At 32.9% G+C, this 56,815-nt stretch overlaps 3 protein-coding genes across 3 annotated transcripts; all 3 read right to left on the reverse strand.

The window, feature by feature from the left end:
- Window positions 1-3,618: 3,618 nt before the first annotated feature.
- On the reverse strand, window positions 3,619-32,055 carry LOC148603367 (arylsulfatase B-like). The gene is made up of 15 exons (XM_088553952.1): window positions 28,802-32,055; window positions 22,668-22,898; window positions 21,549-21,660; window positions 20,170-20,221; window positions 19,176-19,279; window positions 18,528-18,634; window positions 17,756-17,820; window positions 17,260-17,361; window positions 14,700-14,763; window positions 14,253-14,350; window positions 13,375-13,511; window positions 11,029-11,087; window positions 9,727-9,847; window positions 7,973-8,085; window positions 3,619-7,516 (listed from the first exon to the last, which is right to left on the reverse strand). Exons 1-15 carry the CDS (start codon window positions 28,857-28,859, stop codon window positions 7,347-7,349), a joined length of 1,593 nt encoding a protein of 530 aa, XP_088410078.1. The 5' UTR covers window positions 28,860-32,055; the 3' UTR covers window positions 3,619-7,346.
- A 128-nt stretch (window positions 32,056-32,183) lies between these two features.
- Window positions 32,184-44,355, reverse strand: LOC148603368 (uncharacterized). Its single transcript, XM_088553951.1, has 8 exons — window positions 44,215-44,355; window positions 42,852-43,208; window positions 42,415-42,606; window positions 41,363-41,628; window positions 40,363-40,612; window positions 33,809-34,157; window positions 33,530-33,580; window positions 32,184-32,599 (listed from the first exon to the last, which is right to left on the reverse strand). The coding sequence occupies exons 2-8, from the start codon at window positions 43,086-43,088 to the stop codon at window positions 32,262-32,264; spliced, it is 1,683 nt and encodes a 560-aa protein (XP_088410077.1). The 5' UTR covers window positions 43,089-43,208; window positions 44,215-44,355; the 3' UTR covers window positions 32,184-32,261.
- A 1,006-nt stretch (window positions 44,356-45,361) lies between these two features.
- On the reverse strand, window positions 45,362-51,782 carry LOC148603369 (uncharacterized). The gene is made up of 5 exons (XM_088553953.1): window positions 51,624-51,782; window positions 46,603-46,700; window positions 46,190-46,285; window positions 45,936-46,034; window positions 45,362-45,556 (listed from the first exon to the last, which is right to left on the reverse strand). Exons 2-5 carry the CDS (start codon window positions 46,639-46,641, stop codon window positions 45,362-45,364), a joined length of 429 nt encoding a protein of 142 aa, XP_088410079.1. The 5' UTR covers window positions 46,642-46,700; window positions 51,624-51,782.
- Window positions 51,783-56,815: the final 5,033 nt, after the last annotated feature.

Raw genomic sequence — 56,815 nt, forward strand, 5'->3', positions numbered from 1 at the left:
TGGCTGTGTCAAAAAATCAGGGGCATCCACAGTTAAAAGGTTAGAATTTAATTACCAAGGGACAATATAGATAAAGTTGAGACTGAACAGAAACAACAAAGAAAAAACTCAAAGGTGACTCGGTTTTAACCATTTGAGCAGTACGGATATCATTTAAACGGAGGTGGTTTCCGATACAAAAACAACTTAAAAACCTCTGGGTAATTTACAAGTTTTTAATATAAGTGTTACTTCCAAGATTGGAAATCTGTTCAGCAGCTCATTTTTTGTGACAATTGTTTACTTAGACAATAAGCTGTCAATATTAATAGGATAGTTAATTGGAAGTGAATAACCAAAATATGATCACGATTGCCGAAGAAGATTTAACGAGTGTGTAGAACTTGTTTATACATCCGTGATGACATACCGTTTGGTATTTTTAGAAGCATTTACGGATATGCGGTACATGTACTATGATTAAAATGTTTACTTGACTGCACTTTAGTAGGAAATGGACTCTTTTGTGGCAAGTTGGTGAGCACGCTCAATATACACTTCCGCGAGGTAGGGCTTGAGTAGAACAAAAGAATTTTCCTCGCGGAAGTGTATATTTAGCATGCTCTACGCATGCTCATCGACTATCCTACAGTTAGCACAAAAGGGTCTATACACTCTTAAAACTAAATATAACCGCTATGCAGATACATCGGCACGATGTAAGATGTAAATGAATCCATAGGAAGTGCATGATTGGCATAATTAAGTATAAATCGAAAATGTAAAATTAGCCGCTAAATACACTACTTGGTGCAGAAAAGTGAAATTGTATGTTGAACCAGGTTTATGGATAACCAAACCTCTCGCTAATTAAGGTCAAATGAGTTCTCTCTAAGATTGTGTTTTCCAGTCAAGTCCAAATTGGTAAAACAGTAAAACAGTATTCAAATTACGGTAAGGCTTAGCTACTGGTGTGGTAAATAAAGAATTTCGTGTTTTTCTTTTTTTTTCATAATAATTAGAAAAAAAATTGATTGTATAAAACTGCACAAATATGACTATGTCATTAAACGAGAGTATTACATCAATTTTACTCGTTATCAAACAAATCATATATGTTAATGTAAGTTACTGTGAAGTTCGTTTATTGGAAGTCAGGAATACTTAAACATTTTTACAGGATCTGTAAGTTTCAAGTATAGACAAATTAAATGCTCTGAAATAACCATATTCATAAATTCTTATATATAAAGATATTACAATTTTACATCCATCGCGATATATTTATTTTCATTATGTACACTTCTACTAGTCATTACTTTTAATTAATATGAGTTTTCAATTTTTAAAAAATATTAATATAATCGTTATAATTTCTTATTTTTTTATATTTATGTCAAATCAAGTTTATTATGGCAAGACTCCATCAATCATCTCTCACCATTTTACAACATATTTGGTTGAGCAGAAAATTTTATGAAGTAATTAATAGTTTTAGACTACTTAAGTTTCAAATCGACAAAAAATTATCTTTGGATAAGAATGCAACTTATACGGTCTAGTATATATATCGGTGAAACATAAGAACGATTAAACAAACGAATGTGCGGAAATTAATACTACCGAATTCCCAAAAGTTTATCAACATTTTGATCAACAAGATCACTCAATCCTCTCTATGAAAGTTCGTATCCTTGATAAAATTTACCATCCAACGAACAGTCATGTCTTAAGTAAAAACTATCGTAGGAAGAGAGAGGAATACTAGATACAGTGGAAGAGCAGTTACAAAATTAAATGGTCTATTTATAGATGACAAGAATATGGTCACATGCTCTGCAGATTATACAAGTCTCTCTGTACAGCAGTTGGATAGTGAATGAATATTTGATAGTAATAGTATTTAATCAAATAAAATACATTACAGAGAGACTTGTAGCAAGTATTAACCTTAGTAAAATACCAACATTGTACTCTCTTTAAATTCATTTAGTTGACTTCAATGAGATATGATGTTCAGATATCGTGTCACCCTGTTCATGTTGAGTCGTTATAATTAATATGAACTCAGGCATAGAACGTACATCAAATGTTTATTATTATTAAACAGGATGACTGGATGTGACAAAATAAATTTTGGGTCAAACCAATTTATTAAATAGCAGTCGTTATAAAAAGTCAGTTTTATGTTTTGTTCAGAAACATTTACGGGTCACATAACACGCTTAGCTTTTTATTTGGTTGTTGCGTTTTTTAGATAAAAAAAATTTATAGATAGTACATGAAATCGGCATTTTGATAGAGTTTTTTATCTTGAGTTTGTTTGATTTAGTTCATTTTTGTGAAGATAAATGTATGCTTTTCTCAAAAGTGCAGATTTAAACACAGAAAAAAAAATCATTCATTTTGGTGCTTTTAAAAAAAAAAACAATGAATCACTTTACCCTTGGCAGCATCTGAATGTTATCTGGAGTGGTACTTTATAAACATATTTTGGAATGTATAACCCATTTATTTTGCTGTGTTCCTCACATATGTTGTCTCTACTTAGATATTTTCCTTGCTGTCTTTTGTAACACATCGTGTTTTTTTTTTTTAGTTTTTGCAACTGTTGCCGTGTTTTTTTCGACGGATCACAAATTTCAACATCAATTCTATGCAGAATACTGTAAGGAGCTTTCGTACTACGTTTGGTTTTAATTGGTCCAGTAGTAAAAAAATACGCCAAGGTGAGCCAAAAACAATAAAATCAAGATCGTTTGGAAAAAGGAAAAAGAAGAAATGCAGTTAAACAACACAAAGAAAGCAGATTAATCAAAACCCTCAATTCAGATTCATATATCAAAAACTACTTTCTGGCCTTGTAGTTCAGCAGATTCCAATTCCGATAATCATTACTTAACATACTGCGACATGTAAACTATAAATCCCTATGCTATTCAATCAAACGTTTTAAAAACGATCACACCAGGTAGAAACTTTCTGCAGTCGCTTATAGTCTAAATCATTGTTACGCATTACAAGTATAAAAAAATATATAAAAAAAACATATATAAAAAGACTGAAATATAAATCCCCATCCTTTATCAATCAAACGTTTTAAAAACGATCACACCAGGTAGAAACTTTCTGCAATCGCTTATAGTCTAAATCATTGTTACGCATTACAAGTATAAAAAAATATATAAAAAAAACATATATAAAAAGACTGAAATATAAATCCCCATCCTTTATCAATCAAACGTTTTAAAAACGATCACACCAGGTAGAAACTTTCTGCAATCGCTTATAGTCTAAATCATTGGTACGCATTACAAGTATAAAAACACGGTATCATTACGGGGTCATAATGAATTATATCGAAAAGACTTCGTTCCCTCTATCATGAACTTTATTTTTAGTTTGTTTATTGGTATGCTAAATACACACCTCATATTACTTTAAAGGCTCCATCTGCAATACTTGTTGAAGCAGACGACCACTGCTTGCATTGCATTGAATTTCAACCCATAAAAGAGAATCCTTCTTTAATGTATTATTATATGGCTTCTTTTCATGACAGCCCTGAATCATCCGTTTGCTGTCAAAAATTGGCGTTGACAACCAATTATTTTGAAACAGGGCCAATTTAAAAACGAATCATTATATAATACTTTATTAACGTGTCAAAGGCAATCCATATGCTTTTTAGTGCAACCTACTTACAAGACTGTTCGTTAAGAGATATATTCACAAAGTATCGGTGTTTTGGAAACAGGAGCGCTCTTTTATGAATCTAGACGAAAGTCATCATATTTTAAATACTTACTATGAATACATTTTTCGTGCAGGAACCAGATGATGTAACTTAGTTGTTATCTCTTATGGTTATTTAAGTTTGAACATTTGAATGACTAAACTATATCTTCAGAGCGTAAGACAACTTTTTATGATTCTTTTTATTCCCTTATTTACGTCGTTTGTATTGGCAAGATTTGCCTTCACTGACTTAAGACTTTACGTCAGTAGATACAGGATATAAATTCCATTAATATATATATATTAACTTTTCATCTTTGTCCTGTTGTCTATGCATGGGATACCGTTTATCATCAAGTAATTGAAATTTATTGAAATTTTCAAGAGGACCAATTGTGCACCATTTTCTGTATTGTTAGGAATTACAATTTGTGGCTAGAATAAATAACGACCCTTCCAAACAGTTGGGAGGCAAATTTAATAATACTTTTAGATATTTGGACGATTTGTTGGCTCCGAACAACGACGACTTCAATATTTTTAAAAAAGATATATATCCTGCAGACCTTTCTTAGATGAAAACAAATTTTGATAATAAAAATGAATCCACAGGGCTGTGAGAGTCCACCGTACACCCTCCACTCATCACCTTCAAGATGATTTTCAGGTACCTGTATACCACCCATTCCCGAATAAAGTTGTCTTCGAAAAATATTTTCGGATTTTTTTTTAGTATAAGCCTATATTTGTATCCCACTGACACACAATAGACCAAGATTGTTTTAACTTAATTGTTCTAGCGTCTAAACCTTCTTAGGACATCACATGTAAAACAATATATATCTGTTTAGATATCATCATGTAGCCCAATGTGTCAGATTTGTAATGGTACCAACGAATGCGACAACACGAAGGGTTATGGAGGAAAATGAAAAGTATATACCCCTACTCACCTAAAAGTCGCAAACATTGACATGTCCAACCCTTTCAGTATTTATGCTTCAGACGAAATGACTTATTTTGTTTTTTTTCTGTGTATTACTATCATAATTGATACTTCTGGGGTTCTTCTGGTGATTCGTGGCGATTTTTGTGGTCAGAATTGATCAATAATTGCAAAAAATAAGATTTTCCATTTTCTTATAAAACATAGCAAAAATTTGACATTACAACATTCGTCTCAAAATTGGTATCATTCGAAAGATAATTCAATTGTCTGCATAATAAAGCCACAAGAAATTAAATTTCCCTAAAGACTTTTTTGTATAAAAACATTACCCAAACCCCTAGAAAACTGGTCTCAGTATCAAATACAATTCTCATTCACAGGATTCCGACACCTTAAAACTCATACTTAAGGCATTCAAAATTAGGATAATAGTGTATCAAATATTTTTGATCAATTCAAATGCCTAGATTTTCCTTTTAGGATTACTATTATTATAAATAGGAGAATTTTCAAAATTTTTTATTTTCTTCTATATCACCCGTACTTGTCATTTTTTCTTCTTTCTTTTACCGTCGTTCGAACAATATAGTTTATGATACAGCACAATTATATAGTATCTTAGCTTTCAAATGTGCTCAAGGAAAAATTACTTCTTCAAGTCAAATTAGACGAAAAGCTGCCACCTCTACCCCAGAAAAAAAATAATTCAACATGAAACAAAATGTTAATTCTCAACATAAAAACGAAAATGGATAGACCTGTTGGGAACCATTGTTTAAAATTATCAATGTATTCGATATATTTACTCACGTCAAGCGCTTTATTTCTCAGTTTCCAATCAGCAATAATAACTTTTTCATAAAATGGGAAATATTTCGGTATCTCATATTTTCTTCCATTTCACTTGTAATGGGCAATTGTTTTCAAACACCGTTCTTTAAACCAGCTTTGGTATACCCAAATACATTTCAATAGTGTCTAATACACAAACTATATATAATTCAAATGCACCCATCGTGCTATTATGATGAAGATACCTTACACATTTTCTTTATTACAGGAGCTAAAATCTCCGCTTTCTGGTCACAGTGATTATAAAAAATAATTCGGGGAATTTACAGGGGGTCAAACTTTAAGCCAATGTGTCAGTGATTTGTTTTCAAATATCATTGTTTAAACATGATTGTGCTCTTGTGTTCAAGTTATCACATATGATGAATGATTGATATACCTATAGGTTAGGAACTGTATTGCTTCCCCATTAGAACTACGACTTGTCATGAAAAAGTTCATTATGTTATTCAGACCATCAAAAACATGTTAAGGGAATAACTCGTACAATGAGTAAGATCTCTGTTGTTGTTTGAAACGTTGATGGAAATGCATGTAAAAACTTCTAGAATATAGTTATAGATTGAATGGTATGAAAAAATTAAAACTATTAAAAAATTATTTCTAAAAGACTAATCCTATGGTTGTTATTGAAACTATTTAATTGATTACAACTAAAAGTTTTCCATCAACCTAAATAGCTTACATATGTTTTTTTTTTTAAAAGACAAAAGTAATAATTTCCTTGAAAACCTAGAGTGTTTTAGGTTAGCATTTCCGAAACGGCGTGGGTATATATATGTCAATCATTCACAGTTCTTGCTTCTTTCAAACCTTAGAGGCTATTAAAATAATGACTGCAAACACAATCATGTTAAAACTGCCATATTTGAAACAAAAAAATTTCCATGGAAATGAGAAATAAGTGCATGAAATGAACAGATATTGAATACATCGGTTATGAAAATAATGTTGCCTCTAATGTTTTTGTTTTTTATACATTGTTTATACGCAAAACATTAACCTATTGTTTCATGTTGAGGTAATTTTTGAGGGGTGGGGTGTGGGCATATATTTACCTAATTGGACTAGCAAAAGTTCAAAATATTGATTACGTTGGCCCATTTGAAAGAATGGATACAAAAAAATGTGCTGTATTATACAAAACTTTGTTTGAACTACTGTATAATGAAATGTATCACGGGTGGTATAGAAAAAATCTGAAATTCTGAAAATTCCCCTTTTAACAATTTTATAATAATTGTACCCTCAAAAGAAAAATCTAAGATTTTGAATTAATCATTATGTATGTCTAATATATTAGTTTTAATGTGTCGTTATATGGGAATGATAATTTTGTTTGATACTGAGACCAGATTTCGAGGGTAATATTTTTTAACCTTTTATGAAAATTCTTTCAGTAAAATTAGTTTCTTAGGCATAAATATTCTATGGGTTTTGCCACTGAAGATCATGTCAATTTTAGCGATTTTTCGGTGGGGTATAGGTATATACATGTATTTTTCTTTTTTCTTCAAAATCCTAGGTGTTACCGCAAGATTGGTACTATTGGAAATGTGAGATATTTGGCTGCCATTATGATATTTAAATATTTAAATTTGTCAACTTACTTTCTTTGTGTAGAAAGGATATGTTAGAACAAAAAAAAAAAACATTTTGATTTTGTAGTTGTAGTTGTAGATAATCCTTACCGATCAATTAAGATTGTTTAAAATGACATGATATGAGCACTAAAAAGTTGTATCTATACCATACAATGATCACAAATTTCCCTACTTCTCGGACAAGGTTGTCTTGTCCAAAGATTTGTATCGTCATTTAAAAACATTCAACACCATCCCAGTTGCAATAAACCATCCTCATGAACTTTATCCTTTGACATATAAGGTTGGTTTTGTGCTGGAATACTGTCTATTCTATATTTGTCCAGTTTCTGTTTGAGTTCATTTACTTTCCTTGGACATCGTGTAGCAAGGTTGTTTTTCTCTAAAGGATCGACTAAAATATGGAAAAAAAGACTGATTTACTTTTCTCCCTGAAAATTCTTTATCAACTTATTAAGAAAAATCAACAATTTGTCCTGCAAACTTCAACGCATTCAGCTATGAAAATGATTAATAAACATTATACAAAAAACAGCATTATTTGATGAAAAAATGCAAAGCAAATCATATTATTGAAATATGATAATAACAAATAAATGACTTTGTTTTGTTGTGTTTGTTTGCTTGTTTATTTTTGTTTGTTTTTGTTAATTTTTTGGTTTTTTGTTTTGTTTTGTTTTATTTTGCTTGTTTTTTTTAAGACAGGTATCTCTCAAGCCAATACTATTTTGTTACGAAACTTCCACATAGATTTGTTAGTTGCATGTTGATGACGCCAAAATCGTTCTTATGTTCAAAATAAATCTATACAGTCATAAAGACAGACGAATGGGGAGTCAGATAAACCTACTCTGCAAATCATACAATCTAACATCTGTACTGTTAGGATTTAAAGGCTGTACAACCGGCGGAATTCCGCCATACACTTCCGGATCACCTAGAATTAGTTTATATCTGCCGTACCTGCAACAAATAGTTATTCTTAAATGTAAATATTACCAAAGAACTTATTAAAGACAAACAGCCTCGATGTATTACCCTTTAGACTCCACTAATCCTTATAGCAAGCTACAAACTTTATTGGTCAAAGAGTAATCAAGGGAACCAGGATCCTAGCGAAAATCAAAAGAATGTTATCCAGGGGCAAATACCAGACACGGAAAACAGACACACACAACAAGGACACTGAATTAGATTCTGTAGCACATAAATATGGTCAATGACACAACATATCGCAAATACGCAATTTGAGTGAATCTATGATTATTACACACAAATATTTCTACATTTAAGATTTTTCGCCACAGATCAACCAATGACTATAAAGTAATCAAAACTGTGGTCCTTTTCACAAAAAAATCGTAAGTGTAAAATTAGTCGTAAGTTATGACGTCACAATACGTTTATTTACTATGACGTCATAACTTTTGCAATAACAATTATTTTCCAGTTGATGATTAGTATAAAGTCAATTATAATTTGATTTTTGTTTATATAATCTATCCAGGGCTCTATGGACAATTCGATGCTTGTCAGTAGTGAATACTAAATTCATGAAATATAGATACTTGCAAATAACAGCACCAATGTTAAACAATTTCTCACGATTGATGAAATAATGAGTAATAGTTACGGCTTTGAAGTCATAGTTTATCATCTCAGATGTTAACTATCTAAAATCTAGAAATTTCCAAGAACAGAAAAACACGTCCATGTCCTGAAGTCAAAATAGCAAACTGGCTATTATATCTTACGTACGCCATCTTTATCATAATCTGTGTCAAGCACGCTACAACTTCATGCATTTTACATAAACATCAGAAAAAAAAACTATGTTAATCCGTTCATTCTTTACTTATTAGTAAGAATGTAAAACACCAGTACATAATGATAATCTTAAGTCAGAAACGTAAAACTGAATATTTATCAACACGCTTGTGCTTTACAACACATTGTGAAGTTCTATATTTGAATGTGACCACACAGCTGTATATTTCTTTCGGAAATGCATATGGTGTTATTATTGTTTCTATATGTGTTGCTTTTAGACAGTCGGGGTTAGTCAATGATTTGATTATGTCGGTGCATAAACTATTACGCTTTAAAGTATAAGAAACACTAATGGTTAGTTGGAAACAAGTGATGGTGCAGAAACTTTAAAATTATGTAAATGAACTTATCCAAACTTATATTGGCAATTATCACACAGAAGTTGAGAGGTATGTTACAATTGATCAGACACGGGAACACCTAATGCTAACCGCTTTGGGACTTGTGACATAAAAACCGAACTTAAGTGGTATTCATCGAGAACTCTTTACATTTGACGATCCGATATTATAATTTTACTCAAGGATGCTATCTTTGCATCACTGAAGTTTTGCAGATTTTTTTCAATATAATGTTAAAATCAGCCCTTGAAATTCGCATTTAACAATTATACCACAACTTTCAAAATGATTCGGAAAATCCTGTCTATTTTCGTTGATTCTGATGGTGCTAATAGTCAAATGAAACTTTCAAAATGTTTAGTTATTTCATACCATGTTTAACTCGCTGCCTGTTTCTTACAGAGACCGGCACTTAAGAAATAAGGACACAAACCGTATTGATGCTGTTTTAGAAATGTCATCATCTAACCCATATACCATTTCTTTCCTACCGGATCCACGACATTTTTTTAAATATTTCCATTGACTTATTCCGTCTATATTGGACAAATGATCTGTAAGACAAAGTTCGTTTATTTTTTAATAAATATTATTGGATATTCTGGTTTCTTTGATTACTCCTAGGATTGTGTTTGTTATAACATAATTACATGAAGTTTTTGTGGTATTGCTTAGCCAAATTTACGTTTTCCTATTTAATGAATGACTGTTATATTTTTTCGGCCTATTAGGAAATAACCTCAATCACGTGATGCACACTAAATAACATCCACTACAGGCATTAAGGTTATTTTCTCATAGATCGAAAAAAAAATAATATTCATTCTTTACAGTTCAATTTTAGTATTGTAATTACAAAATTTGGTCTATGAGATAATGGACCAAATTGTTTATCCATTCAGAAAGATTGTTGCTTCTGAAAGTAAAGTATAAAACAATACAGTAACCATCCATAGGGGATTTTAAATTCATGTCATTTAACAGCCTTCATAAACTAAACATTGACAATAATGGTTGATATTTGTTTAAGGAATGACTGTATATTTTAATAATAATAATAATAATAATAACCTCAATCACGTGGTGCGTAGCAGGTTATTTTCAAATGTGCACCACGGGCATTGAGTTTATTTCAAAAAGACTGCAAAACATTTTACATTCATTCCTTGTAATTCAATTTTAGTATCGAAATTTAAGGAATAAATCTGCAAAAAAGGTTGATTACATCAGTTACATAGCAAAATTTGGTTTATAAGATGATGGACACAAATCACAAAATAAACTATTTAAAAATAACAGCTGTTCCTGAGTAAAACTTTTCTTCTTTTGTAAGGAAATATATCTCAAATTCACACAATTCAGTCATATAAATGGTTGAATCCTATAGATATTACTCATGTATAAACTATTTTGCATGTATATTATTGATGAAAGGCTTATACTAAGTAAGTATAAATATTTTCATCCTGAATGTCAGATTTACTCGACCCTAGCTATTTTTGGTATACTATTTATTATTCACCAACATTTTCAGTAATTCAAAAATCGAAACTCCCAAAAAAACACTTAGGCATTACTGTAGCTCTTTTGAATTCTGTCGTTGAACTGATCAGTGCTGTAGTTCGATACATTTAGTTTTGAGTACTTCTTAGCACATGTGTTTTATAAATCGTGATTTCTTAAGCAAACTGTGTTGTACTAACATTTGAGTATTTCAAAAGTTATGAATGTTTACCTAAGGGATATCCTGCTATTTCAAGTATCGTTGGAAACCAATCTACGACATGGATCAATCTGCAAGAAAAAAATCAATAACACCGAAATGATGCATACTATACTCAATTCTTGATCCACAATTCTCCTTATCAACACTATATCATATCTTCCATATTCTATCCAACACTTATCCTATCAAAAATATATGTACCTCATCCCCTTCGTTGATAACATTCCCTATCCCCATTCACACAATTATCAATACCCAGATCACAAAACGTGAAGTACCCAATTATTCGATCACAATTTCCTGCTCTTATCTTTAAATCCATTTTTTTGATAATTATTTCACTTTTCACTTTTTTTTTTAATTGAGACAATGAACTTAACTTTTCGTACGGTTTTCTATTATTACAGGTCATAGTTGTGGGCTCAAATATATCGAGCGTCTATAGAATAATTGTAAAGTGACCTACATTTGATCCCTTTGTTACCATTTGTCACATCCTTCCATAACATGATGTGGGAGAACGTTTGTAAGTCATATTCTCATGACTAACATACACGTACGTTTCGAATGCCCGTTCAGCTGTCTTAAGTAAACATTGTAAACCCATAGTAGTCAAGTTTTGTGTGATTTTTTAAAAACGAAACCTATTATGGAAGGAGCCTTTTACAGAAGGCTTAAGTTTAAAATCAAATGCGTTCTATTTTAATATTTTGACAACTACCCTTTGTACATTTGTAACTTCTACTATTTTTCGGACGGTAATGTTTTATTCAAATGTTTAATGTGTTCAAGAATTAAGGCATTTTTATCCAAGAAATATACAAATGGGTGTAGCAAACCATGCTTTTGAAACACTTTTTAATGTCGTCTTATATACAAAGTAAATTTATATTGACAATATTAAACTATTTCTAACTATTTTTACGTAATTTTGAATATGAAGACACGAAATAATGTTATAGTCCCCTTACTATATATAAACTGTATTTGAATACAAAAATACAAATCATATATATTGCCAATGTTGATATGCTGTACACGTGTTTCAAGGAGTAACCTCTCATCGGCAGCACTACTATCAAATATGTAGAAAGACCTTAATCCAAAAATCAATTGCTTACAAGAAGTACTCAAAGAAGTACTCAAAACCAAGGAGCTGGAGTACATAATTATAAGACCAGCTCTAAATTATAGGATTATTTCAAAAGCTTTGGATATAAATTACAGGATTTGGATATCAATAATCTAGCACCTGTATGGGTGCAAAATACGGAAATCCCAGACATCCGAGGATGAGATTTAATCGTTATCGAATGAGACTTAGCGAAGTTAGAGAAGAATGATATCTTACCCAAGAGTGTCTGAGATTTCCCAATCTTGTATGAGGAAAGCTAGTGTTTGATTTTTTTTCACACTTCGAATTCTGTCCTGATTAAATGTTTGAACTGTTATGACCAACATTTAACAGCTGATTATGACCCATCTATGTAGCCAGTGATACGTCAAGACCAGGTTTAATAAACAGTCACTGGATATAAAAATAAACTGCAACAAATAATCAATTTACGGTTATTCGCAATGAAATTATTTTGAAGGAATATTTCACTACCTCTGTATTTAATGGTACCATTTTACGGGATAGTGAACGTTTTGTTTGTTTGTTGGGGTTTAACGTCCGAGCACCAATATTTCAGCTATATTCAGACAATGAACACTAAATGGATGATAAAATGAACATGAAGTGAAGAAAAAAAAGGAATGGGTCACAAGGATAATAGGGTCGACAAATTTTGATTGCCACTGGAAAAAGGGGGAATGGGTGAGGTCGGGCAATTTAGCCTCCTGTGGCGGAGCGCAAAGGTTCCTACTCCTATCGAATACCACAGCAGGGTTCTTTAACGTACGAGGAACGTGGCATCTTTCCCAACACGGTGCACCACTATGGTTTGCGGTCAGGTTTTCCGTATTATAGCCTGACAATCCCAGCATATAACATGCCAGGGGTACCCCATTCCACCACCTGGGGCACAAATCCCAGTTGCTCTGTGGGCAGAGCGCCTAGCCCCCGGCTAGGTTTCTGAGCACTATTTAGTCGCCTTTTACGACAAGCTTAGCGCTGCTGCAGGCCTATTCTTTTAACACCCGGACCTGCACGGGGCGGATAGTGAACGTGTTTTGTTTTAACCCGTGTTTGAGATCAGGAAATATCGCACAGATAAAATAGAAATTTTCTTATACTTTTCTCTTTAGTGAATAATCATAATCATTACGAATTAGATTTTGTAGGTGAGAACTACATTGCCAAATGTAGTTCTAGGGAAGTCAATACAAAAAATTATATGGCGAAATACAAACCCTGAATGAACACAACCTTGAGTAGAAAGTAATGGACTGTAAACAAAGCCTGCACTCTTGGTTCCGCCTTCATAGAGATCACCTTTATCGCCACGAAGAGGTGAATTACTTGCCCCAAAATGATAATCTCCGCCATTCTTAAAAAAAGCAAAAGCATCAAAGAATATATCAATAAATACATAAATTTAAAATAATGAAACAAAACAGAACACACGTGTTTGAAGTTACACTGGAGCACTTGTTTAAGTGCTATAGTTGACTGGTAACACAAACTGCGAAATTCTGGATGCACGAACCAGTTACAAGTAATGAAGTATATGACTTTGGCTGCTTGACTATAAATTGCAAGAAATTCGTTAAAATATAGGTTTAGTTCAATAAAAAATAAATCAATTTGAAGTTTGTTAACTTTGTGTCCAATATTCGTAGGTCATAACTGTGACTTTGTGTCTAATATAAATATTTGTTTTTACTTTCGAACTAAGAATTGTCATCGCTCTGTTACCATGGATTAATTACTTTTGTTGTTGAGGCCTTGCAGGACCTACTTTAATGTGTGTTTACACTTGTTCAAGAGCTTTTGGTAATCTCTAAAAAGTATTTACTATTTTCAATTTATATACTGAGGTGCATACCTTACGTTGTACCATATCCATTCTTTTTTCTTGTGTTTGAATTGTAGTGATAATTCCTATATACATCTTGTATCAAGATATCATGATAGAGGTAATAAATGTCGTTAATAACAACTGTTTCTACCTTAAAATGTTGTTTTTCTCTTAAAAATATGTTAAATATTCCAAATGTATTTTGATGCTGTTAAGTAATGTATGCTATAGAGACTTTACGTTTAAATATACTGCTTTACAGCTACTTACATCCGACATGAAGATGATAATTGTGTTGTTTAAGATGTGTTTCTTTTCAAGAGCAGTGACCACTCTGCCAACACTGTTATCAAGACTAGATACCATACCTGAGATGATATTGATGTTTAAGTTTTAATTGTGCCTGTTTTCATAACAAAACAGAAGGCATAGGACTTGATCCGTCCGAACAAACCATGCGCTTGTGAGTCACATTCATTACAAACATGTTGAATGTCATCCCTTTCGAGGTTTTTTTGTTGTTTTTGTCTGTCTTGTTGTTATTTGCATCTGTTATCTCTCAATATTCCGTTATATACGACTAGACAGTGAAGAGGTTAAAAATAATCATAATTCATGTTAATAAAAGAGAGGTATAGCATCTTCTTTACAAAACAATGCTTTGTACTATGTATTGCCTGCTTCAGTTCAACGATGATATACTTATTAATAGCGTACCTAAATATGTTTTTCTGTTGGGATCTGTTATGTTAGGATACATTGCTTTAAACATCTTTGGTGCCTGCAATCATTAGGGCATTGATTAATAGAAGCACAATATCTATAAAAAAAAAAGTTAGATACTAGTCAACAAAAGAAACGATACAAATTTTGTATCATATACCGCCTTTAACCGTTTTGTACAAAACAATGCCGAATAGATGCATTTTTTAAAATCTTTTTAACGTTCTGTGTGACACACTATCAACCAGTTACGTTTTAATTTTAATTCTCGGTGCCAATATTTACATTGTAAAATGTCGGCCATGTTCAAAGTGATCGGGTTGCTAGGAGATGTTGTTTACGTTTAAATGATTTGTCCAAAAACAGGGGCTGCTCTGGCTTCCAAAATTCTGTCCCCAGAAAAATCGCCAGCTGCCATTTTTTGTCGCCTGTTTTCAGAAATTAGAGCCAAAGGGTGCCAAAAAAATTATACTTTTTAATAAAAGGCAGTATTAAGTTCACTGGTGAATTATCTTTGTCAATTCTCCATTCATGACATGCATGTACCCAAGATTCACTCTTGATGCATGTATAAAGCAGGTTTTTAGCTCTAGTCTGTCACTTTCATATGCATAAAATATTAAGTACTACTCCAGAAACAGGTATTTTACTTCCATCAAAGACTATATTACTGTTCTCATACAGTCCCTGATTTTAAAACATGCATGTTCACCTAAGTTGCCCTTTATGGTCTAATTTACCTAATACAATATAATTTACTTTTTTTTCTTATTAACAAACTTGATTCTTTTTGTCAAGTGATAAAATTTCTATGAAACTACAGTTTGTACCATGGACCATTAATTGTGTCCCAGATTAATTATCTTGATATCTAAATAGCATTTCCCTAATTAGATTTTGGGAATCCCCATTCTATTTGTTTATCGATTTTCCTGCCAAAAAGTCACATGGCAAAAGTGTAAACAAATGTCATCCATTTTCTTTTATCAATTCTTTCATTTCGAAGTATTTAGACACTTCCTGATGGGATAATCATTGTTAATTGGATTTAATTTATTCTGTTATTACGTACGTCTCTTCTGAATGTATTGCATGGTTAAATAGGGCTGTGAAACTTGTGTGTAGCCACATGCACATGGCCTTAACCTTTGACCAGATGATGAGAGTTTTGATTGGCTCAATTTTGATTGACACCTCCTATGAGAATATTGTCAGTCCAGTCGCCTGTTCTAATTACCTTTAATTGCCTCCAGTCGTAATTTGGTCATAGTCAATTAACTCTGACTGTCAACACAATTGTTTAATTGGAGAGAATATCCGTTGCTGGTAAACTTCCTGTCAATTTCAATATACAAAACCAAGGCGCCAAGAAAATCGCCAACTGGCTATTTTTGTCGCCAGATAAAATAAAAAATCACAAATTGCGACATTGGCGAAGCCCAGCGCGACCCCTGCCAAAAACCGAAGAACCCAGAATGCATTTCGGCGTTATTTCGGATATCTCGGATTTATTTTACGTGAACAACGTACAATACCGAGAAGTTGATCAAGCAGACGATTGTCACCGGAGTTCGACGGGAACTTACGAACTTCGTTTGTAAACAAATCGTCCCGTAGAAACCAACATGGCGGATATTAGTATGGGATTTTCCCGTAAGGATTTGTTACGCATGATTTAAGCTAATAAGCGACTCGTTGGTACTAACACGTCATGCATATATGAGAACTATCTTCATATTAAATAAAAGAGAGACAACTCTAGCGGTAAGTCCCGACGGTTTAAAAAGTAGAGCTTCAATTCGAAAATGTGTTGTATGTGACGTCGAGTAAAGTATATTTTTCCACAGTAAACATTGTAAATTCTTACTGTATTGCCTAATAACTATAAACAGAAAAAAAGTTCTACGAAATACCAAAAAAGGAAATAAATTAATATTTGACTTTTGACAATAACATACATTTTCTTATTTCAAACTACTTCCCACCAACACCCGAATAAAAGTAAATCTGATATTCCAGTATAGATCATAAAGCTTATTGTATCGATTTTATTTACAGTCATTTCTGATGCATTATCCTATAACTCGCTTTGCAAATTTGAAGAAAGGATTGTTTGGTGCACAAGTTTAAAACTGACATTATTATTTTGAAGATACATTTGCAAATTAAAGGTTTTTCACTTGTGTTGCGTCTTTTTTCAATATCATATAAATGATTATATAAATCATACACTAAAACGAAAAACACAGTTTGTTTCCTATTAATCTATAAAAATCGCTTTTCAAATACCTGACAATCTGTATTAATTGTGCTTGTTTAAGGTTGGCGAATAGAATACGAAAGCTTGTGACTTCAAGTAATCAAATATCTATAGTTGTCTACATGGGATTGGAGAGATATTGTATGATCGGCATGATATTTCACTACTAATTTAATAGTTAGATATTCAAATAGTTCTCCTTCTGTATATTGCTATAGACTAAGAAGAAACTGCAGTTGATTTAAAATAGATATATTTTTGTCAAAATTGAATGTTGTTAATTTATTTAAATACCTGAAGAGGAAAATGTGGTGTTGTTAGTGGTAAGTACAGGAACAGTGGTATTTCAGAAGAACTCTTCTCGATTATTTCTGTTGCTTGTTCAGTGAACAAATCCTAGATGGATAATATATACAAGTTACTTCTTATAAAATTTCATTAATGATGGTTGTCTTTTTAATTGAAGATAATTAATTGTACATAGTAAAAATATATATTTCGTCATATGTTGCATCACCTAATGCAAAAGGAGGAGAATCTTATTTGTGCTTTAAGACTAAATATGTCAATTGATAAAAAGTCTATCATCATTTGAGTTGTAGACAAAAAAATCCATCAACCTAACCATTAATCTTATTGTAAAATAAATTTTTCATCCCGGTGGGGTTGCTATCTCTCTGACATATACATTTTATCCATTCTCGTTATATACGTTATTAGGCAGATTTCAATGAAATACAAAAATAGCGAGAGATCGTTTAACGCAGTGAATGCTTCAAACGATACTAACCGTGTTATACGATCCTTGTGTAGGATAATGTATCTTGTTGTCTTTCCAAAAATCATATCCACCATCTAAGAAGTAAAACATATAATGTTTTTATTAATAAAAAAGCACACACTGTACATGTACTTGATAGTTTTGTTTCATGAAGTTAATTTTGTTTTGGTAGTATTAATAGTATTCCGTGACAAAAGGGACATGCATACATTTTGTGTCATCATACTTTTGCGCATACATATGAACAAGTTGTTCGTCATGTGGGTATTTTCAAGAACCAGTCGGTCTAAATTACATTATATCGTCCCTGAAAGTGTCCCGTTTAGGCATGTCAATAAAATGGTTTGTTTCCTGCAATATTTAGTATAGTAAAAATATCAGTTATAAGAAAATGCGAAAGTACGAATCATATTACATTGCAAGTTTCGATGTGCTTTACACGTGTTTGAAAGAGTTAGCTCTCATCAGCAGCATTAAAATCAAGTACAAAAGAAGATCTAAACCCTAACAAAACGTTCTCAAAACCGTCAGATATAAATATGAGATGCAGCAATAAATGTATTCTGTCCCTATCATAGTTCTACCTCCTTAAACTGAACAAAATATATAATCCAAAGCAGATTCAGTTAAAAGGTTTCGCTGTAATACGCTTAATCGAATCATACTTGTTACATCCTTGATTAATGTAATATACTTCACACATTTTTACAATAACTAAAACAATATAACCCATTTATTTTAATGCATTCAATAATTCCCTAATAAATAACTACTCACTTACCGAATGTCCTGTTGTAGAAATCCGCAACTCCACGTAAAATGCCATAAAAGGAATCAAAACCTCTGTACGTTGGAGTTACGTCTTTGTTGCAGTGTCCAAGATGCCATCTACCATTAAATAAGAAGATTTATGAGATTGGTTTTACTTGTGTGCATTTACTTGATTTTGTTTTTTTAAAAAATTGACCCTTTTGTGGTAAGTTGGTGAGCATGCTCAATATACACATCCGCGAGGTAGGGCTTGGTAGAACAAAAGAATTTTCCTCGCGGAAGTGTACATTGAGCATGCTCTACGCATGCTCATCGACTACCCCAACGTTAGCACAAAAGGGTCTATTCCTCAAAACGACACTTACTAATTCAGTGGTCAAAATTTAATTTCTCTTTAACAACTCCAATAAAATACCTGATAAATGTTATTTTACTCATGCGATGACCCAATAGTACAGACGAAAAATTACGACACACTATATTAGCTATATTCACAATTGTAAAACACTTTTCACTGACTATGACCGCACAAAGTTTTTCAATACCTTCACAAAAGTGCATTTCAAATATACATATCCAAGATAACACAAATAACGTAATAAACTCCTAAATTACAAGGATAAAATGCCAAAATATAAAACAAAAACATGTAACTAACTTGCCAACGATATGAGTAGAGTACCCCTGTTGTTTTAGCTTTTCTGAGAGGAGGGTTTCATTCCGAGGAAGCACTTTTGATTGGAACTCTTTTACAACCAGCCACTGTAAAAACATTATTGGTCATAATTTCAATTATGATTCCGGAATTTTGTTTATAATAATTTAACTTCTATGTACATCATATTCACAGTGATCGATCTGAATAATTCTGGAGTGAGTGTGTAAATGACAAGACAAAATGATGAAAATGAAGACAGCATCTTAATCCGGTTCCATTACACTTATTATCCTGATATCAAAAAGCTTGTAACGCATGCAAAAGTCGGAATTTTATTGGCAACACTTTGGAAATATGTTCTCCCAGGAAATGAACGGGAAACTGAAAATAAATACATTCAAAAGATTACATACATGTATAAGGTTTTTTTTATTTAAGTAGAATTAATCCATAATGTATTTTCCTATCTGTAAGCATGTTATGGAGCTGAAAAACATACTTCGAACAACAAAAACTAAAATTGCAACTTTCAGTTGGTAATGAAACATTCTTCTGCTCGTTTCCCTCGAAGTAATATAGAGAAAACAAGGTAGTATATATTTTGCAATGATAATTTACCTTATCTAATATTTTAGTATCAGTGGCTTACAACAGAGGATGACAATAGGGGACCCCTATATATTATTTGTTTCCTCAAGACAAAATATGAAACAAATGCATCATATATATTTTTGTGAATAATGTACGGCAAAGTAACGCTTTTCAGTATAAAATTTGATATCTTCAATGACTTAACATAAAAAAAAACATTTTTTAGAGAAGTCCTCAATTTCATAAGGGGGCGTTTACTATTGGATCTCACTCTTGCTACCCCTAATGAAGTATAATTATGAATCGCTTTTTTTGTATTCCACTTCTACCTAAAACAAAATGGTGTCATTAAAGTCTATTTTTTCAGTACATCAAAATTGATCCAATATCTTTACGTTCTAACCTGCAATCCTAGTCTGTGAGGATATTTACCAGTTAATAAAGCAGCTCTAGATCTGAAATAGAAACACATTTTTAAAAGGTCCCTTTTATAAGAAACAATATTTCGAAAGTGTTGCGTTACACTAAATACATAAGCTTGAAAATAAGATATGAATCTTAACTGTTTCTTTTTTTTATCCGAATGACCCCAGAAGTGTTTCCGAATAACCTTTTGACGTCAATGAAACAATGCAATTTAAAATTGTGATGTCATTGATCTTTAAGTTGAAGAAGAACTCAGTAAGAAAACAACAGGAAAAATAAATTGTTTTCGACAATGGCGTTAACAAGTGTAAATACGTCTTTACCCTTTACTTATTTGTCAGTATCCTCGAGTTTTTGGACAAAAGACAGGCATGACAGTAACTGATTAGATGCGAAATGTATACTCCATAGGCTGATGATGTTGATATAATGCCACTTAGGAAAAGAAAGTTTACAATCGGAAATTAAAACTTATCAAGTTTGTATAAATGTTCGATTGCAAAAGTTCAATATCATCTATGTACAGGTCATGGTCTAGGTATAAAGCGGAAGAAGAGTACCAGTTGTCTCTTCAAATTTATCTGAGTAAATCATTTGCACATTAGGTTTTAAAACGTGATACTACGAGCGAAAGACAAGAAACGTGAGCTTTTTCTCTTCATCTGTTACTGACTTGAATAAAGATAAAACGAGTTTTGAATTGGGTTAAGTTGTGCACGTAACATACCCAGCAATAAACATAGTTGTAAGAACAATTGTTTAATTTCGGTATGCAATAAATAGAAGAAAATGCCATATTTGCATTTCCAAATGAAATACCAAATAAAAGATAATAATAAAAATGACCTAACTGCAAACTTCAAGGTACAAAAAGGAAAAATCAAAACGGAATGTTTGTGTAATAAATGGCAATATTAAGTTGAAAACCGGAGAGTTGGAAACCGCCATAATATTCCATAATTCGTACAGGCATTTCAGTTTGAAATGATGGATTAAGCCTGATTTTATAGCGCACTTTCATTACCGGTAAAAATCCCGGAATATAAAACAATATAAACAGGTTGCATAAAATTGCCAGGGGTCAGAGGACCTTAAAAACGACATGTGATTGTTAAGTTCTTTTTTAAATGATATTAATTCATTTTTTTAAACAATGAAATTGTAAACACTTAATGAACGGTTTTAACAGTGAAACTTTTTGTTACCCAAAAATTCGTATAAATCACTAAATCAGACTTTGAAAGGTATCAATTTAAATGTACTTTTTAACCTTGGAAAGCCGAACATCTGTCTCACCCGAACCAATATTAAAATCTAAAGCGGTCCGGTCTAATGAAGTTTTACTATAATACTAACGGTGTACATATCGGTTGGACGTATGAATTTTTCAGAATTATGCCCTGTCTGGCTAGGTTATCCATATTAGGTGTAATGACATCTGGATTCTGCCAACCGACGTCATTCCAACCTGTAATTATGATGGGGTACAAAGTGTAAGCAAATCTATATGAAATTTAATTAATTTAGGCCAATTGGCAACACAACAGTTAATGTCCATTTCATCTAACATATACGTCGCAAGTCGTGTAGAAATTAAATTTGGTATACTTTTGTTTCGTTAAATATTCATTGCAATGAACACGCTAAGTCTGTTTTGAAAATATTTTGTCACACGCGCTCTTTATTCGTCGACTTTGCTGATCATATATAAATTATGATCACAAAACATTAGTTTAAGAACAAAATTGGTAAATTAACATATGAACGTATTTGGTTTTCCCGTAGAACTGTTTAAGATCGAGCTTATAAATGCAACTCTACTTTTTAATCAGGAAGAGCTTCTTGCTCTACAAATGATAAATGGTGCAGTTTAATCGATGTACTACAACAAATGCTTATATGAGTTTTTGCCCTTGAAATACCAAAAGTGATCATTTCTGCTGTTTTTCCCTCTATCTTCAGAATCTGATTGGGAAGAAGTTGAATTTCCTTAAAAGATTCATATTGAAACAAGAAACTGCAAAGTATTCTCATAAGGATTTTAAACTGTTTTCAAACTAAGATATTTATTTTACTTGCTACGACTTAGACTTTTATTTTAAATCAAATGTGAAGATGAAACCATGTAAACATGCGGCACTTTGTAAAATGAAATATAAAAGCAATGCAGTATTCTCTATACTCTAGTATATGTCATGCTACACAATAGTCCTTTTTCATATTCCCGACTTTGACTTCGTGTCTACATTTAAATATTCCTTTTTTAGAGCCGGGGTTAGTACTGTGATATTTTTAAATAACTTATTTCTAACAATTCAGGTACTTGTCGAAGTGAACGTAGTTCCGAGAAAAATGTTTAGTATTATCCTTTTACTAAATGAAAACGCCAACCAGGTTGTCATACTTTGGTGGATTATATTCCTTTAAAAAACTTTTGCATTTCGTAAATATGAAAAAGGTCTATAAAACATTTACCTAAGTCGTCGGCCATGATAAGAACAATGTTAGGTTTTCTATCCGTTTTGATGAAAGCCTGGGAACTCTCACTGCAATCAACTCTCTCCACTTTTTGTTGACTTTGCTCAATAATATCAGTGATTCGTTTTTTCAAATTCCCATTCTTATAAAAAGTTTCTGTTACTACCTTCTTCCTATAGCTATACCGTTTTAGCTCACTGCTCCTGTCCAATGACTGCGATTCTACACCTTCAATAAAATATCATTATTCAAATACCGTCTTATCTATTTTTGACTTTCTCGTTTCCGAAAAGGTATTTTGAAAGACAGTTCACATGATTTTTGAAAAGGGGTGCTATCAACTTAAAGGACATGATCCTTTCTTTAAAAACGAAGAAAAATGAATAAATGAACTATAACTACGTATAAAAGGTACAACAGAAATACAAACAATTGAAATAACAAAAAAAACGTAAAAAAATACAAAGAATACGGGCCAAAATTTTCAGCCTACCGGCCTTCGACAGTTGCCAAAAGTATCGAAAGTCTGAAGCATTGAAGCATTTAACTGCTGTCATACACCAGCGAAATGCCCTTCAAAATTAGTCTTTTTTTGAAAATGCGTCAGTTTAAATGAAAAATTATGAAATTATAAATGTAGCTGGCGAAAAGCAATTGAATATCGTGTGATGGTGACTAAATAATGCAGGTTTTGATATTCATTCCAAAGGGATGATACGTTGTTCTAGACATTTTCGTTGTTTTTAGCCTAAACATGTTTACTAAAGGACGGTTACTTTCATGTCTTCGGTACTGTGGTTTGCCTGCCAAAAATATTCACCTAATGCACAATCTTTTTCATTGGTGACGCTTTCTTTGGGTTCCAAAAACAATCACCTACCCTGCGATAGGTCTTGCCCACGTAAATCCTTTTACAGCCTTTTAAATCCACGTTTTCTTTTCTTGGGTAGAGTTTAAACCATCTTTTAACTTAAAGTAAAAGTACTTGCAGTGTCGTGTGCCTCTGTAATTCGTAGGGGCGACTTGTGAACTTTTAAAAGAACTAGTAGCAATGTGCGCTTTCATATTCTTCTATTTTCTATAGACAATAATTTGAAACGAATTGTTGAAAGCTGACAACATATTTTCGTCTTTAAGAACCATGCATTTAAAGTTGCAAATCATGATATTTAGAATTTATGAAGATGACATGTCAAGAGAAATGGAACACCTCACTGTGTTTCTCACCATCTTTTTTTCATAAACTCAGATCTTTAAACTTGGGAAACTGACGCAATTGCTCGGTCCAGAACTTTTTTTTCGGATAGCCTCTCTTAACAAAAAAAGAGGTTTCATCGTTTTACATTGGGCCCTGAAATACAAGTCATCGCTGTAAATATGGCGGAGTATCAGATATTGTGACTGAGAAATGGTATTTTTACATGACTGAGGTTGACAGAATTTATAATTTGAGTAAAAATGGACTTCCGTGGGTTTGAAAAAACCGATATGTAAATTTTACCATCTTAGATTTTACAATTGATGTCAAGGAACGAAAGGATCCCTAGATAATGTTGAAGGTATGTTTGATGGCTGGATGGTAAGAAGAAACAATATCTTTTAATCAGGAAGAGCTTCTTGCTCTACAAATGATAAATGGTGCATTGTTCCTCCAGGTAGCCAACAAATAAAGACGAAAATCTGGTTCCCTTTTCAGTTTCCATTGCTACCCTACCAGATTAACTACAGCGTTTGCCATCGAAACGGAAGGTACATGTATTGAGGTTGGGGACCAGTTTGAAAAACTTTAAGACGATGTCAATTTTGACATAAGTATTAGGTTTTTTATCAAGGAAATGTCTCAATGCAATCATAGCATGATTATTCGGGATGCTTGTATATAGAGCTGTCACATCCAAAGTGAAAGGTGTGAAATCTGTCCTATCTGGCTAAGAAAAAATCAGGAATATTGGCACGAGTAGTGTTCTTGATATATGTTAGTAGGTTCTCCACGAACAATGAACAAAGAAATGATGGAGGTCGGTTTGATTTTGGACTTGTGTAAGAAAGACTGTTGGTTTTCAATCGTATATATATAGCCCTCACACGTCCTTCCCGCTGTGTACGAGCCTGTGATTTCCTAATGAGTAAGTATTATGCATTCAAAATATAAGCGTATCATGGAGTGTGTCAAAGTTTCAGGGGAAACCACAGTTAATAGGTCTTAATTTAAATGCCAAAGGACAACATAGATAAGATAGAGGCAGAACAGAAACAACAGCAAAAGTATAAATCTTAAGAGGTCCAGTTTCAACCATTTGAGCAGCATGGGTTTCATTTAAAAGCTGGTGGTTTCCGAAACAAACAAAAAAACAACTGAAAAATTCCAAGTAATTAACAAGTTTTAAGATATCAGTGCTACTTTCAAGAGCTCATTTATGTGACAATTGTATAAAAGCTGTTCATACTGACAAAAAATTGAAAAAAATAATGTTTTAGATTGTTCAAATCCATACCAGCTGCTGTTGTTTGAAAGTGTCTACAAGAAAAAATATTCAATCTTAACTATATGAGTTACAGATGCATTTTTGAATTAGAAGCAAAATTTTGTGCTTTTCTCGCCTTATTGCAACCTTTTTTTAAATTAGAAACCTAGATAGAAAATACCAGTCAAAGATCAAACATCAAAGTTTATGTTAGTGATAGAATGTTTTATTATTAACGGTCGGTGTTTTAGCAGATGTTCTGTAGTATAAATCATTGATGACAGATCGTTTGGTACTGTTTGAAGCATATACGGATATACGGTACATGTACTGATGTTAAACTAGTAACTTTAATGCACTTTAGACGGAAATGCATTCTTAAAACTTTTCATGTCCCCCATGTAGATATATTAACATCAGGCAATAATTAAGACGTTTGAACTCATCATATATTGGATGGTGGAATATTAAATAGTGCATGATTGGCAAAATCAAGTAAAAACCGGAAATGTGAAATAAGGCACTAAGTACTTTAGTTGGTGCAGAAAGTCATTAATGTTAATGGTCAAGTGGGTTCGCTTTAAGATTATGTTTGTAAATATAAGTCAAGTCAAAACGGGTAAAACAGTAAAAAAAATGTGAATGTTTTGAAATATTCTTTGCTTGCTCTCCGGTGAAAAGTAATATACTGAATTGTATTCTGGACTGTAATTAGATATATACAATTGTTATATAGATAGCGGTGTTTTATCGAATGTCCTCAGTGCAATATATTTCGTAAATTCACACTGTGAAATAAATTCGGTAATTTCACTCTCGGAATTTTTCCCGCCAAAACGTCACAACTTTGATATCAATCCGCCAATCACAGAATTTAAAATTCATGTTGATAATATCGATAAATTATAAAGAAAATTTATATAATAAATAGGATAATTATTTGGTTATCGTGAATAACTAAAATATGATATCACGCGTGCCAAGAACGCTTGGAATTCGTGCGCTGAACAAGTTCCACACACTCGTTAAATCTAGGCGTTCTTCGGCACTTGTTATAATATTTTGATTATTTACTCTTTCCTATTAATTATCCTATTATGACATGACAGCTAAGAATAATCAAGGGAACCCAGATTCCAGCGGTGGTAAAGGAACACTTTTGACCAAACCTTACGACAAACGTAATGACTTTTCATTCAGAATTATCAACTTTCCTTTCATCTATGGCTACATCCCTTCAGCACCTGGGTATGGAGATTTCGTATCAAAACTCATACGTTATGCCAGAAGTTGCCGTAGCTACGCAGGCTCGTTGAATTGCGCTAGACTTATTACATTTAGGCTTCTGAAATAGAGTCATGTTGCTACAAGACTGAAGTCATCACTACAGAAGTTTTATGGTCTTCATCATGAACTGGTGGATCGTTACGGTGTATCCATCTGCACAATGAAAACTGATTTTTTCGACGTGTATAGTTTTCCTTTCCTCTTTCGTCTACCTCAAACTTGACTTTTTATGAGAACTCGGCGGGTGTTTCTCGAAAAGCAGAGGTCGATTACCCTACCCGTGCACCTGGTCAATGCTGCCAGTTTTTAGTGGAGTCCGATTTGTTCATTTACATTCGTTACTTTGTATGTATCAGTTACTTTATTCTCTTTGTGTGTGTTTGTTTGTTTTCCATGTCTGCTCTTTGTCCCTGGATAACATGCTTTTGAAATCTGCTAGAATATTGGTTCCCTTGATTATTCTTTGTAGTATGTGTCTACCCTGTTATTAATATCATTGAAGAAGGAAACTCTTTGATTTTGATATGCTCCTTTGCCATGTATAGAGATAAACGGATTACTTTAGTTTCAACTTATGGAAACGAAATTTTGGTATAAGGTCTCCACTCACTAATGTGTTTTAAGACTTCCTCAAGTATTCACTATCCATTACAGTGGTCCTTTTCACAAAAAAAACGTAAGTGTAAAATTAGTCGTAATTTATGACGTCATAGTAAATAAAAGTATTGTGACGTCATAACTTACGACTAATTTTACTCTTACGATTTTTTGTGAAAAGGGCCACTGATGCTTTTGATTTGAATTTGGTGATTATTTAGCATGTTTTCGCAACTATATGTTATAAAGTCTGTTAACCAACAGAGAAATTTTAGTTTTTGAAAATATGACAAACTAGAAAGTGCCCATTAGGTGCGGACTTCCATAAAAACCGAACAAATATAAAGTAACTAATAGTTGATTCTAAAATTATAGTTAATAGCTTAATGACCTTTAATAAAGAAGTTGAATTACATTGGCTTGTATATTTTTGAGAATCAATCATCTCGTCTTGAAACCATAATTTCAACGTAAAAAATTATCTAGAATGACCGGTTAAATTTGTAAGTTTTTATCATAATATATATGTTAGAAGTGCATTTTGATCATTGTTAGAAATAAATAAATACATTTTGCGGCAGAACAAAGAAACTAAATCGTTTTATTGCAAAATTTACAAATATAAACCGAGACTATTTTCTAGATTTTTTTTTGTGACCACAATTATTTAAACGGAAATAAGGAAATCTCCGCCCATCACACATTTTTTGTTTTCTTTTAACATTCATTAGCCAAAATATCCAACTGTTGGGTTAGCAATTTTATTTTTTATTTTACCCTAATAGTAAAGAGGAATATCTTGGCTTTCTTTTAATGTCATTTGTATTACCATTACCAAAAAATAATTTATTTCACTTAGATGGAAGCAAAATGTTTGACATTCAAATACTAGCCTAATTTTACACCCTGGTTTCCATGTCAACATTGCACTTTGAGTTTGAAAAAAAATTTAGAAATCTCTTCCGTCGTCAATGGAAATACAAATCAGTGTCCTGAAAACCGAGAACGGGTTACAAATCGGTGCACCGAAAACCGAGAATGGGTTACAAATAGGTCTTCCGTAAAACATCTAAATCGTTGTCCCGAAAATCCAGAATTGGTTTCAAATCGATGTCCCGAAAACCGAAAATTGTTTTCAACGTTTGCTCCCTCTGTTCCCATGTGGTGATATTCTAAGTAGTATGTGGTTTAATGCTGTCCGCGTTCTGAAACTGACGAGGACATATTACAATAGAAGCAAGACAATCAAGATTGATTTTCTGTTCCCCATCCCCAGATGAGTTTTTTTGTATCATATTAGAATACGAATTAAAATGTCGTCTTATAAAATACAGCAACATTCCAAGAAAAGATATCGTTATGTCCATACAAAGAACCTTTCCAATTTCAGGTAGAAATCCAATCCATCCAGAATGGACATTTGTTTAAGTGCTTACGCACCGTAGCGAAGATAAATCGGTTTAAAATTTAAAAAAAAATACATGTTTAATATAAATGTACAATAAATGCATCATTTTCAAAATTTCTGTAATTTACAGTAAAATGTAATCGCGCTTCTCTCCTCTCTATTACGGACATTGAACAGAGAACACTGCTTCCGTATTTGTCAGTTTCTTCAGGGTCGCGATTATATTGCAATCATTCCACAGCATATAATCACTTAAGCTTACCATACAATAACGTGTATTATCATTGAAGAATTTACAATGAGATGCATATTGCAATGCTACATTTTCATAGTTCTAACATGGTCGAAAATTCAGTTAGATCAAATTAACTTACCGTAGAACAATATTAATACTTCACTACAGAAGAAAACTACACACAACTGCGACATCATCCTGGTGACTTCTTTACGATTGACTGATTGTTTGTAGACAACGTTTATTATACATGTGTATCATGTGAGTACGATTTTTATTCAAATGAATATTTACATTTTATTACGTTTCATCATGTGATCTCCCTAATCCATATAAATGTTTAAATACCAGTTCACTATTCACACTTCACATATTGCATTTGAAGCTCACGTGTTTACAATCGTTTAATGATGTGTGCTTTAAATGAATTCAGGATAATAAGTACTATGTTACTGCATACATTAAGTCACAACTCAAATTTGACACATGATCTCCATCAAATAAGCAACGCAAACTGATCGAACTCGATTGAAGTTGATGTTATTTCGTAATTTTTAAATTGCCCATTTGCTCAAATAAATAAAAAAGATTGAATTCCACGTGGCTCTCTCCTTGTGCATTTATTCCAAATAAAATGTCTTTGTCATTTATATCCCGAATTAAAATTTCTTAATTTTGACATACCTTTTGAATTTCTTGAATAACTATTCTGATTATCCTTCAATTGAAGTTGAAGGCGAGACATATCTTCCTTGTGATTTTTCAAAAATGACAACTGCCATCAGATATGCTCACTTTTTGTACTCTAACCTAAGTATACAATAAAATGTGCAAATATTTCCATTGAAATTGTTTTATCTTTTTTTCTATGAGCATATGTTAAGATTTAACAATATGTCAGTCCGATCCAAGAATTTCTCTACGAACATTTTGTTTTTTCATTTTAATTTTTTTTTTTACTTTTGAATTTTCGGAAATGCAGTTTCTTTTTTTGATTGAATTTGGATTTATTTTTACCTGGCGCTTTTACCTCTAGTATATCTGCACAACCGTGCATTGCATAGATCATAGGTTCTGCCGGTGAAATGTAGATGCGAGCTACGTTTGGAAAGCCCTGTCAAGCTGATCTTCTTTTTGTGAAGTAGTTTGAATTAAAACCGTTTGTTTTTATAAACATTGTTGCATGTTTTCCCACATTTGTATCGAAATGCGAAATTTGCCTCCATAATTAGAAGCCTCAACAACAAAATCTACTCCTGCCAATTCTACTTGATCAAACGCTTTCTGCTGGTCTAAGAATATTATAATTCCTTCTTCATTTTCTTCTGTCATGTAATTGATTATGACTCGAATCATTCTGTTAGCGTCATTTATATATCGTCCTTTTACGAAACCTTTTTGATCACATCGAATAGGTTTAGACTGAATTGTCTTTAAACGTTCCGCTTATCATTTTACAATTATTTTATAGTCGCAATTTAGTATGGTAAGCCGATTTCGTATATTTTCACCCCTTTTGTGTAATGATGTTAAGACGCCATTGTATTGAGATCTACATAGAGTTGATTCTTCAAACATTTTGTTAATCATATAAAGAGTTCATTTGTAATTTCATTTCAATACAAAATATAGAATTCAGCTATAATACCATCTTGTCCTCAGTTGGAAACTTATTTTGTTACATAGATTTAACGGCATCTTGTATCTCCTCATTTGCTATATCTCTATCAAAAAACATCTCTTACTTCTTTATCTAATTAATTAATAATAAAGTTTGTTAAATATTTTGCGTCGTCTTCATCTCAGACCTCCAGTTCAAGTAAATTTGATTAGAAGTTGACCTTCTCTTGTAACATTTAATCAATATGATATTTAAATTTCTGTTGAGTAGTTTGTCTTTATCGCGCTTGCGTTCTATTTTTTTTCAAGTAGATTTAATTGTAGCGGATTCCGTTTAATTTTTGTTAAGTTGTGTTTTGTTTGTTTGTTTTTTTGTTTGTTTTTTTTTTTAAGGTTTTTAGCGTATTCATTTTCAGTTCATTCAAGTGTGTGTGGCGACCGTTTGCCTGAGATTTGTAGGATTGTTTTCAATGTTTTCAATGTTTCTTTTATTTATTTTCTTATTCAAACTTCGACTGACTTCTATGATTAAGGAATGTCATTTTTTTCTTTTTGTTCCCACTATTTGAGAATATTATAGAAATTAGATCGTTCCAGTTTTCCCACCAAGTTTTGAATATTTCTTTAAATTGTTCTGATTTGATAGTATTCAAATTCCTACCCCAAATACTTGGTCCCCTTTCAGTGTTTTCTATCATATTTGAGACATTTAAGAATCGCATCTGTTAGTAAGAGTTATGTAAAGTTTTGGCACACACGCGGTATTTACCTAAGTACATTAACAACATCATTCTCTCTTTAAACTAACTCAAAATATCGACGCATATTAAATTCAGATACCGTGCCATCCCATTCATTTAGGTTCGTTTCTTTTAATAAGGCTGAAATAGGGCATAAAAAGTACATTAAACGTGTTATTATGACGATGAATAGATGTGAACGAATAAACTTTAGGGTCAAACCAACTTAGATTGAAAAAAATATGTATTAATATAAACATATTTTGAATGTATAACCCAAACCGAAGCCAGTGTTGCTGTGGCGAGTATTCTCATTTTAAACATGTCTGTTACCAAAGAGATATCTTGAGATTTTTAGTCCTATGTGGTCACTGTTACAGGAAAATGTAATTCGAATCATTTAAATTTTTTTGTGCTATTGTTAAGACACCATTTGACTAGATATTTTATATGGGGAACATGGAGAAAACATGTTCAGATCCTTTTTGCCAGCCAGCACTAGAAAAAGATATCATTCAAAGATATGCATGGATGTGTAGCAAGACCTCTCCACTGAAACATTTAAAAATAAAAACATGTAACCAATCTTTGTTTTTTGCTCATCTGGACCCGAAATTACCACCCATAAAGACTTTTCTTCTTCTTAACGCTTTTCATACTAACACTGTCCAGACCATAACTTTTTTGTCATTTGACCTAGACTACTAATATTTGGCATGTTGGTATATCCTATCCGGGCAGAGTGTCGCGTATCAGAGTATATGACCTTTGACCTTGACCTTTAACCTCAAGGACAAATCACATACAAATTTTGGCATAATACGATGCATAATTTTGTCAGTGCCATTACTTTTTGGTCTTTTTACTTTGATTCAAATTAATGATGCATGTCACAACAAATCAATATTATACAAACGTCTCAGAATGTGACGACTCTATTCGCTACACTGCTCCATCGGATCAAATTGATACAGGGAAGATATGTAAACGTATAGAATGGTCTGAAAGATTCCCAACGATGTTACCCCTAAATAACGTTGTCAAGAGGAATAAAGGAGGTTATGGATTACGGCAGTTAAGGTTTGCATTGTAGTTATAGTAGAGTATAATATTGATTGATAGTCAAATTATGATGTTGGTAGATCAATGAATAACAACAAAGAAATAAAATCTTTGTAATGTAACACAACAGTGTTTATTACAACCCCGAAAACAGTAAATAAGGAAAATGTCGTTATTTTACTCTTCCTCTTCTTCCTCCTCATCATCATCATCCTCCTCCTCTGTGTACTTAAATTCTGTTTGTCTTTTGTGTGCTTTCATAACCATTCTAGCCAGGTCTAGTCTATCGATTCTTTCAAGGGCCATGCTCAATGCGGAAACTAATTGTTCCCAAGGTCGTTTCGGACGCCACTGGGTCAACACCGTGTTTTGAAAATTTCCCTTCTTTTTCAGCTCGTTTAAAATGTCAAGCGATAAGCCTAGATTTGTACCGAGACAAAAAGAGTCTTTGTATGTCAGGTGCTCGGAAAGTTTCTTCAGGGAGGAAAGCCTTAACACGGTACATTTTATGGGACCTGTTACGATAAACAAAGCTAACGTAGCATTCATGGGTATTTAGTATGTTACATTTGTGTCAATTACAAAACAACTCATCTCTGCATTCAAAATGCTTATATTTATTTACACAATGGGTATAACTTCCATCCCTCAAGTGTCTTCATATTTGTCCAAATCAATATATACCATTTACAAAAAGGAAAATCGCCAGAAGAAAGTGAAATACCATTTTCGAATTGCAACGTAAATGAGTTTACAAAGTATTTACGACTACATTGGTTCATTTTACAACTTACCGCAAGCGTTAAAATGACGATAACATTGACTTAGTAAGGCAATGTTCTATAATTCGTATTTATTAATCAGTTTTATAGAAAAACGATGCAGGTACGGGAACTTTTGTTATTCATTTATATATACAAAAATGCTTTGAACATCTGAAGGCTTGTGATTTTTATGTTCATTCCGTTTTGATCGCCGGAGGTTTTTTTTTTTTTTTGCCAAAGAATGTGAAACACTGGAGAGAAGCATACTAACGTTAATTACTAAATGTCAAATCACAATTAAGGGATGATTAAACAAAACTGTATGACATATAAATGTAAATTAATTTAACCGGATTGTTCACGATATTAAAATTTTAGACAAAGCATATTGTCGTAGACTTATTGCAATCTTTTAAATAAAGGGATTTGCCACGTCATCTTATCTGATCTTGCTATTCCGAAAGCAAAAGAGAATTAAACACATATTGCAACTGATTTTGCAATTTCAAATAATGGTGTAATTGTAACCATGTACTATGAACAAATCGCATCAATATCATCATCATCATTATAAAGTATGTTCTAAACTAAACCAGTAAATGTTTTAGCTGATACTGTATCATCATGCATCGAATAAATGGAATTTATCTAGTGTAGTTATATAACATGAACAGTACTTACAATCTGGATCATCTGCTGATATTTTTGATTGTTCAATATTTCCTGCTTGCTCTGAAGACAAAGAGAAGCGAAATTTCTAAGCATTGTAATTCCTACCTTAAACTGTGAGTGAATAAATAAACAAATAATAAGAGGGCACTCGATTCTGTTTTAAGTCATTATAATGCTTATAAATACTACAGCTGAGATAAGCAGTTCATCTCTGCATGAATAAGTTGTTAGTTTTTTTTAGTGATTTTACTTATTCCACTCATGTTTGATATTCCATAACTGACTTACCCTCATTGGCAGGTGGTTTTAATTCTACAGACAATGAAGTCAAAATCTCCAATTCTTTCGTAGGGTTTTCTGCCTGTATTTGGACAGGATCTATAACCTTTGAATCGGCTCCACAGAACACAGACCACTTTTTTTGTTTCCTTTTAAAGTCATAATTTGCACCAGCAGTTGTTTCTCCTTTATGTTCTTCATCACAATCTGGAATCTTTACTATCTGAATTTCACCACAAGGCCGCTCCTTTTCATGGAGGATGCTAAATGTCATATAATTCTTCTTCTTTCTTGGATTGACCATGAAAATAGTTTCTTCGTGTCCGGCTTGTACTGGTAAAGTTTCCGGAAAGGTCAACTAGGCATAAGGAAAGAGAAAAAAGCCGTTACTGATTTTTAGCAGGAACATGAATTAATCTGTTTTATAATAAATCCTAACAGCTTACCCTAATAACATTTTGTGACAATAAATATATAATTATTTGTAGCTCATTATAATGTTAAAAAGTTGATGCTGCATTTGTTATCAAATTATAAATAGTTCAACAATAACATAGAAACTTAATGAAGATATGATATTTGCACAACCATCCAAAGCATCGACATTCTACATACTTCCTGTTTAAAGGAACTCATGCTGCTAACTTCTGTGTATGGATGCAGTTCCCTTCTGCATTTCTGAATAGTATGTGAAGTTTATTTTGTTCATTGTTTTATGGTTGTGACACATGCACCAAGTTTACATTTAGTTCGGATTATATTATACTACAAAGCCTTGGCTACAGAGCGATATCGAGAACACATGCCAGTCCTTTTCTATTGAATGACCACGTGTTATCCACGTGTGAGAGAAATTAGTCGTCTTTTTCGCTCGATGTTGAAACTACAGAAGACAAATGGAGTTTACAATACAGTACTAACATGGCAGTTACCAAAATACTCAAAATAGAGCAGTATGGTGAATGAAAAGAAGCATATTCAAGGCTAAAATGTCTGTGAACATATAAACACAAGTTTCGATTCAGCGTGTAAATGGAAACTGCATTCATACAAATGTGTCTTTCTACCGGTGTACCTGGTACATGCCACCAGTTTTTTGAAGAGTCTGAGTTGCTCATTTGTTTTTGTTACTTTGTATGTATGATTTTAGTTACTTTATGTTGTTTGTCGTGTGTGTCTGTTTTCCATGTCTGGTTTTTGTCACTGGATTGCATTCTTTTGACTACCGCTATAACCTTGGTTCCCTTGATTACTCTAATGGTAAACCAAAACCAAAAATAAGTTAACAATATTTCTGCTATTTTTTTTCAAAACGCCACGACTTTATCCCATAGACAACCTCTACCAAGGACGATGATTGTGATTTACCGTCTATGTACTGGATTCCTAAACTTCACAAGAATCCATACAAACAACGTTTCATAGCTGGATCTGCAAAATGTACCACCAAACCTCTTTCAAAACTTTTAACTTCTATCCTCACAACTGTCAAAGAGGGTCTACAGTCCTACCACAACACTTGTTACTCCCGTAGTGGTATTAATTCAATGTGAATCCTGAAAAATTCAAAAGATCTTTTGGAGACAATCAGTTCAAGACTATTATCTGAATATAATAGCATCAAAACCTATGATTTTCAACACTGTATACTTCTATTCCCCATACTCAGTTAAAATCCCGACTTAAAAACATTATACATCGTTGTTTTTCCAAAAAAGATGGTACACCTAGATACAAATATATAGTTCTTGGTAGAGATTCCTCATACTTTGTAAGAAATAATTCCAAATCATCTTCCAAATATACAGAGGAAGATGTTTATAAAATGCTGGAATTTTTAATCGACAACATATTTGTCCACTGTGGTGGACGTGTTTTTCAACAAACCGTCGGCATTCAAATGGGAACAAATTGTGCTCCTTTACTAGCTGACCTATTCCTTCACTCTGATGAGGCTGACTTTATAGCTGATCTGCTCAGAAAGAAAGAATATTCTTTGGCTAGATCCTTCAATCTCAGTTTCCGCTATATAGATGACATGTTATCTTTAAACAATCCTAATTTCGGGGATTTGATACATCGCATCTACCCAAAAGAACTTGAGATAAAGAATACTACAGACACTGTGAAGTCAGCCTCATATCTTGACCTACACTTAGAAATCGATGGTAAAGGAAAACTATTGACCAAACTTGATGAGTTTTCATTCAGATTTGTCAACTTTCCTTTCATCTGTGGCAACATCCCTTCGGCTCCTGCGTATGGAGTGTTCATATCACAACTCATACGTTATGCCAGAGCTTGCCGAAACTACGCAGACTTTTTGTATCGCGCTAGAACTCTAACAAATAGGCTTCTGGAACAGGGTTATTTTGCTACAAGATTGAAGTCATCACTACAGAAGTTTTATGGTCGTCATCTTGAACTCGTGGATCGTTATGGTGTATCCATCAGCACCGTGAAAACTGATTTATTCAATGGGTCATAGTTTTCCTTTCCTCGTTTGTCTACCCCGGACTTGACTTTTTATGAGCAACTCGGCGAGTTTTTCTAGAAAAGCAGAGGACGCTTACCCTACCGGTGCACCTGGTCCATGCTCCCAGTTTTTGGTGGAGTCCGAGTTGCTCATTTACTTTTGTTACTTTGTATGTATGGTTTTAGTTACTTTATGTTCTTTGTTGTGTATGTCTGTTTTCCATGTCTGGTCTTTGTCCCTGGATTACATTCTTTTGATAACCGCTATATACTTGGTTCCCTTGATTACTCTTTCTCCAATTTTTTGTATTTGCAGTTGCTTCAGTGTATTATTATTATTATTATTATTATTATTATTATTATAACCCTTATAATTGCTAGATACTACAACAAAAAACCATTTTTTTCTATATATGCCTCAGAGGTTTACGTTAAAGCTACTTAGACAAGTCTGTCAAAAGGTTTATGGTCGTTGTCTTGACTTGATCGGCTGATCTTAAGTGCAAATGTGTTTCTAATTAAAGAACATTCTCTATCTTTCACTTGACTTTACTATCACACACAGGCAGGCGCTTTACAAGACGTAGGAACCGAATTCCCTTCTGGATTACCTAGGTTCACCTCCAGTGTAAGTGGGGTTTATACTTTCCGTTTGTTATGTGTGTAACTTTAAGTTAAATAAAGATTGTGTTCCATTTTTACCAGTCTATGCAAAATAACGAACTTTGGAGCAGTTTACGCTTTATAAACCGCGAAGCGCTTCATAAACAAGCGGAAACTGCCCTGAAGTTGGTTATTCGAGTATACATGGATATGAGATATTTTTTAACGAGAACATTTCGTTCGGACGGATTTTAGCTCTGCAATGAGAATATATCAATCTCAAAGTAAAAAAAAAACACAAAAAATGAAATAAAAGACAAAATAAAACACTATTTAGAAATACAAATGGGAACTATACGATGCAAAAAGCGAGCAACACGAGTTTCAATTAACTGGAAGCACGTAGAATATAGAATGTAGGTGCTTTGGGTAGTTTAGCAAATTCTGGTTCCTGTAAGGCGACCTTCCTTGCTGTTCCTTGTAAAGTACGTCTGCTATGACAGATGGATTTCGTTTTCATATGAGTGATCTTTCTGTATTCAGAGAAGAAATTAATACTCCATAGCGATAGATTATGCCACAACTGCCATTATGCAAAGGCCTTAATCTATAGTCAAGACATCCCACACATAAAAGTTTTATTACATACATGGTGATATTTTATACTTCATCAAAATATATGCAACAGCAATAAACACATTACAGGTCAACATTATATTCTGTGGTTTTCTGTTATTAAATCTGTCAATTCATCGAATTGTAACTTTTTCGTAAATTTTTGCTCTTTTGAAGGATGCATACCCTTTATGCGACATCCCTTTTAAATACCTTTGAATACATTCCATATCTGATTATTATGCAACAGCAATTACGCATGGACCAATTTAAATTTTTATCAGTGATCTTTAATTCAAATAAGAAAGTATCTTTTAAAATATTAGCTTTAATTTCATTCGACTGATTTTTATCATATTCATAAAATCATGCAGTTTTTCGCTACGATCAATGCAATTATTACATGATTTTTTTTTCACCATGGAGTTTGTTATGTGTATCATCCGCGAGGAAATATACTTTATAGTGTTTAAATTATCTCAGCAAATTATTGTATACATGTAAATAGTATAACTTCATGAAATTTCTTTGTCAATAACATTTTAGTGTGAAGTTGTTGAAATTTCTTTAAAAATAAAAAAATACATAAAATCGCAAATTCAAACGAGGGGGCCAAAGATGGTAAAACAAACATGAACCAGATAGGTAAATTGAATTTCTGGAGAGTCTAAATTGCTCTCCTGAAAAGACTGTAAAAAATCCATTTGCAATTATTTTATTTACGGTTCCGATGAAAACGTAAAATAGTAAATTTGCATTAAAGGAAAATATGAATGTTTCCCTTGTAATTTGGATAAAGGGAACATTTCAAATTTTCGTTTTTTACTTTGATTTTCACAGCGAAGATAAGGAACATTCAACAACTTATTGTGTCTCTATCTAGTACTTTTATCTACATAAAAAGAGAAAGAAAACTAAATATTGTTGCTTTGGTTCTTCACTGACAAAATCTTCTATCAGAAATTCTCGGTTGTCCACCTTCGACTCGTAAGACTAGTCATATGACTCACTGCACGATTTGGTTTTCAATATCATATATGGTAATCGGTAAAGAAGCGCCTACCAACATATATAGAATTAATTTCACCCTAAATATGCTGGACATATTTATTTCATGGTTTTTATATTTATATCAATTAAACATATGCTGATCCGATTCCATTACTTTTCCTTTTAAAAGTTAAAACCATAAAGAGTGGCAACATTTGTTGTTTTATTAACTATAGGTTTGGAGGTAAAAGTTGAAATTGGCATGCAATTGAAATTGCTATGTTCTACATTTTACGTTATACTGTAAACTCGACAGTATGTTAGAATGAAACTTTTAAGACACTTGTGATTAAATTTGGCTTATGTCGTCTTATACAAGCTAGAGGAGACGGTTTTAACAAAATAAATTACAACAGCCGGTTGACGGGCATAAAGCATTAATCATTGCTTACATTTGCCTTCGGCCAAAAAATGGCTCTCCTAGAAATTTTTGATTGAGCTTACACTTTGATTTCGCAAATTAACAGGTCCGAGGTTATGAAGAAGAAACACCTGTGTTCCAGAAAAATTACCGGTCAAACGATATTTTTGTTAACGATTTCATTGTTTCAACCTATTCGTGCTGTTTTCAAAATCGACAGGAAGACGAACAACGTAGCATATGTGGAAAGTGCTTTATGTAAGTGCAATGTTTTTGTTATAGCGGAACTAAGATTAAAGGATCTAGCTAAACGATATTCTTTCTTTCAGATCAGCTATAAAGTCAGCCTCATAGGAATGAAGGAATAGGTTAGCAAGTAGCACAACTTGTTCCCATTTGAATGCCGACCGTTTGTTGAAAAGCGTGTCAACCACACTGAACAAATATGTTGTCGATTAAAAATTCCAGCATTTTGCAAACATCTTCTTCTGTATATTTGGAAGATGATTCTGATTTTTTTCCTACAAAGTATTAGGAATCTCTACCAAGAACTATATATTTATATCTAGGTGTACCATCTTTTTGGAAAAACACTGATGTATAATTTTTTTAAGTCGGGATTTTAACTGAGTATAGGGAATAGACGTATACAGGGTTAATAAGGTCTTGAACTGATTGTCTTCAAAGGATCTTTCGAATTGTTCAGGATCCACACATTGAATTAATACCACTACGGGAGTAACAATTGTCGTGGTAGGATTGCAGACCCTCTTTGACAGCTGTGAGTATAGAAGTTAAACGTTTTGAAAGAGGTGGTACATTTTGCAGACAAAGCCCAAATCAACTTTGCAAAACGTTTTACATCCAATGTTTATTATCAGAGGTAGACTAGAAAATAATAGCAGTGGTAAGAACTATACTGCTACCACAATCTCCAAAGAAGAGATGCAGATCCAGTTATGAAACGTTGTTTGTATGGATTCTTGTAGAGATTAGATATCCAGTACATAGACGGTAGATCATAATCAACGTCCTTGGTGGAGAGACCAAAAGAGGATAGCACAAATTTATGGTTTCCACAATCTCTTCTTTGGAGATTGTGGTAGCAGTATAACGTTTTGCAATGTTGATTTGGGCTTTGTCTACTGGCACGACAACATATCGTAATCTATAGTAAACAATGTTTTAGCTACATCGGGATCTTTGAAAACTGATGAAGCATTGGCACTCATTGACGTACTTAAAATTTTCATTCGTTTCAAATAAAAGACCTCACAGAATTTAACCACTCTGACAGAGAACCAATGTCTTCTTGTTCACGTTTTATCCATTTTCTTGTGTAGTCCTCCACGGCATCCATAAGAACTTGGAGCGTGGTTCACGGTACTTGGGACCTTTAGAAAGGATATTAAGCAGAGATTCGTTTTCGATGATGGATAAATCGACACTCTGGTATTACCTGAAACTTTTGCTGTGAACGAATAAAGCATTCAACGTATTCTGGAGATTGTGAATAAAACCCTTTCTTTTTCCAAGTCTTCCTACGTCTTTTTCCTCCTCTCTTAAGGGCACATTCAATAACAATTGTTGAATTCTTTTCAGTTTCATATTTTGCCATGACAAACACTTCTATCCTTCGTTCTTTCCGAAGAGCAATATTGGCCAACTTGGCAGCCTTCTTATAATTTGTCTTTGATCCTGCTACATAACTGTGAAAATATTTAAAAAATAAAAAGAAGTTGCAATGAATTAAACATGATGTTGAAGGCTCTTGAAATTGCCTACTTTTTCTACAATGGCTCAGTAGTATCAGTATTGATTGTATCATAAACAAAGGGATGCAAAATTGTATTTCCAATTTCTAAAGGAATTAATTTAAAGTAAAGTTGAATTGTAAATGTCTTGCTGCTATTGTGTGGTTTTAGCACTGGCAAGTCATCATACCGACTTCCTTTCGTTTTTCGTCTACCCCGTACTTGATTTTTTATGAGCAACTCGGGAGGATGTTTCTAGAAAAACAGAGGACGCCAGGTTCATGCTCCCAGTTTTTTTTTTTTTTTTTTTTTTTTTTTTTTTTTGAGTCCGAGTTGCTCTTTTTTTTTTTACTTTTGTTGCTATGTACGTATAAATTATTTTATGTTCTTTGTTGTGTGTGTCTGTTTTCTTTGTTTGGTCTTTGTTCTTAGATTGTGTTCGTTTGACTTCCGCTAGAATGTTGGTTCTTATGGAAGCGTAAAATAAAGATACACGTCCACAATCATTCGACAGGATGTAGCATAATAATGTAAGAAAATAAATAATGTTGAGGTGTCAATCGAATGTTAATTGGTATGAAAAATATTACAGGAAAGATAAAAAAAAATAACAGGCGACTAAGGTCAAATTAAAAGTACCATTAGTACACATATGTCTTCAAGTCGCTACGTATTATATAACTGTTATCTCAAATAAACACTTACAAGGAGAAATGATTGACGTCAAAAGAAACAAATGTTGTGTGATTTTTTGTTTCGATTATTTCCCAATCTTCTTCCTCCTCGGGATATTCTTCCTGTGATGCCAGAATAACTACGTCCTTATCCGTTGTTGTGTGAATTGGTAGCTTCATTTGCACAGCCTTTTGTGGCTGCATACCATCTGACATAGAAAGATCTATGATGTTGGTGATTAAGAGTGGTTCATTGGATTCCGTATCGTCTCTTAGCACATGCTTGGTTTCTGCTATCTTTAACAGAAAGATGATTTTCGCTCAGTATTTGTTACTTAAAGTTTGTGGTAACTAATAAAATTTTAATTAAATAAGTGAGATTAGTTCTTCATCAATGAACTGAAAAAAATCGGTTTCTCGTAAGACAATACTACGCTCCAGTCAAATTAGCGAAGACGACTTAATTTCACTTTTCTTTTTTATTTGAAAGAAATTTCCTTCGTACTTTACTCGTGGCCAATATTTAAGGAAAAACGAATGCATTGCATAGTTGTATTCAACTGGCAACTGTATACATTGCTTTTTCCAACAGGGCTTACAATTGCTTAATTGGAACACCGAAAGAAACAAATCGGTTATAAGTTTCCTGAGGTTCAGTGAGCGGACGAGCGAGAGGCTGCCAAACATTCTCCGTAGAATAAAAGGATTCGGCTGATTCACTGAAAGTTTTGATAAGTTGTTTCATGTGAAAATGTGCAATAACATCAACAGTATTTGGTAGATTCTTTTCAAATTTGCATATATTGTTTCGTGCACGACAAATGAAGGTTAAGTTCAATCTTTATAAATACTGCATCTGTCGTTTCCGAACAGTGGCCTATTTTGTTACAAACCAGAAATTTTGACCATTATCCAAGCAATAACTCGAAAATTATTTAGCAGAATAATTTCAACTTCAACATTAATATGGATTTTCACTGTTGTAATGTTTGAGTTACCAATAATTAATCATACACAATTAAAATTTCAATTTTGGAAAATTCGCTTTGCTGTCCATTCGACAGACTATTGTTTTTATCTTACATTCACTTGCAGGTTCCCTTGACCTTGAAATGCTCCATCTGGAATATCTATCTTTGCCCCTGGTTCCATAGTCGGTTGTATGGAAACAGCTGCCCCAGTCACTGTAAACGTTTCCGGGATATCCGTTGTTGTAATGCCAAATATTACGGACCCGTTTTTTCTTAGTGGCACGGTTATGGTCACTGTTGTATACTGTGAACATAATCAAAGTTGACTTTTTAATTGTAAACATTAGTTCAGTATAAAAGAATTGTCAGCACAATCTATATGTATAACATTGTATCGTTGTGAATTAGTCCTACTGAAGATTTATGATTAACAAGAATCCATAAAAATTGAGGAATCGTAACAACCTGCGAAATACATGCTTAAATATTTTGCAAAAAAATAGTTTTAAATCAGTTTTTTTCAATATATTATTACTTATATATACATACGCATTTATCATCGGATTCCATATTGTCGAATATTTCGAAGCTATCGATGGTTCCAAGATTTGATCCTTCTATCAACTTCATCTGTAATCGTTCGCTACATGTTGGAACACCAGTAACGATAACATCTATTGTCAGTTTATTTGGCATTTTACCCCATGCAATGAATTCATAAACGTCACTGAAAACGCTTTCCTCCGGTTGCAATTTTGAACTTATTTCTGAATATTCGGGATGCATTTTGCCACAATATAAAAAAAATTATCACGAACGTTCTCTGGTCGTATTGTCATATCCAGGAGCGGTACGGGCAAGGCATCTGAAATCTGTTGAAGATGCAGGACTTTGTACATGATTGAACTGTGAAAAAACGTTATCATTTTGTTTAAATGCTTGTATTAAATAAGGGTAATAACAAATTTACCGAATTCATAATCATAAATAGAAAAGGGAAGTACAAGGATGTTCGCAGGTCGTTTTCAGACATTTTTGTCAGATTTTCGGACTCCTCTGGTTTTATTCATTTCATAGCACTAATATTTTTGCCAAGTGGACCCCACTTTTTCAGAATTTCTTTAATACACACCTTTAAATGTTATTTGGGGAGTTTATATGAAAAAAGTTGTTACTGCTTTTTAATAGATACGGCTTACAAAGACAAAGCCTATGAGAAATCCTTTTTCCGCCAAAAGTGGAAATGCTTATATCTCAAATACGAGCAAACCGACTCATCCATTTTTTTCTTCTTATTTTGTTCTGGCAAGAACGATCTTTAGATATTTCACAAGCCTTTGAAATACTTGTTATTTTCAAACAGAGTAGCGAACACCCTCAAGTAGTACCTAAAGTGGCATAATTAAGGATAAACTGGAAAATAAGCCACTACGTAAATTTGGGATGGGCATTTCAAGATGAAATGGTGGGTTAGACCACATTTTATGTCTTGAAAACCTCCCGATTCTATAGTGGCCATAATTTTTTGTTGTTGTAAGTTTGTACTGCATGGGCACACAAAAGTCAAAATTGGAAAAACCGTATTCAACTCAGAATAAGAACTACGTTTGTCATTTCTCATTATTTGTTCTATTTCAAACGAATTATCTATTCATTGTTCTGTAGATATCGCACCTTCGTTGTAGTCACACTTGTTTATAATTTAATTTTGCTTAAAAAACATCATTTAATTTACAAATAAAAAAGTTCGTTTTAGCCATGAAAGACTGGGAGCTTTGGTAGCAGAAATTTTACTTGTCGCGGCTTTCCCATGACCACCTACCTTAAAATATGGACATTTGTCTATATTGTTAATTATTTCTATCCACAAATATGACCGACATGCGAAGTTCTTACACAATTTTAAACAAACCCATATTTAAATCCAGGGTATCGGCTACTTTGTTTCACCAGAAGATCCAGTATATGTCTGTCTTTTTTGTGGAGTTTACTGCGACCTCCAGAGCACCAAGTCCAGTCCTGTAGGACACACTCGGCACCTAGTTTACAACAAACATCCACAGTCGCAACCTCCTTCGAAATGACCGCTAGCTCTAATGCACCTTGGCCTAACTTAATATGAGAATAAAAAACAATTATACATCGAAATGAGGATAATCACCAAACAAAAAAAAAACTTAAACTGATAACCGACAACCTAATGGTTTTAGGCTTTGTCTACGATGTACGAAGCTTATTTTTTGTTTAAGTTGACCCGTTATATTGCTATTAGCGAAGTCTCATTCGGTAAGGAGATTTTGTGAGACTTTCTTCCCGGAAAGCCTAATACATTTCTACACAGCCAATAATTTCCAAACTATTATTAAATAAATAAATATAAAATCGTATCCACCCACGTATTGAAAGACAAAACAGCGCTTGCACAAAGTTCGACTTCTATCAGAATATTTTTAGTCACACAAAGTTCTGGTCTTACATTCTACTGATATAGGAGGTCGCTGATTTAGCAGCTGGCAATGAATATTCATACATATCGGGGCGTGCTAATGTATATAACCTAAATAGTCTTGTAACTAGCCTCAGTGCCTGAATCGGAAACCGAGTAGTCTTCAAAGCTAACCGATCATTTCATGTAAACTTCCCGTTCTCATACAAGCAAGAAACACACTTAGAACACATGTGTATGATATTTAAGAGGTACATTTTTACCTGGTATGACGCTGTGGCGGTGAACACGGCGAAGATCTGCTGGATTATGTAGCGTATAACTACACATTAATGCAAATCATATGCGAATATTAAATACAGAAATTACGAGTGCAAGAAGTCGCTAACACTATTAGCGACTTGAAAACATTGAAAATGGAAAACTACAAATATATGAACAAATTTACTCCATAAATCAGATGTTATTAATACAAAAGTATCAATCATATTAGAGCAACAGATAAAACAAAACGTTAGTTATTATTTCATACAATGGTTGGTTTGTTCTTGTTTTGATTCCAATTATTCATCGTTGGAAAAAGAAAAAAAAACTAATCAGACAAAAATATTTCCTATTCTGACCTCTCCACAATCTTGATTGAAGAAGCATTTTTGGTGGACTTAGAAAACTTACCAGATACTAATGAAACAATTAGATCTAAGCATACCATATTTAGAATGTTGATGTCCCCTTCATGTACTACTAGTGCAATTAGAATTTCAAAATTCCCTCTTCTGGCCGCTTTGTGCAGTGGCGTTTCACCGTTCTATTTCAATGACACAAGTATAAAAACAAGTCATGTGCTATATTTTGTTTCTGGATAGCATAAATATGTGGATTCCTCACATGTCCAATGTTAAGAATTTATATCGTTGAAGTCATGTCATAATTTGAATTGTTTCGATGATACAAATTTTCAAATAATAATACATTTATAAGATAATGAATGGTTTCATTAAATAAAGGTTTACCATTTAGCAAATACAAATTCCTTAAGATGGTGTTCTGTGTTGAACAAAAACGATGTAGTTAACTTGTTCCAGTTTTGTTTTTTTGAGTTTTGCATCGTTAGCAAGGTCGAATCAATCCTAACTGATTCTACCTTCTTTCATAGAAGTACATGTATCGACAGTTTGCATCCTTACCTCATCCATCTTTCGTACACTTCCTCCATTTTGAGCCATTTTAACTATGAGGTCAAGATATCCACCGAGTGCAGCATGATGCATTGCAGAATTCCCAACCTAAGAGGGAGTTTAAATGTTTAGTATAGTTGTTTTGTATGTTTATAATTGGTAAATATTTGCTTTAAAGTATTTTTATTAATTGCACTTCAGATGAATGCTGGATATTTTTTTTGTCACACGTCTGTTTTTCTGTGTGAAAAATCTTTACTTACCTGATCTGCCCAGTTCGGATCTGCTCCATTTTCAACCAGGGTTATTGCCTCTTTTATTAGACCCTTTTTGGTGCTTATCAGAAGTTTTTGTGATAACTGAAAAATATTACTAGTAGTTATCAACGAACAATATATCAACACGGATTGCGATAGAAACGTCTTTTTGATAAGAAGTAAACTAAAAACATAGGATCACCTTTTCTTTCACTTGTGTTGTTTATTTCAATCAATACTTATATGCTATGATATAGCGGGTAAAATTTGCGCAGTGCAAATTTTTATGTATTTTAGTCGTCAGTTTCCTTTTTCTGTTCAGTAGAAACTTAACATTTCACTATTCTCAGTTAACCATTAATTTTAAAGGACATATCTGAAACAAAGAATCCACATTTGTTTTGTTCTATTCTTCTTACCTGTTCAGCTGTCAGAGCTGTAGTGTCAACACGCCCCATTACTGTTCAATGCTGATCTGCTGGGCGCTTAAGTATACACGTTCAATTATAAAGGATGACTAAAATGAATAAAGGTATAAGAGTCAGGTATAACATTGGATAAACATAGTCAATCGGTTTGTAAATTAGTGAATCATTTGAAGTGGTATGAAACAGATTGTTCATATGTTTATATGTATATTTCCGAAATAGAGAATGTGTTTAGTGAAACGCTGTACAGAAAAACAAACAACTAAGGGCCACCATTCATGCAAATTATTATTACACTCTATATACGTAAGTTACCTATGTGTACCAAAGTTATATGGGTTTGATCAAGTATTGGTAAACGCTTAAAATAACGACCAGTTTGACCACACAGTATCAGTAGATTTTTATGTACATTAGCTTATTTTTTGAAAATATGACTAGTTGCACTTTAAGTGCAAGTGTTTGTAAGAATCAGGCAAAATTGGAAAAATCAGAAACATGGATGTTAAAACCCCACTGATTTGACAATTTAATATCACTCAAAGATACTTTCTCTATTTTGGATCTCTGCATCACTGGCTTTGCTCAGAAATCTTTCAATAGAATGTTAGAAAAATGAGGTTTTTGACAGAGTTATCTGCTCTTGAAATGTTCATTTTTAGTGCATTTCAATGGAATTACAACTCAATGTACCAACATGATATGGAAAATATTGTCTTTTTTCTTTGATTCTGATGGTGCAAATAGTCAAATTACATTATCAAAATGATGTTTTTTTTCATACCATGTTTCACCCACTGCCTGATTCTTACGGAGACTGACATTTAACATCTAGTTTTCAAAAGAAGTGTCTAATGATGATCTTTATAGTTAAACGACATTGAACAGCTTGAATATGCAGCTTATCGATTTCAAGTGTGTTTTTATAATCAATTACACCATAAACGTAAGCTACAAGGTTTCGGGTAGGTGTATTTGGACGTGTAACGTATGACCGTATTGATTCCATATAACCTTATTACACGCATTTAAGGATATGCTCCATTGCATGTATGTACTTGCGGGTGTTTCTATAAAATGTTTGTTTGTTTGTTTGTTTGTTTGTTTGGGTTTAACGTCCGAGCAGCAATATTTCAGCTATATTCAGACAATGAACATGAAATGGATGATAAAATGAACATGAAATGAAGAAAAAAAAGGATGGGTCACATGGATAATAGGGTCGACAAATTTTGATTGCCACTGGAAAAAGGGGGGATGGGTAAGGTAGGGCAATTTAGCCTCCTGTGGCGGAGTGCAAAGGTTCCTACTCCTATCGAATACCACAGCAGGGTTCTTCAACGTGCGAGGAACGTGGCATTTTACCCAACACGGTGCACCACTATGGTTTGCAGTCAGGTTTTCCGTGTTATAGCCTGACAACCCCAGCATGTAACACGCCAGGGGTACCCCATTCCACCACCTGGAGCACAGATCCCAGTTGCTCTGTGGGCAGAGCGCCTAGCCCCCGGCTAGGTTTCTGAGCACTATTTAGTCGCCTTTTACGACAAGCTTAGCCTGTTCTTTTAACACCCGGACCTGCACGGGGCGTTTCTATAAAAGCATAGGACACTTACCCTACCGGTGCACCTGGTCCATGCTCACAGCTTTAGTGGAATCCGAGCTGCTTATTTATTTTGTTACTTTGTATGTATTATTTTAGTTACTTTATGCTCTTCGGTGTGTATGTATGTTTTCCATGTCTGGTCTTTGTCCTTGGATTACATTCTTTTGATTACCGCTATAACCTTGGTTCCCTTGATTATTCTTTTACCAAAGATAATTATGTTTTGTAGTCCTTTAGCGCATACAGTTTACATCAGTTTACACAGCTTCAGGCCATGGCAGTTTTTCACTTGCTTCTGTATGCGTTCATATTTTTTTTTTAAATCGTAAAAACAATATGTACCATCATGACCAAACATCACGATGGCAAACTGTTACCTACCTTCCAAAGTCCAAAAAAAGTGACTGCAATGTAGTAAGTCATAATAATAATAATATAACCTCATTATATTTATCCTTGCAAAAAATGAGTCTGTGAATATATGGCATATTTCATATTCTGTCTATATTGATCTTTAACCTTTGTTTTACCATGCAGCATGAAATATACATGTATAAGCTGCCAATCTAGTTCTGCATTGCATTGGGCTGTCATTCGGGGATATAAATGACTAAAACTGAATTGTAATTGAAAGGGTTTGTTTAATTAATGGCATACATTGCACATACTTTATTCTGGATATCGACTAACATCCTGTGCAATTTTGTTCTCCAAACAAAATTATTCATTATGCAAATGATTTGTGCATATTTAATGTCTATTCATTTCATTTAGTACAATATATTCAGCCATACAAAGTTTAAGAAGTAAAAGTACATTAATTTTATGTCAAGAGCACTGCATTATCATGGTCAGATATCTAAGTACCAGTCTATATAAAATTCAGACACTGTCAATGGTAAACTGACTCATGGTGTAGAAAAACCCACTGAACAAGCAATGGTTTTCAGTCTACATATGCAATATTTTTACGTAACAATATCCCTTTCCGTATTTAGATCTGTACTTTTTAAAATCATAATTTTTTTCTCCCACTATACACTATAATCAAGAACAATATTATAATTCTTGCAAAGTGTCAATATCTTGTAAAATCGTATAATTTATTTCTCAAAAGCGCAACAGCCAAATGAAAAAACTAATATTGATCATGTGATCAGTGACTGTTTCTGAACAAGAAATAAAAGTAAGTGCGACGGACGGGGTTGGTATATTCATATTTGAAAGAAATCAATATGCAGTTAATGCAAAAATACAAACAGTATTTGGCACAAAATATATAATAATCGATAAACTGTTTTAATGTATATATATGAATGACTTCAAGAAATTCAATATTAAATGAAACTTTTCAACTTAAGTACCAGTCTTTCTAAAAATCAAACAGAACGTGATTCATGCATGTGTAAAACCCACCAAATTCAGTCTTATTTCGTGTTCAGAAACAGTCTTAATTTTCCATTAGGTTGTAGCGCTTTTGAGATAAAAATCATATAGATTGTACATGAAATTTGCACTTTGGAAGAGTTATCGTTCTTGATTTGGCTTCATTTGGTTGATTTCAGTGGGAGATGAATGTATGATTTTCTTTAAAGTGCAGATCTGAATGCAGAAAATATTGTTGTTTTGTGAAAGTGTAACATATGTAGACTGAAAAAGCACCATTTGTTTGATGGGTTTTTCTTTACCATGAATCACTTCACCATTGGTAGTGTCTGAATTTTATGTGGACTTGTACTTAATCAATTACACCTAAAATAGTTCAGTTTGAAACTGTAAAATTTCTGCTGTGTACACAAAAAAGAAAAACATCAATGGATTGAAATACTTGTCACATCAGTATTACATCAGTTTTATAGTATTATTGCATAAGGTTTTTTTCATATTGGCTTAGTATTTGGTCCCAGGCTAGCTATATTGGCCTGAGGCGTAGCCGAAGTCCAATATTTCTAGCCGGGACCAAAAACTAACTGAAAGCCAATATTGAAAACCTTACGCAATTATACTTTTAGCTACTAATTATTCCAATACGTTAGGCCAATATGGATTTTAACCAGTCCAATATGACGTATTGGACCGGTAAAAGCCGTATGGGTAGGCTGAATCCCGTATAGGACAGCTTAATCCGTATTGGACGGCTATATCCCGTATTTTCGTACTTTTGTATTTTGTATCGTATTGACAGTTTTGATCATATTTACGTCAATATTAAATATATGTTACTGAACATCTGTCACTTGTATTTCACAAGGCCTTTCTTATAAATGAATGGAATGACCAAGCAACATAAGGAAATTATTTCTGTTTATCAAGTCTAACATTGTATCGGCCATTCTCTTTCAAGATTTATATCAAAATGTAAATTAAACTCTATCGTGTCAGCAGTTAAATGAACAACTATATTTGTTTTGTTTTTGTGTTTGTTTTTTATTATTTTGTTACAGTTGAGTACATTTCAGATATTGTAATTCATCATAGGAAAATATTACATTTAAAATTAAAATTGAAATAGTTGATAAACAAGTTCTTATTTGAGCATAAACTGGTGAAATTTAAAGCAATATACTGTTACCTGTCATCAGTGAATGAATGCTTTTATATATGAACATAGTTCAATTGATATTGTCATCAGTGAATGAATGCTTTTATATATGTACATAGTTCAATTGATATTGACATTTAAAAAAAAAATTCTAATGTTTAATTCACCGGAAAGCAATTACAGGAAAAAATAGATACTTTTTAACATTCGGTGTATTGATTGTTTGGTTGTTGTTTTGTTTTGCTTTTCGTTTGTTTTGATTCTTTACAAATATATCTTGAATTAGTCCTCATTTAAACACTATAGCGCTTCTTACATTTTTTACAAAGTTTGCCAGAAAAACTCTGTAAGGTTAATCTTTACATTCACTCGTGATGTTTTCTACATTATTCCCTTGTAATGTAAGAAGATAGGATTCGTGCGTTAGTATCCGGTTTTTGTTTTTAATTTCTGAGTTAAATTGACCCCTCCTTTTTCAAAGTATGTGGATCCGCTCCTGAGTCACTGTATTATATCGTATTTGGAAAGTATATGTGTGTTCTTATATTAAAAACTTACTTCTTAGAACAATTTCAATTCAAGTTCTGCGAAGGACATACTTTAGATAAGCAGATCCAAATGGAAACACTGCATATTTCTTTAAATGTTAAATTTCTTATGTTTAAACATTGAATAATATTCAGAAAGCATTAGTAGATAAAAACAAAACAAACACACAAAAAAGAACAATCATGCAAATTTATAAAAGTTACAAAATTAATGTACGATTATTTTTCTTGTTTACCACGCCCATTGCGCACACAACAGATGTACAGGTTAAAAATATATATCACATATAGATGCATATCTGTTGTTAACACTTACCTGACATCTTTTCCACTCGGTGAGTTATCACCGAAGTCGTTTTATCGTTTATTCGAATTGGCATATAATACCATAATTCCCGTACTTCCTTGTCGAGTGTACAATCTAATTGGATTTTTAAAAGTCGATATACAGATTGGTTACCTTTTTTGAAATACGTTTCTGCTTGTTTGGTTTAGTTTACTTCATTAAAAAATTGTAACATTATATTGAAGTCAATGTAGTTGGTGTTGAATATTTTAAATTTCAGAAACAAATATCGGTATAAATTCATACGTATGTAATAAGTGCGCTAAATTGAGGCTCAGAGAATCACATTCTTAAATATTATCACATTATCGGGCAAAATATTACTAACCCAATCGTTTTGTATATTTATAACTATATATGCAATAATATGTATTGATTGTTTGATATGTAAAATTCGTCTTCTTCTCACAAAAGGTAATTTATAGGTAAATATTGACTTTTTATCAATTTAGATCGAAGATCAGAGTTGATATAGCAGTCGCCAGAGCCTTTAGATTTGTAAAGTCTGTTAGCATCTGTAATTGACAACTAGTTCTGTTTGGCGAAACTGGCGCTCCATTATTAACTAAATAACACAACATAAAAATAATTATACACAATGTCATGAAAGCACCTAAATCCAATCTGTACAGACATAACTATAAAAACAGCACACACACAAAAAATAGAAGGGAAAAAATACACAAATACGTGGAAGACTGACAACCATGCTTCCATCAAGGCATGCTTACTATTGAATTCCCGGATAATGAATAAGGGGAAGTAACTCTCGTAAAACCTACATGCATATGTCAATTAGGCACAATGAGTTTGAGCACAATTATCTTACACTACAGCAGGAAAATAGTCCCATTGGCATACTTCATTAAGGTTCACATGCAGATAGTAAGGTCCAATTTGTAGGTATTTCTAATATGTCAATTTCAATTCTATGTTTTTGACGCCAATAAACAAACCCAATAAAAAAACTTTTACTGCGAACTAAATATGCTGATTAATTTGGTTTGTTATTTAAAAATAGACGACCTCCTTTTATCAGTGCCGCTTATTTCTATGCATTTACCCGAATAAACAAGTCGTTCAGTGTCGATATATTCAAGTTGCCTGTTTATTTTAAACGCATAATAAACCATTTGATGTTTGGCCAAAAATAAAAACCCTGCAAGATTATAAATAGACTTCAATCATAGAATTAGAATATAAAGAGGAAAGCCGAGTACCAATTGGAAGACCTGTCTTCAGATATCTCATTCAGGTGCTGACGGATAAAAGGGGCAGCGGCTCCGATCAAGGAACCTGTATAAAGAAGGGGTTTCAAACTATTATATGCGCTCATCTTTTGGCCATTTTTTGTTACAAAAGGGTAGCATAATCCCCGAAACCATTCTGACGTATTATCCACTATATGGTGTATTTTTATTACGGTTACCGCCTCGTGACATTGGAATCCCGGAGAAGGCAAATAAACTTTGCACAGACGATGGCATAGGAATTTCGATAATTCATTTCTCTGGCATTGTGTCATTTTAGTCTGTTAATTTTGCTTTTTGCAATTATCATTCTATTTGGTTATTTTGCCCTTAAAAGTGCATGGCTAATGTTTTCTGCACCGGGAATGATTGGTGAAATTATATCAGAGGAGCTTGCTCCCACTGTCAAATATGCAGCCCGACTGTATATAATAAGAAGTATTTGGTGGTTATACCTGGGTTTATTTATTAGATTCGTTGCAGAGCAGTAAATTGTAATATGTTCGATTTTATTTAGGGGAATGAGTTGAAACAAGTTACCCACAAATCTGGAATCCTACTTTTCGTGATATATACTAGTCTGGCTGCATATTTGATAGTGGGAGCAAGCCCCTGTAATTTTACTATAAGACTTTATCGTTAATGTTAATGCACCTGTCTCTGGACTAGGTGTCCATAAACTAAGCGCTTTCACATGATACATAGATGTCTATTGAATAAATTGTACCACTTGAGCTATAAAACTTATCAACTGAGAAATGTAGCTATAGTTGAGAGGAACATTTCAATGATTGTGGCTTAAGTTTGAATGATTAAACAGAAAGTTTCGACCTGGAGGTCGATAAATTGAATTTCGACCAGAAACTTTAAAAACTGGTAATGGCCAACTAGTTGTTTGTAGTTCAATTATACATTATGTCGGATAATTTTGTGTTTATTCATCTAGGTGTTCCATGTAAACCGATATCAAAGCTGATTATTACGCAAACTGGCGCTCTGCTACGATGCATTATGAATATTTTTTGTGTTTTTTTAATGTCTTTCGTAATCAGAATGTTGCATTTAAAAAATAAAACAAATAGTTCAATATTAACTATTTATAACAATAAGCTTACATTGTATGTTAAGATACGTTTGAAGTGTCGATTTCAGTTCTTTTTTTTATCTCATATTTTTTGCAATGTGACGATTATTTGAGGCGTGAAAACTCAAACGATCGATATAAATTGATTCAGTAGATGAGTACTTTGATTTAAAACAAGTAAAACGAGTATAATATTCCATCACACCTTCGTTAATTTGTTACCTTTTGAACGTCGGGCGATTTTTTCAAATCAAGTAGTCCTCAATATTTTAAAACATTAATTTGTTTTTATTTATTTTGATGCAAAATAACGCTAAGTTCTTATATTTCGAAGATTTTATTTATCCTTCTTCAACTGTAGGTGATGATAAGCGAGATCATATCTAATGCTTTGTTCATCTCCTTAGACAAAGTTCAGGTTTCTATAATAAGAACATTATCTTTATTTTCGATTATATACCCCCTTAATTCATTTTTAACTTTCATTTATTTTTTTTAATAATTCTTATCATAACAAATTGTTTATTTAATATATATGACTGTAATGTATCTAGGTTTCTTGCATTGCGTCATTAAGAAATCAAAATGTGTCTATTATTAAACTTAGTAAAACAATTCTAAAAAGTTGAGGGGATAATGAATGTAAGTAAACTTTAAGGTTTAAAGTGGCCATGTTTAAAAGGTAAAAGAAAAACTAAATATAAAAAAAAAATGATTGAAAAAACGAAAGAGATGCCAAGATTTCCCATTGGTGTCCTTCGCCTTAACGGGAGGAGAAACACAATGGCAAACCAATACGAATGCGGCTTGAGCAAGCACTTCACAGTTTATTTTCGCATTTTTGGCTGTGGATGAAAAAAATGACATAAAAGGAAACCGGCGGTTGCTATAGTGGTTAAAAATGAATAATCTATTGTTGATAAAGCATTTTCTGAAAAAGGGGACTTTTGAAAGTATTTTGCAATGTTTTATACATTTTCAATGTTGAAGGGGCTTTTTTTCAATGACAATTTGACTTCATTGTGAAAGTGAAAGTAAGTCAATTTTTTACCATGCTAAATTTAATCAGTGGATTACAAAGTGAAATAGCTCAAAATCTAACTGGCGATGCCCATATGAGGAAAGGGTTTTCGAAGGGAAAAGTGTGGACAGTTTCAGAGGAAGAAATAAAAATTTAAGATATTTTGCGGGAAATTTGATATTTTTAAACCTGATTTTATGAACTTTTTGGCAAATTTTCGCATACTTTTGCATGGTTTCTACAGTTACCCTATTTGCTGTGGGTAATTTTCTTTCCAGAAAATGTTTACTGCATCCTGAAGGCCTTGGCTTGAGCTATTTCTAGATATATAGATTTACAGATGCTTGACAATTTTTCAAAGTGATAAATGTTACAAAGCATCAGATTACAAGTCCAAAATAAGCAGTTCTACAATACTGCGGAGTGCTGGCTGAGAGGGATAATTAAAGATCTTGAACTTGTAGGGGAAATATGCTCAGTTCAAGAGTATAAGTGATTGAATATGTGTACTGTGTCTTGTCATTAATGTCAATTAATATGCTGGTGGGTAGTTCCCAGAATTAATAATCTCAGTTAAAAGGCAAATGTTTACCTTTTTAAACTTATTGAAATATGCTGTAAGTTGATAAGGCGCGATTTCCCAGTGCATTCCACTTTACTGTCTTATCTTGTTAATTTCAGACTTGTACATGTTACTGGTGAAATCCGTTTTTATATATTATTCAAGATAAACCCGTTATAGGCAAAGAGTCTTATGGGCAGTGTACCAAGTGTGATTTTCGATTAATGTATATCAGTTATTCATGAAATATAACTGATAAGACTTGAAGTTCCATTTGCACCATGGGCACTTATTTGTTCAACGTGTCATAGTTTTTCTTTCCTCTTTTGTCTACTATGAACTTGACTTTTTATGAGCAGCTCGGTGGGTGTTTCTAGAAGAGGAAAGGACGCTTACCCTACCGGTGCTCCCAGGTTTCTTAATGAAACAGAAACGATTCTTATCTACGCGAGGGGAGATGCACAGATGAAATGTACTACATTTTATACTTTAAAGTGTTTTGTATGGACACATACGACGTATACGCATTAATACAATCAATGGAATTTTAATTTTTTTACTGCATGTGTTAGACTTTTTAATTTCTGTTAAAACTTAAGTACCTGTCTTTGTAAGAATCATGCAAAATCTGGAAGATGTGGTACACCCTAAAAAAGTTGCGTATTTTTTATTATTGTAATTAAGTTGTTTTATGGGTTTATATTATGAAATGTGTAATTCTTGATTCCATTCTGTCTGCTCTTAGGAGATAATCAACATTGAAAAGCCAATAGATTCTCTTGTGGTCTCAGTCTTGTATTTTTGCCCCACAGGCTTCTATAGTAAACCATAAATTTTCATGATTTTTTTAAAAATAGACAAGGAGTTTCAATCTAATTATTGACCATGTTTTTTCATCAAGAAAATGTCAAAATTAATGTTCAGGTCCATTCTAGAAAAAAAGGCACGAACTTTGGTACACCAGAACAGGTCAAACTAAAAATAAATCGACTTCTACTTTCACTTTTATTCTGAGTTCATAACATAGACCCCTTTTCTGAAGCATTATTTTTCACGAAAATACTGTTTTTCATCAAAAAACAAGTTTTTTGTGTCATAGCTTGATATTTATCCTATACTTTAGATGATAAATGATCATCATTTGCGAAAAAACAAAAATTTGGTAAGGCAAAGGGAAAATGCACTATATTTTTAAGCGCCATGTTTTGACACCCGCTCAGGAATATGTAGGTCTCAGTATCGTAT

Source organism: Perna viridis, chromosome 11 (assembly GCF_037379345.1).
Source record: "Perna viridis isolate PV_CMFRI_1.1 ecotype Kerala chromosome 11, ASM3737934v1, whole genome shotgun sequence".
Taxonomy (NCBI): domain Eukaryota; kingdom Metazoa; phylum Mollusca; class Bivalvia; order Mytilida; family Mytilidae; genus Perna; species Perna viridis.

Coding starts and splice junctions, on each gene's coding strand:
- LOC148603367 (XM_088553952.1), bottom strand. CDS start 28,859: ATGATGTCGCAGTTGTGTGTAGTTTTCTTCTGTAGTGAAGTATTAATA. Junction 20,222..21,548: donor GTCCAACCGATATGTACACC/GTTAGTATTATA, acceptor TTTCTATTTCAG/ATCTAGAGCTGCTTTATTAA. Junction 18,635..19,175: donor TCTACTCATATCGTTGGCAA/GTTAGTTACATG, acceptor ATTTAATGGTAG/ATGGCATCTTGGACACTGCA.
- LOC148603369 (XM_088553953.1), bottom strand. CDS start 46,641: ATGGGGCGTGTTGACACTACAGCTCTGACAGCTGAACAG. Junction 46,286..46,602: donor CAGCTCTGACAGCTGAACAG/GTAAGAAGAATA, acceptor AATATTTTTCAG/TTATCACAAAAACTTCTGAT. Junction 45,557..45,935: donor GTGTACGAAAGATGGATGAG/GTAAGGATGCAA, acceptor TCATTGAAATAG/AACGGTGAAACGCCACTGCA.
- LOC148603368 (XM_088553951.1), bottom strand. CDS start 43,088: ATGCATCCCGAATATTCAGAAATAAGTTCAAAATTGCAACCGGAGGAA. Junction 33,581..33,808: donor AAAACCACCTGCCAATGAGG/GTAAGTCAGTTA, acceptor CTTTGTCTTCAG/AGCAAGCAGGAAATATTGAA. Junction 32,600..33,529: donor ATCAGCAGATGATCCAGATT/GTAAGTACTGTT, acceptor TTATCGTAACAG/GTCCCATAAAATGTACCGTG.